The sequence below is a fragment of the Carassius gibelio genome, chromosome B25 (genome assembly GCF_023724105.1).
Source record: "Carassius gibelio isolate Cgi1373 ecotype wild population from Czech Republic chromosome B25, carGib1.2-hapl.c, whole genome shotgun sequence".
Lineage (NCBI taxonomy): Eukaryota > Metazoa > Chordata > Actinopteri > Cypriniformes > Cyprinidae > Carassius > Carassius gibelio.
In genome coordinates this window covers 11,995,245-12,067,333 of record NC_068420.1, presented here as the reverse complement: position 1 = coordinate 12,067,333, position 72,089 = coordinate 11,995,245, and the positions used below count along the sequence as shown (strand labels likewise).

Here is a 72,089-nt window from a genome sequence, read left to right as displayed (position 1 = left end):
ACTTCTTCCTGTTAGCCAGGCGTGGTTGGCATTGAATCAGAGTACTTTGAGAAAATTCCCTCTGACCTTTTGTTCAAGAAAAAAAAAAGAAAAAAAGAATAAAGATGGAGTAATGGAAAAGAGCTTTCTCATATTGTTTCTGCAATGACACCTGCAAAGGAAAAAAAAAACACCTTGCTCCATTTTTTTTAATTTAGGGGAACGTCTGTTGAGAGGTTTTCCCTTTCAACAAATATAGATAGGGGCGGAAAGTTTAAAGATAGGTATACACCTGTTGTGGGTCGGAGACCTTACTGAAGTGAAAGTTTCCAAACTGGTGAGAGAAACCCTGGTTGGAGCAACCCAGCATTAAAGAAGACGCTTGGAAAGCTGCTTGGCCAATCAAATTTGGTGGCCAGAATTATTTGCTGTTTCAAATCATTTTGGTCAATATGGCTGAATTTGATTCACTTATTTTTACATTAGTTATAATTCCCTCATGCACTTATCGTGAAATCTGTTGCTCGAGTCAGGACCTTTAAAACACTCGTTCTTATTCACATCTGTGTTTTAAAGCACCCTCACACCTGTTTCTTTTTTCTTTCTTTTTTTTTTTTTTGCTTCCAAAGACAGATGGCTTCGCCCCTTTCTTGTTTATTTTTGGCTGGAACCTAAAGTAGTTCCAACCTCACGTGGCATATTAAGATTTGAAATAATTATTGTCCTCTAAAATAACTTCAAACAAAACATCAAAACAACAGACAGAATCAAAAATCAAAACTTTAATGACTAGCTATCCATCCATCCATCTCAAAAATCAAAACTTAAATGACTACCTATTCATCCATCTATCCATCTATCTGAAAAAAAAAACTTAAATGACTAGCCATCCATCCATCCAACTCAAAATGAAAACTTAAATGACTATCCATCATCCATCCAACTCAAATATTAAAACTTAAATGACTATCCATCCATCCATCTTTCTATCTGTAAGTAATAATTAAGATCCAAATTAATATTAGTGTTGTACCTTAATCTGATCTTTATAATTATATTTCTAATCATTATTATTTTTGAATAATTAAAAGCCTGTGGAGAAATTCTATGCATGATAAAAACTGTGACACATTCCTAGTGCTCGCTGTTATGAATAACTGAGTATTTGCACTATTTTTATCACAGCTGATGGAATCTTGTAGGTGTTTGCAAAAGAGTTGAGTCTGAAAATTTGCATTGGAAATTAGGATGGAATGATGAATGAAAAACAATGGCTTGGGTTAACATACTGTTAAAGTGTCAAAATCTCCTTAAATAGAGAGGTATTTTAAAAGGTGTGATGGGCTAATAACCTCCCACCCAGTTACTTTCCTCCTTTGCTTTAGAAAAAAAGTATTTCCTGCTAACCGAAAACCCCCTGTGCTCTTATCTCAAACTGTTTTTTTTTTTAAGCCCAACGCCTTTTGAAGTCACACATTTGCACAGCCTGTAGCAAATCCTTTGACCCCAAGTGTGTTTGAGTTTTCTTTGATTAAATAACACAGGGAAGGAACCTGATGTTTTTTCTGAAGAGAGATGTCAAGTTCAAAGGACACAGAGGTGTGTTGATTACAACAGCTGCACTTAATAAAATATCAGAGGAACATGAAAAGAGAACAAAAGAGTGTGTTTTGGTTTCACACCAAAAAGGTTTTGTTGTTGTTGTGTTTTAAATTGAAGTGGTTAGTAAAGATGTTTTACACATTATGTCTGTCTTTTTTGCTTTTTTGAAATGTTTTGTCTAACTAGGTCTTTTTATTCACCCACAAGTGCCATTTGTGTGGGAAGTTGTTGTAGTTGGTGAGTTTTCATACCATTTGTTGTGATTTTCCAAATATTGTTTCTGATAAAAAAAAAAAAGAGGAGTCAAACATTGATTCTGTCTTTACAATTTTCCCTGACATCTCAAAACTACTGTATAATCTTTGTTATGCTTACATTTCACAAAGTCTAGAAAAGGGCCCTTTTCCTGTAAACTCTCACGAGCTTCCGGTTTTCATAGATATCTGTTTTTTCTTTCTCATGTCCATTCAGCTGGAGGAGGAAATGTGGGAACAGGCTGTCCCTGCTGCTGATAAGGACGTACGGAACTTCCTACCTTCCACATATGGGACCGGTCCTTTAACTGGAAAGAGGTGCTGCCAGGGGTCATTGCAAATGTAAGAACATCCGTCCTGTCTCCCCACAACCTGTTTGAGAAATCTGACCTCGTCATAGCGCATTTTCTTTGTACTGTAGAAATGAAAAAAGAGGAACAGAACTTCCTGTGGGAAAAATATATTGTTTTTTTTTTATTGTAGACCTATACATGTGATCTCATTAGTAATCCTAAGCATAGACACTAAAATTTAAAAAATTTTTTTTTACAAAATTTACAACATTTAAAACCAAACCATTTTACTACTTTTAGGTTCACAGAATATTATATTTATGGAAATAATGTATTTTTTAATAGGTGTTTATTAATATGATACGTCTGGTACTATACTACACTATACCACTTTATTTGTGGTGAATGAATTTTTTCACCTAAATTTTTAATATACCATTATAATTGATTGCCTAGATTTTATATATATATGTAAATATATAGTATATAATTAATAATTTTTTACATTATTGTGATGCCATTTGAGAGATATGGCTTACATAAAATTGACAGACAATTTTTTTATTTTTGTAAATTGATTAAAATATCATTGAATAAAAAGCTTATTGTAACTAAAATATACCTATTATCTGCCTATATATTTATAATATAAATATATATTAGATTTTCTAAAACTACATCTACATTTTCGATACTTTCAATACATATCATATTTTTCAATAACTATAAAGATAACGATATTAGCGACCACACCAGTGAACAATATCATCTATATATTAAGTGTATACTTGTCAGCCGCTTTAAATTCTCAAGCTCGTGACAGTAGGATTGATGTCAATATTTGTATCTTTCATCAGGTGGAAAAAATCTTTTTGAAAGTGATTCCAATGATATCGTTTCTATTTGTCTTTAGCGTTATAGCTGTGGTGTGGACTCTGCTATTCTTTAATATTGAGAATGATCTTTAGAACTATATCTTTATTGTTATCTTTATAGTTATAGTGCTTGATGTGAACGGCCTTGGCTACAGAGACACACCACACGATTGTACCTTTATTTGTGTTTGTTTGTGTGTGTGTGTGTTGTGCAGGACTGCATCACAGCCGTCTTTTCTGTTCTAGTGTCCATGTGCCTGTTCAGTCATGTGCCACTCCAGCATCCAGACTCCATCTCCATATCTCAATCCTGATGGCTTTTCCTTAAGCAAGACTTTCAGCCGATTCCCTTGATGCCTCCTGACAGAGAGCTGGCAGGTAGAGATATCTGTGTAATCTTCCTCCTCTACACCCGCTCTTGTTTTTTGGGTTTGAGTCTAGCCGGGTGGAGTGGGTCTGAATGAACCAGCTTTGTTTGTCAATTCATCCTGAAGGAGTGTATGTGACAGTGAGACTCATTGTCCTCCGTGGCTCAGCCTTCCATCTGGCCTGATTGGATTGGCTGCGTGACAGAGTTTTACTTGAGCTTGGGAAAGTTAGGTCAAGTTAGGCTTCTGCTCTGAGCTCCCTGAGCCTTTCATGCTTTGAAGAGCAGTCTACTGCAAATATCAACACCCATTTGGGGTTTTTATTAACATTTGAATGTTTCTTTGGGTGAATCTCTTGAATAAGAGGCCATGTTTCACTCCAAAAAAGAAATAAAATAGGAATTATATTTTGAATAATAAATCTAAATATTGTTGTACTGCAGTAACAAACAAATATATGTATGTATTTGCATGTTTGTTTAGGAACGGATAGATAGATAGATAGACAGACAGACAGACAGACAGACAGACAGACAGATAGATAGATAGATAGATAGATAGATAGATTGATTGATTTACATAATATTTAAAATATTATTAAATTACAATGTACTGTAGAATTATATTTAATATATTTTTTATCTCATTTTCATGTATACTCATTTTTCAAATATACTCAAAAGAATGTCATAATACAGAAAATCCTCAAAAACAAGCTTAATTTTCTTTGTGAAATTAAATTTTAATTAATTTTAATGCAAATTCAATATGAATAATAATAAATTTGTATGCTGTTATAATATTTGTAATGTATATTATACATATAATTTAAATTGTAAAGATATATGTTCTAAATTAATATAATAATTCATCAATATAATTTAAATAAATAACTATATAAATACATTTAAATATAATTTAAAATAAACAAAATTAAATATGACATTTATATTTCTTAACAGTCTTTGTGAAACTCACTCTAGTATATAAAAATTATATAATTTTTATTCACATAATACATTTTAATATAAAAATAATGTTATACTGTTATAATATTTTGTAAATATATTATAATAGTGAAGTAAATGATAAAGATATTATATTTAATACATTTAATTCATAATAGATTAAATAATATATATAGATGTATAATAAATATATAAGTAAATGCATTTAAATATAATTTTAAATAAATTATTATTTTATTATTATTATTATTTACATATAATTTATTTTGTTTTTGGGGTGAAATCTAACATTAATACTCCTTGACAAACTTTGTTAAACTCCCTCTAGTATATTACTAATATAAGTATAGTAAAGTTATATAATTTTTTAGTCACAACACTAATCCTTGTTAGGTGTAGCTTAAATCTTTATAACTTGTTTTCGTTCTCTCCCAATTGGTCACATTCCTTCAAATGAATCAGACTCTTCTATCATAAATTGCTCTGGAATTGTCTTAACCTACTGCATGTTATTAGATGCGGCATGATACTCCAAGCAGCATTATGCAACGACCGTGTCTCGGTTACCTCATTTTTTATGACACATATAGGATAATACACGCTTAGTCCACTTATGTCATGTCTTCTTCCTGTCTGTAAGCCTTTATGTAAGCGAATGGTCACTGACCATCCAACACTAATGTGCAGGTGTGTTATTGGAAGGCCCTGCTAATCCTAAAAAGTGCCAACAAAGCAGTGCCCTAGAGAACAGAGCACTTTGTGTGTGAGTCTCCTTGTCTGTAATCCTCTCCAGGTGCTCTCGGCCATTCGCAACTCTTCTAATCACTCAGCTTGTCTTCGCCTGAGGGGGGGTGGTACCTGCCAACTGCTGTTTTGTTTTAGATTAGCCGCTTCCCTAAATCCCGACCCTCGGCCGGATGTCCCAAACCCATCTGTCACCGAACGGAGGCTGAGAGGATAGAGCGGAGGAGGACAAGAAAAGAGGATGAGCTAGTGAAAGAAGCTAGGACGTAATTGCATCTGGTGTAAACCCTTTCAGCGCTAGTCATAGTGTTTTGTTGCTGTAGCAAAGGGCTACATGCTAATGTTCTACTGTTTGTTGAAAATGTAAAAAAATAAAATAAATGGTTGAGTAAATAAAGCAGTAAATGTTAGCAGTGATTTGTTGGGGAAAAGGACATTGCTAAGTCCATAACTGTTCTTGTTACGGACTTAGCAAACAGCATCAACTTGCTTTCTATGGGTTATTCTTGTATACTTTGCAAACACTTTTTAGTGTTTTAATAAATAAACTCCAGGTAGTCCACCAGGCAGCAGCTAGAGTTCTTATTAGAACCAGGAAGTATGACCATATTAGCCCAGTTCTGTCCAAACTGCACTGGCCCCCCATTAAACATCGTATAGATATTTTAAAATCTTATTACTTATAAAGCTCTGAATGGTTTAGCACCTCAGTATTTGAATGAGCTCTTGTTACATTATAGTCCTCCACGTCCGCTGCATTCTCAAAACTCTAGCAATTTGATAGTACCTAGAAAATCTAAATCAACTGTGGATGGTAGATCCTTTTCCTATTTATTCTGGAATAATCTACCTAACATTGTTTAGGAGGCAGACACACTCTTTCAGTTTAAATCTAAATTAAAGACCCATCTCTTTAACCTGGCTTACACATAACGGAGACCAGCACAACTAGAGCCCCAGATGCAGATCCCCTGTAAAGAACATTTCTCAGACGACCACTGGAACAAGACCACAGGAACAAGTTAAGTCCTCTGCACAATGTGACTTTGCTGCAGCCTGGAATTGACCGTCTGGTTTTGTCTGGTCAGAGGAGAACTGGCCCCCATATTGAGCCTGGTTTCTAAAAAAGTTTTTTTTCTTCATTCTGTCTCCGATGGAGTTTTGGTTCCTTGCCGCTGTCGCCTCTGGCTTGCTTAGTTGGGGACACTTCATTTACAGCGATATCTTTGACGTGATTGCAAATTATTGAGTTTAATTTGTCCAAGGTGTGATTTGTACATGGTGGTTTGTGAGTAAAAAAGTATTTGAATCAACAGTTACCATGCAACTATTGTATTTTTGGATAAAATAAACTTCTAATATTACCCTAATTTTTATATTATGCATTACAACTGATGTGTAATAAATGGCCAATTATATTAAATTAATAATAAATGTATATTTGTATATATAAAAAAACGAAAAAATATATACATATCAAGCTAAGCAAAATTAGTGACTAGCAGCGTAGCTACATTTTGTAATAGTTCAGTAGCTGTTTTAACATGAATTAGCTTCGATTAGAGACAAGCAGACTGGCTGCAATTGTTTTTATTTTTATAGTTCAGTAGCTAGTTTATTGTGAATTAGTATTGTTTAGCTACATAAGCGACTAGCAGCCTGGCTAATTTCTTTTAATATATCAGTAGCTAGTTTAAGGTGAATTATCTTTGTTTAGCTACATTAGTGACTAGCAGCTTGGGTAAAATTTTCTATATATCGGTAGCTAGTTTAAGGTGAATTAGCTTTGTTTAGCTACGTTAGGGACTAGCAGCTTGGTTACTTTTTTTATATATAGTTCAGTAGCTAGTTTATTGCAAATTAGCTTTGTTTAGCTACATTAGCGAGTAGCAGCCTGGCTACATTGTTATTAGTTTAGTAGCTAGTTCAGTGTGAATGTATTTGTTAACTTTATTGTTTTTGTGTCATATTAAATTATATTGTATGATAGATACATAGATATTTCCCCTTAGGTAGTTAACTAGCTTTTGTAGCATTGTTGTTGACAGCACATATTAAGTAAACTCTGATATCTAAAATCTGAAAAGTGTGAGACTCCTTTTAATCTGGATTTTATGTAAGAGAATCAATATAGGTATCAAAGATATCTCGTTAGTGATTTTTGTGTTTTCCATAAGCTTTCTAGTTTTTCCACTAGTGTTTGTCTGCAGTGTTTTGTTGTGGAAGTGGCTGTCACATTTGGTCAGGTGAGCTTGTGTTTTTGCCAAAGGTAGTTTTGTGTTAAGCAGGTTAAGAAGCATTTCCTAATCTCTTAAGATGCTGTTGCGCACGAGACCATCCTGGCAGCCCGCCTGGATGATGGGATGACCGTGTTTGGACGCAAACCTTCATCCGACAAGCTGGCAGGAGTACGTCACGCCGAGGTGGGCAGCATGTCTCAGGCCTGTCTCGCCACCGTCATCTCACTGTGAGATCAACTGGAAGGATGTTTTTATGTCTGTTCATATGGTTGAGCTCTTTAAAATTGCTTTTGTGGTTGATTTGTCATTTGTGGTGCTGCTGCGTCATGCTAAATTGAGCTACTGTTAAATATGCTAAGTTAAATCACCACTGTTTATGCATCTACAATTGTTTCCTGCTCAAGTAATTGATTATTGAAATAATGTAATTGTTCAACAACAGCTACATGAATAAATTGGGACTTCATATATAACTTTAGTTAGCATTAACGTAGCATTGCTAAAGCCAGGCAGAAGTTTTGGAAGCTAACATTATGGTAGTTCGATTATACTACATATTGCTGTCCAAATCCTATAATGTTAAGAAGCCTTAGGGTTGGTAAACAAAGAATTATATATATATATATATATATATATATATATATATATATATATATATATATATATATATATATATATATATATGCTAAATGTCATATTGCTAGCTAAGCTATTAAACTCAAGATATTCAGTTGAGTTAGATTAAGATTAATAAACTGCTGGGTTGATGTTGAGGATCTTATGCTTAATGATGTGTAATGTTTCTGATTTGGGAGTTAGCATTATGCTAGTTACGTTATAGGCCTACTGTATATTATTAAGCAAATGTTATCATGGTAATCCGCAATTTTTGGGGGGGGTTTTTGGATCATGTATAAGAAGCAAAGAATGTGTGAGTTGCGTTTCCTGCTAGATTTGCTGAAGTGAAAATACAAAGACAACCTGCAATATCTCACCCCTTTTCCTTTCGCACACTTTTGCAGATTGTGAAAATGAGAAGGTGGAAATGATTCAGTTGCATCTGCTCTTTTCCTCTTGTTAAACCTACATCCGCCAGACCATGACAGCTTTAACACACTCGCATGCTGACAGTGATTTTGACGAGCGGCACGGACATCCGCAGCTGGTGGGGGCTCACCTGACCTCAGCCTCTGTAATTATCGCAGTTTCTGTTTTCCCTCAAGAGCGCTGACTGTCTGCTAGCATCCAGAAGCTCTCGAGTGAGTGCTGTACACCTACACATTTCATTCACATCTATGGTTCCATGAGGAACCTTTAACATCCGTGGAAACTTTCCATTACACAAAAGGCTCTTCATAGTTTCAAAAGGTTCTTAGTTAATTTTCCACTAAAAGAACATGAAGATTCCATACATACGAAGGTTCTTCGTGGAACCATTAACTGCAATAAGGAACTGTTATTTTTTTAAGGATAAATTATGCTCCCCTTACCTACTGCAAATGTCCAAATAATAACCAATTTAATCTAAAAAGTGAGAGTAATAGTTTGGGATGGGATAACCAAGTTTAAACTCAACTGAAAGATTCAACACTCTTGTATTTAGGTTCAGGACTTGTTAAGTCTGGGCATTAAATATGGGCAGACCAGTGTGCCAGTCCGTGAACACAATGAGTGCCACCCTCTCTGTTTGAATTAATCCTTAATGTGCTTTTCTTCTTTCTAAATCAAACAGGACTGCGGCCTCTTAAGGTTTTCTGATCATTTGTCTCAATTGCCCATGTGAAAGTTAAAATGCCACTTGAGTAATTGTTTCAGGCTGTCTTGATCGGGCTAAACGAAATATCAGATTTTCTCCAAATAGGGGAAACAATGTTCCCATTGAGGCGCCGAAACTGCCCATAACCTTGTGGGTGGTCCCGGAGTAAAGTACCTCAGATATTATTATGTAGCAGGACTGCTTTTTGGATCCTCTTCGTATAGCGTGACCTTTGTGCGAGACTCCCCTCAAAGAGGAATAAAAGAGATGCTGTGAATATGCTAGTGGGGTGGCGTAGCACTCCAGCTCCCAGCCTATCGACTGTCTCCAGCGGCTCTATCCAGAATAACTCCGGCGTTTTGCTTGGGGAACTGTTGAAACTCTTCGAGGGCTGACGCAATGCTTTGGGTCTGACTTACCTGGCTAAAAATGGGCATGTGCTGGACGAACACTCAGCCTTGGTGGGTGGTCCGGCCTTGTGAGACGCTTTCCAAGCAGCTTTTATGTCTTTGTCAAGCGAGGCTGAATATGAATCCTGCCACTTTTGTGTAATTCTCGTCACAGATGTGAGAGAACCCTCGCTGAGAGCTGAGACTCATTTTGACACTGTTTCAGCAAATTAAACAGCAAGAATTCAGATTTATAACATCCATTTTACATGAACTAAGTACAAATACCACCCAAAAACTTTATTATTTATATTATAAATGCCATTATATATAATTTTATTGTAATTATTTATTACATTATTATTTTAATTCCTCATTTTGTTTATAAAGAACCTTATTTATAAAGAACTTTTTTTGTTTCCTACCTTCCTACCAGCATTTTTACTAGCCACATTTTTGTTGTTGTGAAATTACCTGATAAAAGTTGACTCTGGCGTGCTAATATTTACTTGAACTAGATTTACAACCCTTTTAAATGTAAAACCACTGTACACACCCAAATCAAGACTACATAAATGTATAACAATACATGTCATTATCATTAGCTCTGATAAGGTTGTGTATAAAGTTCCTTTTTTAAATAAAACCATGTATTAAGATATAGACATTAAAAAGTAGCGTTGTCTTGCATAATAAATGTGGTGCATGGATGTAGAAGATTAATAAAAAATAAAAACAAACTGAAAAAAAAAACCTTTAGCATTAAAAATACTGTCTGTTTAAATATCAGAATCAGACTCAGAATTACTTTATTGAACCACACTGGGAAATTCTTCGTTACAAGTTACAATGGAAAGTAGGTCAGTCTCGAAACCTCACAAAAAATGCATGCCATGGTTTGGAAAAAGTTGCTTTTATCTTCATTAAAATTTGAGGGGAACGTTCCTCTCATAAAGAACACATTTCAGTTTGTGTCATTTTTGTGCTATGTGGTAATAATGACTACTGGTTAGGTTGCAACCCTCTACAGACACTTTGGCAATTGAATCGCCATTGGCTAGTAAATACTTTAGTTTACTCGCCAGACTGACTGATATATATATATATATATATATATATATATATATATATATATATATATATATATATATATATATATATATATATATATATATATATATATATATATATATATATATATATATATACGCGCACACACAAACAATGGGGTCTACAATATGCATAAAAAGCCCATCTGTAGCCTTTCCATATATCGCAAAGGCAGTTGCTTGGCTGGAGCAAGTCATATTTTTAATAGTACTGGATTTTTTATACAAAACATTTGCAGTCATTATAGCGTACAGAATTCATGCAAGAGAACAAAGCGCCGAGGTGCAAATATACTGGAAGTTAAAAGACAGAATAAACACATTCCACTATTACTCTGCAATTTGCCTTTCCATTACGTCTCAGCACAGACCAGTGGGTCGCTGCTGGGACTTGCAAGAGGATATAAGTGTTCCCTTCTCAGCCAGCACTGTAATTACACACCATCAGCTCTTCAGTTGCCATACAAACACATAATAACCTTCATCCTGCTCTACTTCAATTACCCTCCCCTCTCTCTGCTATTACCCAGGATACCCCGGGGCCTCCTGTCTGCCTCTGTTTACAAATTCCTGTCATATTTCAGGATCTGCAGGACCTCTGTTAAAGGGGTTGAGGAAAACAGCTGGGTCTGGAATGACGCCTTGCAGAAGGGTCTTTCTCAACAGCTCTCGGCTGCTCCGATTCATTTATCAAGAATGTGTTGAAATAAGAACATTCTCTCTTACTTCGGAGGGAGGGATGACTGGAGAGAATGTGTTTATGGGTGTTTCTTCAACTTTAGGCACTTTGACTACCCAGGGTTTGTTTTTTTATTAAAACTAACAGATTTCCACTTTTTTCTTTTTGTTACATTAAGGTTGCATTAAAACTTGGAAAAAGTTTGCATTAAAACTTACACTCTAAAACTTGCTGGGTTAAAAACAACCCAGTGCCAGGTGAAACGAATCCTCAAAAGTGACAAATATATATATACAAATATATATATATCTATATATATATATTATTCAATTTGTATTTGTTCAACTCATTAATAAATGTTAATGTACTGAACAAATGTTAATGTCCAGCCAATTTGGTTAGAAATGTATAGTTGATATAGTCAATAAAACTCAAGTCAAAACACCCAATCGCTGGGTTTGTCCATTTTTAACCCAGCAATTTTAGTGTACTTTTCCCAATACATTTATTTATTAATTTTATTGTTTTAATAACCCAGCCAAAGACTTTTAATCTTAATGTATGTACATTTTATTTGAGTCATAAAAACATGAATTGTTATATATTTTGATGTTTGAAAATAGAGGCAAAGTGTGAAAATATTTATTTTTATGCATTTATGTTACATTAAATGCTGGCTGTGAAATTACACTTTTCTTTACATCACTATGATATTAAACACAATAAAATAAAGATGTGATAGTAATGAGACTGGGATTTCCATTACTTTCAGGAAGTTAAAAATAAAAAAGTGTTACAGAAAAGTGTATAGACGTTTAGGGTCTGTAATACTTTTTAATAATTTAACACTTTTATTGAGCAAAGATGCTTTAAATTTCATTAAAGACATTTACATTTGCACATACACACACACACAAAAATCAGTAATTTATATATAAATGTTGTTGGACATTGTTGTCAGACAAAAACTTACTGAAACTAAATAAAATTGTGTTGCTTGTGTGTAAAAGTTGACATGGTCAGTGCCTTTAGTTGAAGAAACATCTTTTTAAAAGTGAAATTTCAGAGTTCAGGAGCTTGAAGGGTGTTAATCAGAAGTGACAATTGTGGAAAACACTGGTGAAAATTATCCATCACACTGGGCTTTTGTGTTCCAGGGCTGTCCGACAACACGCCTGTGGGGTGATAATGGTTTTATAGATGAATATATCCTGATCGATAATGTGTCCTGGAGATCTTTACATTCCCATGACTGTCCATACGTATGCATGAAATCATATGAATAATGGACTGGAAGGCACATCAGTCAGTTAAAGGCTGCCCAGTGACTTAATAGCTTGTTGTTGACTTCAAGACACTGGATCTCAGTTTCATATGAACACTTTCTCACCAGCACTTCCTGTTTGTATGGCTGATGTTGGAGGGTCCATCGGAGCTGTATGTTTCCTGCGGTTCTCTAGAGGGACCCTCATGGCTCTGCTTCCTGTTTTGATTCACTAAACCAGTCCAGCCTTGAAACCTCTATTAGATTCCCAGGAGTGTCCTTTAATATGTCCCTCCTCTTAGCCTAAGGCAAACCCATTTATTGTCCTACTAAGAGCACAAACAAGTCTTATTCAAATAGACAGACTGCTAAAATGATTAGACGTTGATGAATTAAGAGGTGCCTCACATAGGTGTAAGATGATTCATTCACAAGAATAAAGAAAATTAAAGTAAATTTAATTCAATTAGGCAATATTGTGATGGTTTTCATGGGATCTTTATTGTTTTGGTGCACTCACTGCACTGGCTTCGGGTCAGTAGGTTTTTTAATTTGCAATTATCTGATCAAAAATTATGTAAAACTGGTATAGTAATCTGAAATATTGTTACAGTTTTAAATAATTATTTGAATATATTTATATATATAAAATGTTACTTATTTCTGTGATGCAAATCTGAATTTTCAGCATCATTATCCCAGTCTTCAGTCACATCAGAAATCATTTTAATATGCTCATTCGCTGATTAAAAACATTTATCACCCCTCTTAAAAACAGTATGAAACATTATAAATATCCTTTTTAGTAATTTTTGATCAATTCAATGTGTCCTTGATTAAAAAATTTATTCCTTAGAAGAAATAAATACATTTTAAAGAATGTGCATGAAAATTATGACTTTTTTTAAAACCACATATTTACTGTATTCAATATTTTGAATCTAAATGTCTTCAAATGGTGGCTCCCTATTTACATAAATATCTTGATCCAATTGAGAGCTAATTCATTAATATCAAAATATCTTTATTTGTATCTTGCATATTGTTAGTAGTTCCTATATGTTGTATACAGAGCAATTATATAATAGCTGGTCTAATCTAGTTTTGTATTAGACTATATATAATACATATAAATGTATTTCTGCCGAGAACTACCACTTCTACTCAGCCGTTGTTTCATATTTGAATAATCACTTTAATGACTTTTGTCACCTTCTTAACCTCTCAAACAGCTTTATTTACAGACGTTATGAGCAGTTCTGCTGTTTGTGAAGTGCACCAACCCCCCAGCAGAAAGCAGCACACAAAGATCTCCAATAGTAAGTCAACAGTGAGAGAGGAAGTAAACATCACAGGAGCAGGAAGCTGCGCTGTATCACAGGTGAAGGGGGCGGTGAGGGCAGTTAGCTTAAGAAAAGAGAAACCCTGGTGATTCACAACACAATCAGATTAACCTTTCATCTCATGGGCTGCTGTCAGGGATGATGGGGGGTCAGCAGAGACCCTGATGCAGGACAGAGACCTGGCCCGATGGAGCCGCAGATAAAAGCGGAGCCGGCATTGTCTAAACTCCACTGACTAGTGAGCCTGGTGCGCGGCAGGAACTTACAAAACATTCAGTCCCACCCAGGAACTGAGGAAAGGGGTCAAAGAACTGTCCTTTCTCTTCCCCAAACTTATATACACGCAATCCTAAAAATATGACAATGTATTTGAATGTATATGGATACTAACAATGAAATTCATGCACGACTGCAAATGGTCTGTGACGTGCATTTGGCTAAATGAAAATATCTGCAAAGATCAGGACTTTTGGATTTTCCTACACCACCACAGAGCTATTTTCTGCTGTTTGCTTCAGACACGAGATATCATCGCACTGTGATAATAGCAGGAAGAACTGAACTGTTATCAGTTTGCAGGCCTGGTGCCAGATCCGGATGACCTGCATGTGTCTGTTTAAAGGAAAGTTAAGACTTTAACTCTTTTTTTTTTTTTTTTTTTTTGGCGTCTCAGCAACTATTATTTGTTGGTTTTACATAAATTACTCTAATAAAAACTGCTATGAAAGATACAATTTATTGGTGACAAACTCAAGAGATTGATGTATTACAATGAGGTGGCAAAGCTAATAATTTATCAAAAATTTTCTAAATAAGTGTTCATATGAGTTTTATTCTATCAGTACTTCAGACATTACATACGAACATATGAGGGAAAAAATATATATATTTTGGATTAATTTCTGAAACATTCTGAGGTATACCTTTACGTTTTGATAAAACCGGCCTCTTCCATTTTAAAATATTCAGTTGCAATATATATATATATATATATATATATATATATATATATATATATATATATATATATATATATATATATATATATATGGCTGATCAGTGCTAGTAAATATTTTGATTATGGTTATTATTGTATTTATTTTATTTCATATATTTAATTTGTTATTTTTTTACATCGAATTAATAAATTATATGTGCTAAAATATTCCTTATTTCTCTGTCTTTATAATGTTATTTAAAATAATGTTTTATTACATTATTTCCATTATTATATTTATTTTGTTACATTTATGTGATCTTTTTTTAATTGTGTTAAAATATAATCAATATTTAATTATATATGATGCAGTCTACCACTTAATTTTTTTTTTTTTTTACAAAATAGATTTCATTATATTTATCTATGCAGCCATTTTATTATTTGTATGCTATGCTAAGTTTGGAAAATGAAGGGAACATGTCTCTAAAGACAAAAGCTCATCCAGATGCAGTATCTTCAGGCAGTAATGCAGCCAGAATGGATTACAATGAGAATACAATTCAGCCTTCCCAGAAGGATCTCCACAAGCTACAGGATAATGGCCATTATCTTGGTACTGTGTGGTGTTTGATATGTTAAGTGGGGTGAAACTGAACACACCTTTGGCCCATGTGACCGCTGTGCATGTGAATGATGACAGAGAGCCTTGATGGACAATTAAAGAGCAATTCACTGCCAGATGACACAGGAGACAGGATGTCTGACAACATGTTAATCAGCTCGCCCTAATCTGCCCTGCTAGTCATTCACAACCCATATTTCATTAGAGTTAGTGTTTTAATTACAGAGGTTCATTAATAGCAACACCATAGGCCGTGCCTGTAAACACGATTGAGCAAAATTATGTTTTTCTTCGTCTGTCTAAACTCTTTATGCAAATTGAAAACACTGAATAACATTTTCGAGCTTCTGCTTTTCTGAGCACCAGAGACCTGCCCTGACCTTTTAAACGAACACTGGGCTTCAGTTTATCAGTATGCAATTCAAATTAACCTCGTTCTGCTGTAACCGATTGCAATTATACAATTGTGGGTAATGGCATGTAAAAGTATTACCAAAGACATATGATTTAATGTAGGCGCAGGAATTCGGTGCAGCTGTTGAATGATTTGTGAATGATATTTTAAAGCTTGCACACGTTATCTCGACACACAAGATGACACGAGCTTCAGTGCCGGAAATGACTGGAGAAGGCGAGGAGAGACTCACAATTCGCGTCTGCTGTTAAACTATTTTGATGGCTCTCTTTATGTGTTTATTGGCCGATCGTTTAGCGCGCATTCATGGATTTGGATTGAGCGATCGATCAACGGAGAATAACTGATCTAATCATAATTGTTTCATATTGTTAATAACTTAAAAGAAAATAAACACTACAATAAAAACCGTTAGACTATATAGCCCACTTTTTTATTAAGTTATTAGGGGTTCAATTTATGAATGAATTATTTTATATTAAGCCTGGGGTTTTGTCTGGCACAGCTGTCATTTTTCATAAACTTTTTGAATGTTTTGTTGCATGTTTATTTTATTTAATAGTTAAGCTGTTTACCTAAATTCATCCTATTTGTTTTATTTGTTTCGTTTGTGAAACTAGCCTATTTGTGTATGTTTTTTTTTTTTTTTTTGGCGATCATTCCAATAATGGAATATGAAATGTAAATGATTTACAGTGTATATAAGCACGACTTAATTTAAAACGCATATAGAAGATTTAGCCAACGAAATATGGCTACTTTGGTTAACGTTCTGGCAAAGTTCTCTTAAAGTTAGGAATAGACATTTTTCCACTATGCAATGTGGTCTTTATATTGTATTTAGTTGGACAGTGTGTAAGCTCTGTTTGTTTTTAGAATGTTTGAAAATTGAAAATTAATGTTCTCATGATACTTGCAAAATTGTTAAATAGAATTTTGTCCCTTAACATTAAAAAAACAACGAAACGTTTTCGTACCTAAACAGGAACGTTAGCAACTTATTTTTGTTAGCTGGGTTCAACAGTCGCCAGGCAGCGACGTACGTAACGTTACTAGACTCGACACCCCGAGCTACAACCAGCAGCGGGAACAACACTGAAATTCGTCTAAACGGAGTTCAAGTGTGTAACCTGAGCATGAGGTATATTGACCCCTCACCAAATACACTAGCACTCTTCCTTCCTTCCCGCGCAGCGCCTCTCTACTGTTTGTTTGCACTCCTCTGATCCGGAGCGGAAATTCCTTTCCGTTTTTGTGAATGACAAACTTATTAACAATTCATCAACACAGTCTTTTTCATCCGGCCCCGTTTCCACGGCGACGCTTGCTCTGCGCCTCCTGATTGGCTGGCCGAAATAATGTATCCATTGAAACGCCTCGCGCTTGTATCCATTCACGAGCTCGCGGTGACAGAGAGCGCATCTACGACTAGAGCGCAGCGTTGCTTTCTCCGTAATAAATCTTGAAAGTAAATAAAGCTACGACGCGTTTTGCTTTCGCTACACGTCTGCGATCGATATTCGACTGGGTATCTAGATCGATGCGTGTGAAAATCGACGGCGAGAAAAGTGAGGTTATATAACAAGACGACAACGTCAGTGGCTCGCGCACTCACTGGCTAGTGTGAGTCATTGATAAATGCACGCAGTTGCATGAATGGGCTGGAAGTAGAGCGAGTCTGCGCTTGACTCTCAAAGCAAAACCCGAGGATTTTAATCATCTCGACGGTGCAGAAGAGACTTGGACTTGAGAATCTCAATGCCCCAGGCCTGAGACGTCCAAGGCATATTGCAGCACTTCTTTTCCGCAGTTTAAGGTCTCACGGTACCGTACCGTAGTTCACTAATGCTTGATAAGTTCAAACCCGTGCAGTTCGACTCGGTCATGGCCATAAGCAAGACTGTAGAGTGGCTGAAGGAGCAGCTGGAGACGCGCAGGGACTGCTTGCTCGTTATGGACTGCCGAGCGCAAGAGCTCTACGAATCGTCGCACGTCGAAACGGCCATTAACGTGGCCATCCCGAGCCTCATGCTCCGGCGACTCAAGAAGGGCAACCTGCCCATCAAATCTCTGCTTTCCAACGGGGAAGACAGGGAGAGGTTCGCGCGGAGGTGCAAGACGGACACTATCGTGCTGTACGACGAGTACAGCTGCGAGTGGAACGAGAACATCGACGGCGGCTCCGTGTTGGGTTTACTGCTGAGGAGAATGAAGGACGAGGGCTACAAAGCGTTCTATCTTGAGGGTACGTTCACTTCCATTTTGTGTGATTTTACATGCTGTATTTTTGTGGTTCACTGCAACTAAAATGTTACTAGAAATTATTTTTAATTGATTTACAAGTAGCCTAATTGTTAATATTAACACATTTTACATTTGCAGATTGTTTTCAGAGTTCCAAATAAATTGTACGTCACTAGTGATAGTTTATTACAAACTGGTTATGTTATACAAGCAAATATCCAATATTCTATTCACGTTTTGTGTTTTACTGGTTACGGTTGCATTTTGACTTCATTTGAATACCATCTTTATAGTAGAATTAAAAATAGGCCTAGTACTAGTCATAGTAAAAACATGACTAGTAACAATAGGAATTCACACTGGTGTACACTAAATACATAATCTAGTGTATTTCGAACTGGAAATGGAATGTAAATAATCAAGTAGTTACTAGTAAACAAAGAACACAAGTATCTAATTAATGGATATTTGTGTAGCAAAAAATATGCTAGTCATTATTTGTAATTAAAGCATAAAAAAATATGTGGTTAGCTTTAAGGCATGAATTTTAAATGTATTTGTAATTTGAACTTCACAGGTGGCTTCAGCAAATTTCAAGCTGAATTTCCCACAATGTGTGAGACGAACCTCGACGGTTCCTCCAGCAGCAGTTCACCGACCTCCCAGGTCTTGGGTCTCGGAGGGCTCCGGATCAGCTCTGACTCCTCAGACATCGAGTCAGACATCGACCGAGATCCAAGCAGCGCCACCGACTCAGACGGCAGCCCACTTTCCAACCCCCAGCCCTCGTTCCCCGTGGAGATCCTGCCGCATCTGTATCTGGGCTGCGCGAAGGACTCCGCGAACCTGGATATCCTGGAGGAGTTTGGCATCAAGTACATCTTGAACGTGACCCCTAATCTTCCTAACATGTTCGAGAACGCCGGGGAGTTCAAGTACAAGCAGATTCCCATTTCCGATCACTGGAGCCAGAATCTCTCACAGTTTTTCCCAGAAGCCATCAGCTTTATTGGTAAGCAAACACAATTATTGTTGCTTTAATTTGCTTTTCATTCAGTCCCAGTTTTGATTAAACCTACTGGGTCCTTACAGTGTTTTGAATCCAAACGGATGGCACCGTTTTTTATTGTTTGCATAGTAACATATCCCGCGGTTGTGCAATTGTGACACAAAAGCTTATGATGAAACGGGAGACAGATGGGGGAGGCAGTAATTTGAGCTCGACAGGAAGGAAGCAAGCGGCATTGAAAGTAATCTAGGACAGAGCAATGTTTCGCCACACAATGAGGACCATTTACAGGGCACTGTTGACATCCTGTTAGCCTTGACAGGGTGCTGCCATGACTTCTACATTTACACGCCCAAATGGTACCATTGTCGAGTAACCTGGCAAGCGGAAGGATCATTTGATTAACCTTAATAGCCCATTTCCACGTCACATTCCCTTAGAAAATGGGCGAGTTGTTTTCTCTCAGCCTGCAGTCATGCACTAGAAACCCTACTGAATGAGGCCCCTTTTGTCAATACTGGGACCGTAATGAATTCTGACAACCGAGCTTATGTACAATTGCATATTCACAAGTCAGTTAACTAACCGTCTCGTCTTTTTTCCCCCCTCAGATGAGGCCCGCGGACAGAAGTGTGGCGTGCTCGTTCACTGCCTGGCCGGTATCAGCCGTTCGGTCACAGTTACGGTGGCGTACCTCATGCAGAAGCTCAACCTGTCCATGAACGATGCGTATGACATAGTCAAGATGAAGAAGTCCAACATCTCGCCCAATTTTAACTTCATGGGCCAACTTTTGGACTTTGAGCGCACGCTGGGACTCAAGAGCCCGTGCGACAACCGAGTAGTGGCTCCGACCCAGCCGTTGTACTTCACCACGCCGACCAATCACAACGTTTTCCAGTTAGACCCTCTCGAGTCCACGTGAGGTCCTGCCCTGATGTGAATCGAACGTGAGTTTCTTTATTTCGACACCTGTCGAGGGGTTCCTGACGTTATTGATGTTGGCTTGAGACGACGGCTGACCAGAGTAGCCACTGATGGGGCATGCGGTTGCCCAGAGCTTCTACGCTGCTGTTTAACAGAGAGAGATCATGTGACTCTATATCTCTAAGACTCTTTAAAGTACTTTGTTTTATACATACACATATATATATATCTCCGTATATATACATATTCAAGCATGGAAAGACTGTGGAAATGGAAAGAACGTCCGATATATTGGGGCTGGTGTGCCAAAGAGACTTGACTGGAAACTGAACAACGACAAATACTCCATTTGTTTTGTTTAGCACTTGCACCTTGCCATTTTCAAGGTGCGCTCTTCTTGTCTTCAATGAAGACTTGCCTGTTTTTGGGACGAGACTTCCCTTCGGTAATGATGGTAGAGTGTACTGTACTCCAACTTATTTGCGTGGAGAAATTTTTGAAACATTTATACATGTGTATATTAAGATGTCGGTAAGCCTTGCCGTAGTTAGATTATACCTGTTTTAAAGGAACGGCTGTAGATTTTTCTTCTCCATTTGGTCCACTTTATGTAAACAAACTGAATATCGATCAATATTATCTTTATCGACGAGTTCAATGCCAAAAATTTGAACAGGTTTTTACAATGTGTATATGTATAATATATTTCCACTTTTGCTTTACGGATCAACTCCGCCTTTTCAGCCTTTTAACCACCATCACCAATCAAAGTTGTCATTCTCCTGCCTTAGTTGTGTACATAAGAGTGTTATTGTGCGGTAACCTTTCATAGCAGTTCCCATAAACTTCTACTTTTCATCAGTACTTTTTTTAGCGGACTTGACCGCAAGAGCTTGCACGGTCAGAAGGGTGGTCCGAATTTGTACGTGTACGAGGCATTCCTCGAATGCTGTTCAGCAGTCTTTCAGATGCATGCCCATTTAGGACCCATATGCCTTTATACTACTCATTTTTTTTACATTTTCTGGGGACGATGGAGAGTTGAAGCAAGTAACGCTGATGTTTTTGTGTGCAAGGATTTGAGGTCTGTGTTGACAAAGCTAGGAGAACGTATTGTGTCTCCTGTTCAGGGAAGTTCTGTGACATGCAGTTTTTTGTGAGAAAAGTGATGGTTTTCAGGAGGGTTTTGTTGCCCCTCATAGCAAAGGCCTGGTTGGGGGAGAGGCTGTTGTACAAAACCACTCCCCCCAATGTTACGAATGTAAAGAATTGATAAGTTATTAATAAATTGCTATTTTGTCTATTCAAATCTATCAATGTCTCTCTGTTTTCTTTGCTTCACTTGAAAATAAGAATAATAAGTGGAATTTATTTGTTTTATTCAAAGAAGAATTATGTTTCATTAATCATTTGCAATAATATTTCAACTATATTCAGTTGAAAGAGTTAGAATGAGATTACAAGTTCTTGCAAATAAAGTGTTACTCAGTGTTGTTGAGTGAGCAAAACAACTTTCCATGCGGACAGGCTGGTATTTCCAGGTACGGGCTGGTTAGAGCAAAAAGTCCCCCCCTGCGGCACTTCCTGACAGGAGATCAGGCTTCGGCTCTAAAAGCAAGTCCTGGCAAAACAGGCCGCAACCTGACACCCTCGGCTTTTGCATTCATCAGATAAAGAGATAATCCCTGTGTGGGAGTTAAAAAAAAAGGGTTAAAATGAGTAATTATTATTTCTGATGGCAAAATAGCTTTGTGTTGTTATTACAATAATAACGATCTATTCTGCATATCTGCCAACATGAACATTAAATAGGAGTAGTATTACAATGGATTTGTTCATATTAGACACTCCTCTAATCACATTAATTTATTTTGTATTATAAATATTAAATATAAAAAGTGATTATATATATTTTCATATACACCTACATGCAAATATTGTAAAATTTTACATAAAATGTATTATGAAAATGTAATGATATAATAATAAATAAAATAGCTTAATAATTTTAACTAGTCGAAATTTATTTAGTAAAAACAAAATAGAATAAATATAATTATTATTATATTAATTATATTTTATATAATATTTTCACTATTAAAATCTATCTATCTTGCACATATCTATATTGCACATACATACATACATACATACATACATAGAATTAAATGTCATTATATTACACTTTATATATTTTATATATTCAATTATATCTAATAGCATTTTAGTGACCAAGACACAATGGTTTTTAAGGCAACATGTGTAGCAGTGTTGTCCTAGTATAACCGTTACAGGTCTGTAAGTCTTTTAAGCAGCGAAAATAAACCCAACAGACTGTAACTATACTTGGCCAGTGTGCTAATCCTGTGTGAAAGTTTTCAGTCCCTGTCGTCCTCTTGTGACAGAGTGCGCTGTGAAGGATTTGCCAACATGCCCAGCAATTTCCGGTGCTCGGGTTCCAGTCACCCCAACACCACCCTCCTCACAAGCCCACCTCCTGTACTCCCGTCAGGCATCATCCGCCCACCACCTCCCCGCTCACCAGCTGCACTCCTCTATTTGTCTGCTTGTGTGAGCTGCAGTAGTGAAGGCCACCCCTGGCTAGATGACCTCGTCTGCTGTCAGTCACTTTTTACTGGCAAGTGCATTAGATGTCTTTCACACCAAGAAAACATCTGTTTACAGAAAGATTCATTGGGGAACCTAAACTGGTTCCATGGCATCACTTTGGAATATTCATTTTAGGAGTAGAACAAACATTCTAAATCAGTTCTAAAATGGTGCTCTGAAAAATCTATCCAGGGTATTTTTAGTCCAAAAAAAGCATCTCAAGAAAAAAAATGGCTAAAATGGTTCTTGACATGAAAAGGTGCTGGAAATAAGCTTTTTGTAAGAGGGTAACTCAGATATAACCGCAGTATACACATACCAATTAAAAGCTGACACATCTCTACTTTTTCTGTCAATATGGTGGAGGTCTACTGACTTAAAAGAAATATGGTAGTATATCTATTATCTTATCTTTCAATTCTTTAATTACAAACAGTCTATCAAGACTAAACATCCTGCAGGTTATGCACAGGGCAGAAGAGAGTTTGAGTGTTGTGAGTAAACAGCACAGTGGACACAGTGGAAACGCTGTTATCACACTTAACTGCTACGGCTCGTCTCCAAACCTCCCACATGGAGAGTAAGAACTTCCGCCAGCGTGGGGAGAGGACTCCCCCCTGGAAAACTGATCTCTTTACCTCCTGCTCTCCATCTCAGACTCACGGTGAATACGAAGAGGCTTCAGAACTGCTTAGAGGATGGCAGTAATGATGCTAATTTGCATCACTTTACATAGTTTATCTAGTTTTAATATTATATATATATAACAGTTATTATTTAATATATATTGTATTATGATGTAATATTAAAATATATAATAAATAATAACTGTTACGTAGATTTTAAATGTATTATACATTATAATACCTCATATTAATGACATGTGTAGGCTAATTATTTTTTGTATTATATATAATGTATATATGTGTGTGACGAGAGAGGTAGCCAGGCAGACCGAGATAAAGAGGTTTTAGGACATTCGGTGTGTGTAGGTGGGACATTTCATTAAAAATGACACACTTGATGATCCTCAGAGCCAGTGGCCGAGACCTCCGGGACCTCCACCTCCACTCGCTCTGGAATGCTGGAGAGGAATGTCTTCCAAGAAGCGCCACATAGAAGTGCTTTGTTTGGAATTAAAGCTTTGGCTTTTTGTGTCTTCACTCGTTTCTGGACTTCAGCTGCGGCAGAACGAGAGCTGTGTCGCTCAGCCCACGCGTGTCTCTCCGCGACAAAACTCCACGAGATTCCTTCCGTTCCAGTTTGCAGAGAAGAGATGTGCTGTTGATTCAGAGCATGACGGAACGGTTACCACATTATCCAATCCACCAGAACCAGAAGTGTGTGTATTATTAGCAAACACATTAAAACCGCTAACGGTTCAGCACAGTACTTCTCATCACAAGCCACAGGCGCAAATGAAATAAAGCCATTTAAACCCTCAGTTTCTCGATGGGCTATGAATAGATTGGCTTCGTGAATGTCAGCCCAGAGCTCACAGCTCCCTGTTTGTGTTGCTTCCATCCATTTCAAGGCCCTTCGTGGCTTCAGGTTTATGAAGGCCGTGTTACAGCAGAGATGTGGCGGAGCACTCCAGCCGATATGAATCATCCACCGCTGTCTCTCTGTGAGCCCACGCGGCTTGATGGAAAAGGAGTAAAAATAGTCATTATCATTTAAAAGCTCCTTTAAAAATAACATATGTGAGGGGGAGAGAGAGCGACAGAGACAGAAACGGCGAGAAAGAGCAAAAAACATTGTGCCCACATATACCTCGAGCAAACAAGGTCAAATCAGGTCCTAATATTAGACACCAAATGATTCAGACAGACCCCAGGATCAGGACTGAAGCAGACTGAACTCCACTGGATGTGTCTGAAACACACAAGATAGACAGCTGACATGTGCTGTACACAGGACAGCCTGTCGCTTCTGAAGTCTGTGATTCAGCATTCACAGTCGCATATTTTAGTTTAGTAATAGGGATTTAAGTAAGGTTTTTGGCCTTGTGGTGTGGTGTTTATTTTATCTTTAAAAAACCTTAAATTAATCATTCATTTTTGTTAGTCTTTTATGCATGCATATCTCAGACTGTTTTGCATGCATCATACATCATCATCTACTGTTGCACTTTACATTATATTATATTAATAATTTGTTAAATTATATATATAGATATTTTTAAGAAATATATAGTTAAATAAATATAATTCTAAAATATAATACATATAATTAAATATAATAAATTCTAAGCAAAACATATTAAATGTATATGTATGTATATAAATAAATATATATATATATATATATATATATATATATATATATATATATATATATATATATATATATATATATATATATATATATATATATATATATATATATATATATAGGGTTTATAAAGTCTGTATAGCAATAAAACAACTGTTGCACTAAATGTTTAATATTATAAATTATAAACAAAACTTATTAAATGTGAAAATATTATGTATATAAAAATATGAAGTATATAAGGTTTATAAAGTCTGTAATGAAACAACTTCTGTTGCAGTCAGTGTTATTATATTATATATGTTAACTTATTTAAAGATATTTAAAATTTCAAGTATTTTGAAATATATTAAAATATATTTTTTTTTTGTGACAGGATTTTTTTGTTTTTGTTTTGTTTTCCTTTAATGTTTGTCTTGTAATATTTTATGTGTGAAATTTTGTATGCTGCCATTTTGGCCAGGACTCCCTGGTAGAAGAGATTTTTTATCTCAAGGGATTATTCCTGGTAAAAATATGGGTTAAATAAATAAATAAAAACAAAAATAAAGCAATATATTAAAATATTATATATAAATATACACACATATGTACAATTACAAATTATATGCCGACTTTTATATATTATTATATTTATTATAGAAGATAAAATTTTTACAGTTGTTAAAATAATACAGAAAGTACAAAATGTGCCTATTATGTTAAAAGGCAAAATAATGTTTAAAGGGGAAAATACAGGCCCTATTTCATCAACTTTGTTTTCTGATGATTTTGTGATGGAGTCTTTATTATATTATATTATATTATATTATATTATATTATATTATATTATATTATATTATATTATATTATATTATATTATATTATATTATATTATATTATATTATATTATATTATATTATATTATTTTATAAAAATTATTACTCTTTTATTAGACTATAACATTTCTGAAGAAGATTTAGAAAAACTTTTGATAACATAAAAACTATAAACATATTTTAAAATAATTTTTTGTGAGCAATTGATGTTTTTAAAAAGTAACAACTATAGTTATCAAGAGATTTTAAGTTAACTCTTTTTTTTATTTGACCAAGATAAATATGGTTAGATAACAAAGATGCTGTCAAAAACATAAAACAATCCCCTAGAAAATCAACACCAGGGCAAATATTGTATTTAAAAAAAAGACTATCATGCAGATTTATATTCACTCTGCATCTTTGTCTTTCTCATTCTGTTTCCAGTGCTGAGACATGGCTCTCACCCACTCAGCACCAGACACAGGAAGTGAGTTAAGACTCACTCAGATCACAGGAGCTCAGACCTGCCTTGTGAGTGGATGCACTCCAGGAAATGATTAATATGTCTCATGCTTCAGAAACAAGAACAGAGGAGCGAGGTAGAGAACTGGGGTAAAGAAGAAGTGGGAGAGTGTGAAATTGCGAAACAATTCAGTATGGCAGCATCTGAGATGAGTCATTCTCAAGGATAACAGGGTCCAAAAAGATTGCTTATCCAAAATCAGCCAAATTACATTGTGCATCTGACCTCTGTGACCTCACCTTAACAGAAACAAATGGCCTTCACACCTGAATAGCTCCAGTCTCTCAGCTTGTTCAGACTCAATGCACATGTGTGCAGACTGACAGCATCATCTGTCCTTCCATCTCTCCTCAGGTTGACTCACTGCTGCAGTGCTTCACTTTGCGGCATGGTTGCTAAGCAACCTCAGAAATAAATAAAGAAAGAAAGTGAATGTGTGTGTGAGAAAGAGAGGGAGAGGGAGAGAGAGAGAGCGAAGGCAGGGCTTGTGTTGAGCATGAATGAGTGCACTCTGGGCTTCTGAATGGACTGGTCTCTGTTTGTATGAACGTTGCCAGATAGGCAGAGCAGACCATGTCATTTCCAGAAAGGACTGCTTTGGGAGTGTAGAGGCAGGACTGAGTGTTTTTCCAAATATGTTATTATACACTCAAAGGTATAATCCAGATGTTTATGATTACATCTCACTACACACATACCTGGCCTGAATCACATGAAACCTTGGTCAAACTTCACACTAAAATGGAGAGAAATAAGTGAAGCCTATTTACTTGACTTTTGCTTTTTATTGCACTATTTTTGTAACTAATTAAGCACATTCTCCCAACAAATTCATAATGCAAATTTTTGTTTAAGCTTTAATGTATAATTTGATGTTTATTTACTTTTTAAATATAATGCTTTAATATTTAGATTAAAAATACATTTAAAAAAATCATAAATCAAAGAGACACTTTGATATATACTTATATTTACCTAAAAGGAAAAACATGAAATATATATATATATATATATATATATATATATATATATATATATATATATATATATATATATATATATATATATATATATAAACTTTTGTTTAATATTTAATATCTAATTGTATATGTATTTACTTTTGTTTTAATATTTATATTTCATTATTTATCTATGTTTACATACTTGAAAGATTATAAAAAACACTTTATATTTACATATTATATTTTAATCTATTTTTTTACTTACATTTTACATGAATATACTATTAAACAAATCATAAATATCATAAATCAAAAGACTATATATATATATATATAAAATGTACATTTAAAGAAAAAAATGTAATATTGAAAAAATCAAAGATACACTTAATGTTTTGTTTAATATTAAATATCTGATTTATCATGTATTTACTTTTGTTTAAATTGTTTTAATATTTATATTTTATTATTAATCTTTTTTTAAACATAATTTAAAGATTACGAAATAACTTAAAAATAAAGTGTTACAAAATATATTAAATATTGAAAAATAATATATTACAATATTATATAAATATACACACATGCACATAATTAAAAATTATATACAGACTTTTATATATTATTATATTTATTATATATTATAAAATAACTTACAGAAATTACAGTAATGTGCTACTTGCATTAAAAGGCAAAATAATGTTTAAAGGGAAACAAGATATTGTTCTAAAACAGGCTTCCTTTCCTAAACCTTTTTTTTTGTCTTGATGGTTTTGTGATGCATTTTTGTCTCGGCTCAGTGATGTGTTCTTGTCTGACTGTCGTATACACACACACACAGTCTGCCAGAACACTGTGTTCTCTCTGAGGACTGACACCAGAGTGAAAGCGAAGAACAGGAAACACATTACCATCAATATGTTCCTTTTAGCCCTGTCTTTTCTACCTTTAATGGAGACACAACAAACACTTAAACGGATACACATCTCTATAATTTAAGGCATTTTACCAAAGCTTGATCCACAGTACAACTTTATTTGATCTTATGTACAAAACCATATCTAAAAAAAGACATCCCTGCAGGCTTAAAAAACATGCAGTCTGAGGTAAAGTTACAACAGGCTTAAACTTAAGCATGACACATCGCTGAATGGCTAAATAAGCTAGTTTTGCAACACAGACAAACTAAGAATGAAACTTCACACTGGCCCTAAATGACTGACTCACATCCTAGTGTCATAGAGACATCCTCATAAACAAGCTCAAAACAAACACATACAGAAACCCGGAGCCGCAAGAGGAAGCTAGCTAGCGCTGAGGACAACCACCGTTTTTTTTTTTCTCTTTTCAGTACGCCAGCCATTGTGAAACCCAACACTGCTCAGACCTCCTCCCCTCTACATGCCAAAACACTGATGCTATAGCAGTCATATTTCTGTTTCAACCAAAGCACCCCCATCCCATGTCTCTCCTATCGCTAGAGGCCTGTACTGCTAGTTACTAGCATAACGCTTCTGTTTCCTGTCCTGCACAAACACACACAGAATGCAGATGCTCTTTTGCTAAACTGACCTCCACCTGCCCAAGAGTGACCTTGCCCTTTGAGCAAAGTGGTTTTTAATTGCTCTGACCTACCATTCAACCTGTCCAAAATTCACCTGAGGCTAATTTCGAGGCTAATTTCCTTTTTGCCATTGTTTTCCTCTCAGGTTTATTGCTAGCGTCAGGATATTGCCATCGTAATACATTTGTCCCATGGCTTATCTTTTGGTGGTAAACATAAAAGCATTGTTGTTCTAGCAATGCTTTTAGGTGTATTATATAAAAAAGTAAAAAAAAACTTGATAACTTACTTGATTTTTACATTTAGTTCTCATAAAAGGTGTTTTTAATGGTATTTTGAAATTGTAGGGTGGCAATTTAAGATAATCCTAATTTAATAAGCAGTTCAACTTCAGTAGAGTTACGTTTTTGAAAAGTAGTTCGCTACATTACACTAATAATAAACATAAGCTAACAACACTGAAACTATTTAGGTGACGAAATGTTCTTAAATATACACTACTAGTCAAAAGTTTGAAAATAATTTTTCCAAATGTCTCCTGTGGATTCAGTGTCACATGGCACTTCAGAAATCATTCTAATATGCTGATTTATGGTCAGTTATTATTGGTGCTCAGTTATTAACAATAGTACATATTCAGTGTTAAAAACTGTTTTTGCTGCTAATTAATTTTTTGTAGAAAATATGAAGCATTACTTTTTAGGATTATTAAGAGTATTATTAGTTGGAAAGTTCAAAAGAACAGCATTTAAAAAATATATATATATATATATATATATATATATATATATATATATATATATATATATATATATATATATATATATTGTTTTGTAACATTACAATTAATTTAGAAAAAAAATCAATTTTAATGTGTCTTTGCTGGGGAAAAAAGTATTAATTAAAAAAATGTTTTTAGCTCTAAAAGCTACAAGCATTCAACCTGAAAAGATAAATTACAAAAAAAAGAAAAAGAAAAGAAAAGAATACACCCCTAATTATGTAAATAATACAGCTATGGAGAACGTCATTTATGTTTAACTTAACTTTAAATATTATTTTTATATACTAAGAATTTATCTACACTCTTAAAAATAAAAGTGATTCAAAATTTTCTTCACAGTGATGTCATGGGAGAACCATTTTTGGTTCCACAAAGAACCATTCAGTCTAAGGTTCTTTAAAGAACCATCTCTTTGCTTTTTATAATCTGAAGAATCTTCTTTCACCACAAAGAAACAACAAGGTTCTTCAAATGTTAAATGTTCTTTATGGAACCATTTAGAAAAAAAGATTCTTTCATGGCATCGTGAAGCAACTTTATTTTTAAGAGTGTATTTAGCTAAAAATGCTTCTGCGCAAAGTTTTAAATCAGTGAATCTGTGTTTGTGAAAGATTCAGAAACAGATTCACGGATTCAAAATTCACAGATTTTTTAATTCACAGATTTATTCTAGTGAATCAGTTTGTTTGGATAGTTTAGGCCCAAGTAGTTTAGTTTATGTGAATCGATTTTTGAATTCACTCCAAAAATCAGACCATTAAACCTCAAACGGTAGCACTAGCAACAGCGAGGTCATGAGGGAATGTAGGCATTTCTGCAATGTATCCCTTGAATTCATGTTGCTTTCGATAATAAAAAAACTACCTGTCAAACATAAAATATACCAGCATGTTGGAATTAGCAAACCAATCATTGCCTGTTGTTGCTGTGACACAGTGTAAATGTCGACCAATTCATGGGTTTGCCTCACAGAGAGAGAGAACGGCCGCTCTTCTGTTTGATCCAGAGCTCTAATCCCTTCAGCAGAGCCCTGACTTCCTCTCCCCAGGGACACAGGAAGAGAGAGAGTGAAAGGGGAGCAGCACCTGTTCAGTATCCCTCACATTCCCTCCCTCCAGCTCTGGCCCACCCCCGGCCCAGGAGCGGCCCTCAGAGTGCTCGCAGGTGGGGCAGAAAAACTACAAATGACAGCTGAACTTTTACTCAGAAAGAGGATGGCATGGAGAGGAAGGAAGGATGGATGGATAGATGGGGGAGCATTATGACCATATCACACTTTTTCCAAAAAAAAAAAAAAAAAATTAAGGATAGTCAGTAGTACAGAAAAACTTGAGATGAAGAAAAAAAAGTCAAAATAAAAATCATTATGAATATTATATGTAACCCTGAACAAAAAAAAAATCAGTTGTAAGTAGCACAGGTATATTTTTAGCAATAGCCAACTCTACATTGTATGGGTTAAAATTATAAATTTTTCTTTTAAACCAAAAATCATTACGATATTAAGTTCATCATGTTAGATGAACCCATATGATTGTCCATTGTGGTCCATTGTCGCATATAATACATAAATATATATTATATTTATACAATTATTTTATTTATATAATATATAAATACGAACAGAATATTTTATTGAGCATAATTTCCAATCATCCTTGTAATTTTGTCAAGTCATGCAGTAAGTATAAAATTATCATTTGATTGTCTGTATTTCCTATGCATAAAATCCTAAGGAAGCCTAAGCAAGACAAATTAGTGTGTCATTTCTTTTGAAAAATGTTTAAAATGTCATAACCACAATAAATGGCAGAAATGAAACTCTAGTAGAAATATTAATTCATTTCAGAAAGTTAAATGAATCAATAAATTCCTGATGAAGGTCATGCGGCCGATACGTCAATTAATATTTTGATATTCTTTGCATAGATAATGTGCAGGATCTAGTTAGAGTGTAAATTATATATAGTGTATGACGTCAGTTACATAGTGAAAAGTAATGAAACGCATCTGCTCTGAAGAAAGATAAAAACATCATTTGGGATAATTAACGAATGGCGTCACAAGTCAGCTTCGCTTCCAGTAATGTCCATGTATGCATTGGTTTCTCTTACAACAGCAGGCCATCAATCTCAACCAAGGGGGTTATGGGGCCCCTGAGTCGAGCTGTGGAGAATAGATGAAGCTGGGGTCAGAAAACGGCCGGACGTCCCCCGAAACATCCCACACCCCCATACTTGGCACCCCACCCAACACCCAGGCCCCCCACCCGCTTGACCTGGGCTGAATAACAGATTTCACGCTGTCTGAGGAGGGAGGTTGAGAGCTGATTGTGTGTGCGGAGGAGGATGGGAAGTGGGGGGCCGCCATTGAAAGGTGTTAAATGATAGTAAAATGTGGGATTAAGGCAGGACAATGCCGGGCAGTAATCCCCTTTTCCACAATAACCTCCTTCTATCCATTTGCCTTGTTCCAGTCCTCTGCTCTCTTTCTTTCTCTCCCCCTTTGCTCCTCTCAGGGGTCTCTTATAATGCGGATGGGAGAGAGTCATGAAAAAGAGAAAGAGCGACGCGGAACAAAGACCAAAGACATTCAATCAGGACAGCTTTCCCAAATGAACCAAGTGTGACACGTTTGCAAGTCTGAGAAGTTGAATATCCATAAACGTTTAAACACGAAAAGCCACGGTGACTTGAAAGTGACTCTTGACACTCGCCTCTTACTATTGTGATGAATGCAGCAAGGTCAAGGGTTGGGAATTCCTAAGTGATGAGCGCAGTTGTTGTTCTTGTCAAGTTCCATTCAGAGAAGCCGGGGAAGGGTTTGGGGGCCAGAGAGGTTGACAGCCGGGTCAAAAGGTCACCTTTGAGTTTCAAGTTAAAAAATCCGACGGAGAGATTCAAAGAGATAAGAGTGTGCCGCTCTAGCAGAACGTCCAGCATTACAGATCTGATGACACTGTGACCAAAAAAAAAAAAAAAAAACCTAGCTTCCAGTCATTTACATCTTTGACAAATATTACACTCATCCTTCCTACAAATATTAATCTGAGACCTAAACAAATGAATATTGCATCTTGTTTCCTTTTGGAGCATCAGTGGATGTTTGAATCTTTTTAAATAGTTGTGTTTTAGTCCCTCAAATGTCCTCAGTGTGATAAGATGTAACTCAAAATCATAAAGTCACTGCTGAAAAGGGTTCAAATATGCAAAGATGCTGGAAAACTGAAGAATCTGCAGGACTTTAAAGATTTTTCTGAAGAACGCTGCTCAGTTTAACTGCACAACCATCACAAAACAGAAAGACAGTCGAGGATCATCAGGTGACCACACACAGTACTAAGAACCAAGGGTTCCCAAACTTTTGAAACAATTATTTTAATAATTTCAGCATTTTTTTGTCTTGTGGACTAAATGTAAAAATATTTTATGTACAATATCTTACTCAAGACAGTACTAAATAAAATATAACATACATTTAGTATGATCTCTCTTATTTTTTGAAAATTACTCGCATTTTCACAGATTCTGCAAAGGGTGCCCAAACTTTTGAGCCCCACTGTATTACACTCATCCGTCCTTCAAACATTAATCTGAGACCTAAACAAATGAAAAACAGGATAAACTCGCGATTAAGAACGCGATATTGCGTAGCTTGTCAGCGAACTATGGCTTTGTGTAGCAAATGCTGCATTTTGCATGCTGCAAAAGGCATTTAGTCATTCGAGTCGTTCAAATGGCGTTGAATAGAAGTCTAATATCCATACATCTTTAAAGCCACAATGACTTGAAAGTGTGACTTGGCAGTTTCTAATTTATTTCCAAAATAATATGACTGGATATTCTAAAGCTTTGGGGTGGCACAGCAGCTAACTAATTTATTTATTTATTTAAAAAGACAGCTATTTCCTATATCATTATGTATTCAAAGCACTGGGGTGCCCAGAAAAATGCCCTAAATGTATTTATTTCCTTATTAAATAAAACTGAATTAAATTAAAACCTTACAGGTTTGGTTGACCATGGGTTAGGCTTATGTATAAAAAGCCCTCATGAACACGTGGACTCTTTCAAAATGCCACTGAATCATTGAATTACCTTTTCAAGGTTTTTTTGCATTTCATGCATTCAGAAACCTTTGGTGCAAGTGGTCCTTCTGGGTTATTTGTAGTCTTGCATTTGTATATGTATTTGTATGTTTTGTGTTTATGCTCTGTGCAAAAGCTGGAATGCACAAAGCGGTGGCAGGCATGTTATAAACGCGTCGCTGAAAGGTATGCCAGCTGCTCACCATATCACACTCCAATCTGGGGTTCATGAAGGGGGCATGAGGGAAAGAAGTGTTACAGAGGACGGATATGAACACACACCTTAATCTACCCTCTGAGCTGTGCTGACAACCCTGCTGTCACTTGGTCCATTTGACTGGAACATTTTGTAAAGTTTTGTGCAAACAGATTCCCGGTGACATCAGATACGTCACGTGTCAATGTGTCAGCGCTGATCCTTTAATAAATGACAGATCACAAGCTTCCTGTTTGAATATACTGTGACCAGAAAAACTCTGAACACTTAAGCCACACTTAAAATGAATGGTGTTGTGGTAAATAGCAAACCAAGAGGTATCACTTTCATAAAAGATGGGTTTGAAATGATCAAACAATATGTATGCTAATATTCAACAGTTTGTTTTAAAGAAATGAATGCTTTGAGTCACCAACGATTCATTAAACTGATCAGAAGTGACAGTTAAGACATTTATATAGTGTTAAAAAAGATTTCTATTTCAAATAAATATGGGTCTTAACTTCTTTTTCATGTAGTTTCCACAGAAATATTATTTGGACAATTTTTAACACTGATGATAATAATACAGTTTTGAGCAGCAAATCACCTTAGTAGAAGGATTTCTCAAGGATCATGCAGGCATTGAAGACTGGATTAATGATTCTGTAAATTCAGCTTTGATCAAAGGAATAAATTACATTTTAGAATATATTCAAATAGAAAACAGTGATTTTAAATTGTAAAATTATTTCACAATATTACCATGTTTAATGTATTTGTCATCACATAAATGTAGCCTTAAAAGTATTCTTTCAAAAACATTTGCTCTAAAGTTCTAAGTTCCCAAAAATGCTTAATTCTCCACTAAATAACCGAAGCCCAATTCCAGTACTGCCCCCACATTAACAGATTAACAGGCATTCAACTACATTTATTGGGGCCTGTATGAGCCCTCATGACCTTTTGTCTGGAGACAGAACAAATGCGATAGAAAATGAGGCTTTTTACGACACTCCAGATAGGAAACAGCCACACCACCTCCTCTGGTTATCATAAAACTATGGGAACAGGCAACTAAAAGTTGACTGGCGTGTGTGTTTATGCATTTTAGGGCTTATTTAGCCCGACCTTGAGGAAAATGTTTATATTACGTGGGTGCTAATGAGAAGTAGAGGTGCCGTTGTCTGGCCTTCTAGCTGTGAGGTCAATAAAAGTGAGTGTCCAGCACTAATCAGCGAAGGCAGGAAGGAAGGACGGGGGGAACACATTAGTCTGCTCGAGGCCCTTTTGAACGGAGCGATGGTTGGGTGAAGCGGTTACGAGGAAAATCCACAGGAGCCTCTACAAAGACCCCTACATAAACGATTTATACCAGTTAATGGATGCCGAAGAATGTTTTCGCCGGAGATGAGGGGAGTGGGATGGCTTTCCTCTGTAATAAACAACTGTTAGCCAGCAATTTCCAGTCTGGTGGCAATAAAAGACCGGCTAAACAGTAACAATGACAGAGTGAATAATTAGAAAGAGTGTATGATTGAAAGAAGAAGTGTGATTGTCTTCGTTAATAGTCTTAATAGTAATAGTTTTCATTCTGGGCTACTGATCAGGTGACCAGAATCTGAATGAGTAACTTAAAGTTGTAAAATTTAACAAATGGCAGATCACAAACTTCCTGTTTGAACATACCGCGAACAGAAATAATATTTGAACAATTGAACCAAAATTACAAAAATTACAATCAAACCAAGAAGCATTTATTTTAAATAAATAAAATCTTTTATTCATCAAGGACACATTAAACTGATGAAAAGTGACAGTAAAGACATTTATAAAGTTACAGTAATGCCTAATTATTTTAGCAATCGCTCTTTGAACCAGTTCTTTTCAATGAACTGGTAAAAAAGGTTAGCAAAGTAATCTGAACCTATGAGCGATTCATTTTGTGTGATTCATGTAAGTTACTATATCTTATATTTTTTTAAGGGTGTAGCCTAGCTAGTTCTGAGTTTAAAATAAGCATGTTTACTAGTAGATTTGGGATGTTTCTGGGAAGCCAAACTTTAAAATGCATTTTCAGTGGGCCAGCTTTCGTTTTTTGGGCCTAAATGTACATTTACAAGAACACAAAATGCACTTCCAGTCAACATCAGAGGGCAATGTCACACTCTAGTAACATAAAAACAGTATCTCCCAAGCATATCAAATATGCCCTAACACAAGTCTCAAATGGACTACTTACTTAGTGTGGGTGGAGGTCACAGGCAGTCCAGCCAGGCTTCTGTAGAGTGATTGATGACAGAAAACCAGCCATCGATTGCATAACCTAGACACACAGCCCTTAGCCCCATTAACAAAGAAAACAGGGATCCAGTTTCCACATTAATGCATTGGAAATGGAAAATCTCTTAATCTGAAGAGTTGTTAAAAGCCAGATCCACTTAAATTAGATTAGATCAATGAGTTAAAACGCTGGTTTCTGAATTAGGAAATGGCCATGACTAATTTTTTTTCTCTAAATATTAAGTCATGAGTTGTAAATGGAAAAAGAGTAGATCACTCATATCCTTCCATTCATGAACAAACCAAATAAAATATAAAATGATTACATGTGTTTGAGCAAGGTATTTGCTCGACAGGGAGTGGTGGCAGGTTTTGTCTTGTGGGTGTTGATTTTAAACCCACAATCACAATAATCAGGTTTCCAGAGAAGTGATGACACACCTTCACAAACAGGTGCCATCCCGTCTTTTTCTGCTCTGCCGGACGTGAACCATGTGACCTTGCTCTTGTTGAGCACTCAGGAGGCCGAACACCTGGTGCAGAACAATGACTGCTTGGTCACATGAGAAAGGTCTTTTCAGGTTTGAGCAATGTGAAGTTAAAGGGATGAGCCAGATTCCTTCACGGTGGAAATAATCCTGCAGTGTGTTATGGGAACACCTTGACTTGAGTTGCTGAGGGTAAAGATGTGGAATGCTGTGGAACCGTGAATCTTTTTAATAATAAAAACCGCACATCTGGAGCTTCTACAACAATTTTTTTTTTTTTTGCAATATGTTTTTTAACGATTAATGATTCTTTTGAGTAACTACTTGTAAGGATCACATATTCAGGAAAAAGAAATGCAAATTGAATTCCAAAATGATGTTCATTTAAAAAATAAATACATTTAAAATTATCATTAGAGCCATTTAACATGTTTTATATTACATGCAAGCTGATAAATGGTCTTAATAAGAATACTGATAAACTAATAAATAATGTGTTAGCATATTTTATTCAGTAGCCTAATATTTATAAATACCGACAGAAAGCATGCTGAAGGCTATATTGTTAACTCTGAGATGAACAGCCAGTCATTAGGCCTAACGGTTTATGTCTCAAGTAAGTTATATGTTTATGATTTACTGTTTATGAATTTTAGTTAGTAGGCCTAAGATTTTATAAAATACTTTTGACGAAACGCGTGGTGTTTATGCATCGTGATTTGAACAGTCAGTCAGTAACTGATTTTGATTCACTAAAAAAGAATCGGCTGGTAAGATGTCATTTGTTCAGGAGTCAGACTACAGCGCTATATGTTTTTGATTGACTAGAAATAACCGATTTTAAAGCAATCATTTTAATCACACAGTATTATTTATTTATTAATGAATGATTCACTTTAAAAAGAATCGGCTCATAAGAATCATTCGTTTGAGAATCGGTCTACGCTGATCATGCAGTAACTTCTGCTCTGTATTCAACCGCAGACAACTCTTCACATTGCGCCTGGTTCGGACATAGTGTAGAAGGAAAAAAATAAATAATAATAATAATAATAATAATATATATAGTATATAATATGTAGCCTATATTTTGATTATCAAAGGCTGTTTTAGTCACAGCACTGCTGCATTTTCCAACGTATCCCCATTTGTCCTTGCGAGAAAGATCGTTTTAGGCAAAAAACCGAGAGAATAAACAGTTTGACATGAACTAAAAATAAAGCATCCTAAAGAATGTTTCTCTCTCACGCTTTTTGTGATTCCTCATCTTCTGTACAAATGGTATCATGAGATATAAAGAGGAGACCAGATATATCTGCTACTGTTTTCTGTCGAGGTCCACATGACCACCAGATAAATGCGGCTATTCATTAGCTTTCACAGCAGAGAACTACTTTACAACTGCAGACTGGGTTTTACTGCCTCGGAGGGTTTAGTCTTGTATGACCTCTTTTTAGGTTTCACTGTGTCACATCAGTGCTTAACAGTTAAGTAATCTTCTGTGAGAGGTGATTCATTAGTTTAGACATTTATTAATGAACAACCGTGAACATCCCACACATTAAGTCATTAGTCAACAAGTTACAAATGAATAGAGTCAGGGAGAATGAATGGATTCGTCAACGCTGACTGAGGTGATTTTCCTCAAAATAGGCTTTTTTTTTTTTTTTTGCAAACAAATGGAACATCTTATCTTCCTGTTAGGGTGTCATTTGACCCTTTAGATGAGGGTCAAACCTTTGGCTCCTCACATGAACATGCACACTTCACCAGAATTATATCCTGTTATTAAAAATTCCACTGTGTTCTGATTGCAGCTTGATGACTGAGATGCATCAAGACAGGCGGTTTGAATAGGCAGTTCAAAAGGTTACTACCGAGGAGTGGGAAGCGTCGTACCTGATAAGGAAGAGATGCAGAAGGCCACAGGCCGCTTTGAACCTTTTGATATGAGTGGGATGTAAAGAGGTTTGCACCAGACCACCACACAAGCTCCAAACAGAAGTGAGACTAGCATGTATTTCAGTCAGTGACAGTGTAATTAGCTGTATAAAACTGAATGTTATCACATAGTCAGTGATATAGTATTTGATGTTGACGTAATTTTCTGTTCTTTCTGTTTTTTGAGCTAAGAATGCATTATAGTCATATTATGCAAGAATTACCTTCACTCAAGGATGAGAGAGAGAGAAGCAGAAAGCTGGCCTGCTTAAATATTGATGAGTTTAAAACAGTCATGCCGTGCTCAGTAAACTGTTCAGGTCTTTTCCTTTCAGAGTTACACAAAGTCAAATCATCCATCTTGCCCCTTGCACAAGATAAAACAGTTGACTCATTGCATTATTAAGATTACATTTTTATTACTCTAATGCACTTTTTTTTACAGTAATGAAAACGAAGGGGGAAATGTGCTCAAATTGTCATAAACAATAATATTAATAGTTCTAAAACCCAAGTTCTTTTTTTCCCCTTTTGTTTCATGGGATAAAATCGAGTCATAAATTTCTTTGTGATATTTGCCTGGTTAATATATTACTCATGGCGTGTATTCTCATCCTCTAGCTTGACTGTAATTAAGCAAAGGTCACAGCGCTGTGTATGTGACTGTCTACTGTGAAATAGCACTCATATCAGTAGGAAGAGCACTAAACCAGAGATCAGGATGTGGTCTGCGGCTGTTGGTGACAAAAGGAGGGCTGGGGTTCGACTGTTTAACAACAAGGAAGGAACTTATGCTCAGATGACACCATAGCAAAACTTATGACACCATGTGGCTACTGTCAGTCACTGCTCCACTGGGAGCTGTTTACTCCCTTCCATCCTAAATCACCCTCGGCTCTCAACCAGCAATGGTTTCCCATTACCACCAACTTCTACACCTGTATTGGGAAAAAAAAGTAAAGTTTATTCTAAAAGGTCACCAGAGAGGTTTAATGGATCATCTTGCATGCAGAAATAGAACATCTCACATCACAAATAAAAACATCCTGTACACAAGAGTCACTGATTATCATTTTATTTGGAAAAAAAAGTGGCAGATTTGATATAATTAGGGATTCGTAAAGATGTTCACCTCAAAGTGTTGTGTGATAGTAAACAACAACAATGGAAAATCAAGAGGACTTAATGTGACTTGTGCCCACATGCTACGAGTGCATGCATTGAGTTACATGTATTATTTACTCCTTCTGAAGGTTTGGCTTGGTACACAGTGAAAACACTTCAATCTTTAACAAGGGTACCGTGGTAGTGACTGTATTTGGGGAAGCTGACGTGTTCCGTGCCCTCACTGACTCAAGGATACATGGTTGATTATCTTTAGGACGCAATGGGCCGTGAAACAGCATTGGTGCACCTGAGCTGGCAGGAGGTGACGTGACAGTCTCATGTCGCACTTCTGAGATGAGATAAGTCACGGTAAGACTCGCAGACGAGCTCCGCGTTTGTCGCAGTGATCGCTAGAGAGGTGCGTGCCGAAGCTTCAGGTTTCATCTTGACAGGGAACAACACTAAACAAGCTGTTTAATCCTTCCTTATGGTATCTGACAAACAAAACCGAACAAAATCTGGGGGTTTCTCAACTATTCCTCAACTGTGACTTTGTTTTTTCATAACTGAAGCTTGGATTCTCAACTTTATTTCTCATAATTGTGACTGCATATCTCACAATGCAATGTTATTTCTCACAATTGCAACATTGTTACTCAAAATCACTGCTTTGTTACTCATAGTATCAACTTTGTTTTTCGTAATTTGGCTTTATTTCTCACATTGTCATTTTATATTCCTCAGCTGAGACTTGCAACTTGCAATTATGAGAACTATGTTGCATTTGCAACTTTATTTCTGATAATTACGACTTTATGTCTATCAATATGACTTTATATTTCCTTTATCCTACGTTTGCAACATTTTTCCCCAAAATTGCAGTTGTTTATCGTAATTACAGCTTTATATCTCTCATTATCTCTCACTATGACATTATATTCCACAACTGAGACTTTTTCATTATTGCAACTTCATATCTTCATATATATATATATATATATATACACACACACACACTCACACACACACAAACAATTTGACTATATATCTTACAATCACAATACTATTTCTGTTTAGGTCTCACACTGTGATTTTATATTCCCTAATTGCAACCCTCTCATAATAGCAGCTTCATATCTAATATTGTGAGATTACATTTCCTAGTTGCTAATTTATTTCTCATTATTGTTACTGTTTATCTCACAAAGACTTGTATTTCACGATGTTACTCTATATTTTCAAAATGAATCTAACAATTGTTTAAAATTTTTTTTTTTGCTTTGATACAGAAATGGGCTTATAATTCATTTAATTCAAATTGTGTTCAAATTTTACATTTGGCCCATTTACAGCTGTGTGCTTCATTTTATAAATGTACAAAAGTACAAATATTTAAAATTGTGTGTGTCATATATGTGCTATGTGTGTTCTGTATGTCAGGTAAGATTACTTTTCCAGCACTTTCAGGACAGAGTCATCGATAAATTCTTGCTCAGCCGTCTGAACCACTCGGCTAAAATCAAATAGAAAACATCCTTCTAAAATCAGTTAATTCTTTCCACTGATTTTGAGTTAGACTGAAGTTAGCATGGACAAATAATCACTTATTTAATCAGGCTTCTCCCGGATACTGAGCCAGCAGGAAGAAGATAAACTACAGAATACAAGAGACTTAGTCATTCAGCCAAAGCATGAACAAAACACCCAAATATACTTGACTGCCTCATCTGAGTTTACATCAGCCTGAAAAAAGAGACTGAGAATGAATAAAATATAGCTGTAGCCACATTGCACATTAAAATGTAATATTCTAATGAATACTTCAGGTTATGTCCTCCGTTCATTCGATCTCTCTAACATCTTTACAAATTCTGACATCATAGGCAAAGGGAGCTGCATATGAACTCATTCTCCCAATATTCCCTCATCTGCTTGATTTTTGATTAGATGATTTCACAGCGAAAGATTTTACAAGCCCCTCATGAGATCTTCACTACACGTGTAATGACATCATACTGTATAATGCACAATAAGCTCCCAGCACTTACCAAAAGCACATTAATAATATAGATCACTTTTGCATTTTAAGACATCAGTCATTGCATGCTTTCAAACCAGCACTTTCTACTCAGACTAACCAAAGTGGATTATGAAAATAACAAATTTAAAGGTGAAGTGTGTAATTTCTGCACCATTTGAAGACTCTATCCTATAATCTATGCAGTTGCTAGGGTGTTTTAGTGATTCCTATGGTGTTCTGGACAGTTGTTAGGGTGTTTTAGCTATTGCTAGGACATTGATATAGTCATAGGGTCTTCTGGGTGATTGATTACTTGTTCAAGACATTCAAGTCTCAATTATATGACTTTATTCCCGTTTCTCCATCGGAGTCTATAGGGTTTTATAGAAGATCACAGCATTCTTCTGCATCAGCCTCTCACACACACACACACACACACCAAACTTGGGTGTAAGTTTTGTGTTGCTGTGTTCTTGACACTTTGAGATGACACACATTCTGAAACATGTGAGATTAGAAAGAGCGTGTGAGGTTTTATTCTTAGTCTGCGCTCTGTGTTCCTGTCACTGGCAGGCCTGGAGGATTTTAAGGCCTCAGCCACCTCATGCCCGCCTACAACTTGACTTTCATGTGTGACTTCTGCTAGAGAAACAGAAACCATGCCAACCACCATCACCACAAAATCGAGAACAATCTTGAACTTCACCTGACCAGATGACTGCCTTCTTATTTCTGGGAATGATGGATGGAGATAAAATGAAGTGTGTGGCGTCAGTGCATCTTCTCTGTTTCTTTTTTTTTTTGAATTTGTGAGGGAAATATTACACCTCTGCTGTGAAACTGGCATCAAGCGCATTCTTTCAGTCCACTATTGATCTGCTGGCTCCACAAACACCTGTGTTCCCACACTTTTCCAGTATTTCTTATTTAGTAGACTGGCCCTCTGGTTTCTTGTAAACATTGAGAAATGAAGGGATTTATCCTAACAGACGACAATATAGGCAAAGATCAGAAAGGGAAAAAAGCTAAAGTATGGATTCCCATGCAATTTCATTTGGCTTCCAAAACATTTTATGGATATTCTGTTCGGGTCCTAAATAAAAATGACAGAAATTTGCTTCACAGTGTATTTAGTTTTAATTACAAAAATTGTAATTATTATTATTATTCAATGACATGAAATATTAATAGCAATTGCTTAACCTATTAGGTGAGCAAGATTAAAATTTGTATGAAATGGGCATTTTAAATGTTTTCTTTGTTTTCATTTTGCCTTAGCTTATAGTCTACTAGTATAGTTCAACTAGTATAGTTGAGCTAAAACAAGATATCCCAATAACACTGTAAGTTATCGGGCATTAAAGGATTGGTTCAAGAAAGTTTACTCACCCCCATGGCGTCCAAGATGTTCATGTCTTTCTTCAGCCGAAAAGAAACTAAGGTTTTTGAGGAGAACATTTCAGAATTTTTCTCTATATAGTGGACTTCAATGGGAGCCAACGTGTTGAAGGTCCAAATTGCAGTTTCAGTGGAGCTCATAGACTGTATAAAAGCATGGACGTAGTTTCTGTGACATCACCCATAGGTTTCCAAAGAGCGTTTTTGAAGCTAAAAGTAGGCGAAGCCAACCAACGCCATTTTGGCACCGTCACTGCACATCACTCCCGGATATTTGAAAATGGGCTGGTTCCTATAACAATACCCACCTAACTCGACGGTGGTGACAGCATCAGCAATCCACCTGTCACTCAAGTGGCCCCGCCCTTAATTATGCAGAACTTTAAGGCTTAATATAATTTAAACGGATGAGTTACAGTATATAAAAAAATTCACCTTTCCCACAGTTGTCATGAAGAGCAAAGTTAGCTATGTAGACCAAAATATATTTTTTTAATCAGGCTGTAAACATGTTTTTCTTCTCTTTTTACTGCTGTAGAGTTGGGCTTTTTTAACATGTGGAGTCTGTGGGATTGACTCCCTTTTGAGGGAGTTTGCCGCTTGGTGCAGCCTCAAAGAGCTCTACGGTATTCCAGCCAAAGATAGTATCATGAATGACACTCTCAATTAAAATAAGAAAGCAAAGTTTTCTGTCAACCTTCGGGTTGGCATGTTTTTGATAAGGCATTAAGAAAGGAAGATAATAGTATGTATGACACTGGCATTTTTAATTGAAAAAACAAAACTGCTAAAACCATCCTATGCTGCTTGGTCTAGCTGGTTTAAGCTGGTCTCCCAGCCTGGCCAGTTAAATAAGTGTTCAAAACCCCTCTAAAATCAGCCAACCAGACCAAACCAACCAACTTAGGCTATAAATATGTTCAGTAAGCCTTTGTTTAGCACACTAAAAGTTTAGCCTTAGGGCAGGCATTGAGGAAGGGAGATGTGTAACATTTCATGTGTAACCAGCACTATCAATTAAAAAAGAAATATATTTAAACATTTTCATTTAGCTTTTGGTTAGCATGTTAATAACTTTGCTTATTAGCTTAGCATAGCATTAACAAGAACTGAGGAAGGTACTGGACTCTAGGAGATTCTTCCGTTTCCAAATGTGCTTCAGTCCAATTTTAATTGAATGTGGTAAACACATTATGTGTATGTAAATAATGCAACTGAGTGACATTTTTATAATGCTGCTAATTCCTGATGTTGTTGTACGCCACTTTTATTCTCAAAATTCAGTCCCTGTGCAACCAGCCTCTTCAAGATTATTCCAGATGATTCAACTCTTCTGCTGTCAGCACATCATCCTCAAACTCCCGCTAACTTCACTAACACCACGACTCATGACTCAAAATAAGGCATGACAACCGGAAAGCAGCGAGATGCTAAAAAGAGCAAAGAGAGTGGGTGCTGGAAGAAATGCCCCACTTGGAAAAAAAAGAAGAAAGGAAAAGAAAAAGATGCATCGAGACTCCCTACAAATAGGTAATACTGAGTGAAAAAGGATGGAATGGGAATAGGGAGGAGGGAAGAGGGGCTCGACTGATTCATCCGGTTTCATAGGCAATTTATTTTGGTTCAGTGAAATAACAAACTCTCAAAGGGGGAAGCTAAGGAGAGAGAGTGAACATAATACAGGCCAGATATGCCTGATGACGTCAAAGCGGAAGCGAGCTGGATTCTCCATCTCAAATAAAGTAGGACAAAATAAAGGGACACGTAGTTGTCAGACATGACATCCTTGAGGAATCCCTTCCAAGCCAAGCAATGCCGTTCTTGAAATTTGAATGTGAAATTTTGACGCCAGGGTAAGGGTTTAAGTACCCACTGAGTGTTATATTATCTGAAGACAATAATGCATCAACCTGGAGTTCTCTTTTATAAACAGAATCTGTCTGCTTTCGACTGCGCAATGCGGTTTACATATGGCGGCTTGCGATGATTGGCGGCTGTGAATATTCACCGATTTTGATGTTTTTGAAGGGAATGTGGGAGGGTTATGAAATCCAGCCAGCCCACCGCCCATTGATAAACACTAGGAGGGATTCTCAGGCAGTTATGCAAGACATTAGTCATCCTGGCATGATTCATTTTGTCTCTCTCTCTTCTCACACTCCCCCGTTCGAAATCTTCTTCCGTTATTATTATTTTTTTATGAGACGGAGGGTGTGCTGACCTCTTTTTCAAAAGGATGCTATTCTGGGTCAGCAGAGGATAGGCCGGTCAAATGCCCGTTCAGCGAGAGGGGGAAAAGGTTTATCTGTGCTCATGTACTACTACAAACATGATTCTGATTATAATGAAGCATGTACAGGCCAAACACAGGTTTAAACATCACAAGATGTCTTCCTTTATGATGGTTCTCAAGTGGATGATTGTATAAAATATATCCATAAAGTAATTTTCATCCATAAATTAATTGATCCATTAAAATACAAAAACACCAAAAGTCAAATATTACTGACCCCAATATTTTGAATGGTAGTGTATTTTAGTTATTAATTTAAACTATAATAATTTAATACAAAAATATATTTCTGGATTTCAATTTTAAATATATACATTTATTCCATGCTATTAAAAGCCCTCTAAAAAGGGATATCAGGCACTGGTTAAACCCACACTGTAAAGAAATATGAAGTTGGTTACTCAAGAATAAACAGCTACTTTTGAATATCGATGGAGAAAGATTTTGTGATATGATGTAGTTATTGGCATCTAACAACAGGTCAAATATTGACCCATTGGTTGAGATCCAGTGCTTTATGATCATCAATCTCTGCTTCATTAGAATTCATAATTCATCCTTTTCTCTGACGGATGGTTGATTTTCTGGCTCATCAGTGGATCTATTCTTAAAAAGAGGTCTTTTGTCACAACATAAAATAGTTATTTTTTTATGCAATGCCATTCACATATGTACACTGTTTTGTCTGTAGGAGTTTATACACATGTTCCAGAATTTTCTTTGTTAGCGCTGTCTGTCCTGACAACTACAGCACAAAAAAAAAAAAAAAAACCCAATCAAGACTGCACCTTATTCTCTGCACCCTGAATCAATGACATCATCGTGCTGACGTCAAGCCCGAGCCACTGCACTGGCATGTGCTCTGCCCCCCTTTTACGAAACGACCGGTCCTAAAAAAACTTGCGCATGGAAAGACTTTCCACAGTATGCGTTTAACCATTCTCAGCCAATTTAAACACACAACTTCAGAAATGTGCATCAGATCCATTTCTGCACACCAACCTCAATTTGTGGGATCTTTGTCAGAACGAGTGCACGTCTATATTTCATTGCAGCCCGCAGAACTTTGCCTTTGTACTGCGGTGCCTTTGCAATGATGTCATTATCTCCCTCCTCTTCCTCACCGCTGATGAAGATGGGGGTGTGGATGGATGAAGCTTAGCTTAGTTTTCGCTGACCCCCGGTGCAGGCCGGGAATGAGAATAGAGAGGAAATTATGAATGAATCAGCAGCCATTCTTAATCTCATCTCTTCTTTCTATCTGTCCCCCACCTCCCTCTTTCCTTCCATCATTTCAGTGAGAGAGAGCGAGAGCAGGGCTGTTGCCGTGCAGATTATGTGCTGTAATCCTCAGGCAGGGTGAGTGTGAATGACAGAGTTCCCTTGCACCCCCCTCTTCCTCTACATCAAATGGGAGGCTGGATGTTTCAAGCTTGCAGCACATGTAATGGCGACAGAAGCCACTAATTCCTCCAGCCTCCCTCCCTTTCCACAGCGTGGAGGCTGCTGGTCCCTGAGCTTCAGCATCCATTCAGGAAAAAGCCAACCAGAGGGGGAAGGGGTGGCTCATATACCGCAGCATGTGTGTGAGAGAGTCGCATTGTGAATGGAAAGGTGTGTGTGAGAGGCAGGATTGTGCGCCATTCACAAGTGAATTGAGAACTCATTTGAATCCAATTTAAATTGTGGATGCAGAACTGTAGCTGGAATTTGAATCTGGAAGCTTACTGAAGGAAATGTCAAGGTCTCATATATATATAACCTGTGGTTGCATGCAAATTCAATTTCCAACTCATGACTGAAAGGAAGTCAGCCAACGGAAAAGAGAGAGTCTGTGTAAAGAGAATGTGTCTAGATTTAGACCTCTTTTTCTTCCTTTATAAAGCAGAGCTAAAAATAATCCCTAATGGATTCAGCAGATATTAGCATTGAGTGTGGCAGATGAATCAAAAGAATGAGCGATGAGTGCAAGCATAATGAATGAAAGCAGGCAGACAAAAGAAATGGATGGATGAAACACACAATGACAGATTTTGCTTTTTATAGATAGTAAACATCCTGACATCCATTTTACATAATAGTACACAACGATTCCCTATTTTGATTGGCTATGCAATATAAATTAGTTATAGGGATTTTACAGTGAATCTTTTCTGTGATGATAAGTAAATTTTCTTAAGAGTGAGTGATTTATTAATTCAGTCGGAGATTAGTAACTGAACCAAAGCATTCAAAATGCTGATTCACTGCATGAGTCGTTTAATCAGTCACTCAATTGATTTGTTCAAAAAACTGGAATGAAACAAAAAAACTTTCTTTTTAAGTGAGTCATTGAATCATTCACTCAACTGATTTAATCAAAAACAATTAATTTAAGAACAAAATACCACTAGGGCCTTTCAAACTGATTTAGTTTCATAACTAAATGTACAGTACTAAAGTACTGGGATGATTTTGCGTGAACTATTTCCCAATACCATTTACAGGGTTGCATTCGCACCTAACATGTGTACTAGGACATGACGTAATACGGTTGACAGCGATGTAATTTGTCCGTGCCGTTCAACAACGTAAAAAAAAGAATAACGTTAACAACAGGAGGATGGAGGACGCTGTGATCGGAGCTGTGTTTTTGTTGTGTCTCGCGCGTTTCACAATAAGGGACATGGAATGTCGACATATACGTACAGTGATCGGAAGAACGGGAAGGAGGATAAAAGATCAACGACAACTAGTGCTACATTTGCTACAAGTGCCTGCACTTCAGCATCCGTATATTTATCGCTGTTCATCATACTTGCGAAATAAGTTGACACAATGTTACAGTATGTTACACATCATTTTAAATCATGGCAGGTGAGGGTGTTTTCAAACACTTCTGGCCAATCACTGTCTATTTACGTCACGGGTAGTAACAGTTGTGCTGGTTAGACCCTGCTCCGGAGCAGAAGCTAATTTGGTTCTCGAAAAAGGCGATCCGGTACTAAAATCCCACCCAGTTCCTGTGATGCGAAAATGCCCAAAAGAGGGTAGTTCCACAATTAGTTCTGGTACTACGAAAATGTTCCTGTGGTGCCAAAAGCCCTTATGTTGCATGGAGGCATGCATTGGCATTGCTCAGAACTATTTTTGTTGACAGAGAAAAAAACAGACCATAAAAGGCAAATTAAAAAAAGGATGATAACTATACCGATAATTATAACGATAACTAATTGGCCCCCACACCAACAGACAGTAGAATTTCTGTTGTCTGTTAAGTTTTGTTGTCTGGACGCTTTAAATGCTCAAGACAAGTTTGGTTCTGATTGGCTGTTTAGGCCAAAAGAAGGACTGATAATTATTAAAACTATGAAGTTTTAATAATCATTCTAATTCTATTTAAAATAGGGAGGTCTACACTACAAATTCAATGAAAATGACAAAAAGTAAAAAAAACTGCTTTTCTGAAATTGCTTTTCACCAAAAAAATAAAAAAATCCATCACTAAACTAAACAGTTGATGGTAGCCATGAACTATGGAAGTCAATGGCTACCATCAACAGTTTGGTTAACAACATTCTTCAAAATATCTTATTTTGGGTTCAATAGAAGAAAGAATCAAACGGGTGTTGGGTTTCATTTTAGGGTGAACTATACCTTTAATATTAATGTTAACACATTCTCGTAACTCTTGGTTGGAAACAAGTCTGTTCAGTCAGATGCACATTGGTAAAAACAACAAAGAGAATCGTTTCAACAGCAACCAAGCTTTCATTCATCCTGGGGTGAGAAAATAAGTGAATTTTGTGCATGATATATGTTTCTGTTTCACTAAATATGCAGATTTCCAAAAAAGGCTAGTCGTTCAGTGATCTAATGCAGATGTAATGTAACACAGATGCATTGGAATCTATTGCGTCTTTGAGAAGTCGTACTGAGACTTGAACAATTTGTGCATTCTTGCTGCATGAAGCAATATAAATTCAGCGATCCACTGTATGATTCATAAGCAAATAAATCAGAGGAAAAGCACATTTATCCCCTCAGTTTTTCGTCACCTACAAACATTCATCTCCATGTCCTTGTGACATTATACCACCAGTGTGTTTCTTTATAAACCAACACAGAGTAATAGAAACGTAATTCAGAGCACAGATGCTGGTGGCAGCGATGACATCATCCCTCGCTAATCCCACTTCCTCTCAGTATGTCATTAAGAGCCAGTGGCCAATGACCCCTCCGTGTCACTATTGACTGTCCACTCTGTGTTCACAGGAAGCTAATTGGCCGGATTCGGTTGAACAGACATGTTATCGGCCTCTTCCTGTTGGACATATAACCGTACTGGAGATTAAGCCCAGATGTTGTGTTCTTTCAGAGGTCTTTGTGGTGACCTGGAGAAAGACAGAATGGTGTAGTTACTTCATCTACCAGCAGAGGCTAATTGGACTATAAGATAAATCTTGAGCTTTATACATAATGTTAAATATTCACCAAGAGCTAATCCTAATGGTTAAGCGTTCATGTGAAACGTCTGCGTTTTTTCTGCAGCTTTTGGTCCATTTCATTCATTACAGTCAGCTGTGTAAATCCATTCATGGGTTACCATGGATATGTCTGTCCCAAGGTTGATGATGTCAGGAGTTTGCATTGGTGCATAAGAAGAGACATGCTACCATCTGCTGGACAAACTGCACTTGATGATTAAATAAGGTCAATTTACTGTACACTTGAAAGAAATTGAATTCAGTTATGGAACTTTTTTGGATTTTTTTAAATCATCTAAATTATAATTTACATTTTAATGATCAAATAATCTATCGTAGATACAATAACATATTGTAATCTTCAAAACAATCACCAACATTTTCTATGTAGGTCCCCATCTGTCGGTCACTACGAGTTATGTTGACATTAAGGGTTTACTTGGGAGCCCCAATCATCTTTGACTTTAAGAGGAAACAGTAATGAAATTTGGCTTGGGAATTTTGCATGCTGAGCCTCTCCAAGAGGGTCTCTGTTCCCTCCATGAGGCGCCAGTCAGAGATGATTGGGGCTCCCAAGTAAACCCTAAAGTCATCACAACATAACGTCTCCATTCCTTTCATCACAGAACAAGGGCTAAATATGTAACAGAGACGTTTTAAATTTACCTTTTTGATACTGTTCCTTTAAGGAATTACTAACTTCAAGCTGAAACATTCAGTATTAATTTTCTCCTGCAAAATCTTCCCATGATAAAGTTACTGTTATGTAGTTTTATGCATAGAACTATTTTTCCCGATTTTAATAATTAGTTGTTTTAAAGGTGTGAATTTTGGGGGTAAAATTGTTCTAACAAAACAATATCACAGTATCACAAAAACAGCATGTGAAACTGCGAAAACAGAGCATATGTAGTCTCCAAAAAATATAAGAATAAATAAAAATGTATTTTAAAAATCCAACAGGAAAATAACTGACAAAATAATAGTTTAAATGGGAATTTATGAGGCAAAAATGAATATGTTTTTCTCTTATTCATGTCTAAAGTAAAATAGCTGAACAGATTTTTATAAAGCATTATACTTTATTATTCTCTATTGTATTGTTGGATTATATTAATTCTGAATATAACCACTATATTACCCTAGAATTATGTAATCATGTAAAACCTGATCTGGAGCAATATGGACGTGCAATGAATGTTTAAAACAGATGTTCTATGAAACTGTCATTACTTATATTTATGAAGCATAGTTTAAGATACTGTGGCCCGCATGTCACTACATGCAAACAATTCCACCGCAAATATGTCATAAATCATCTGCAACTTATTTGAGCATGTTTGTGGGGATTTTAGCATTAGAAGTACTACAATCTGTCGTTTCCTTTCTACTTAAGTTCACCGACTTCTGAGATTCCCCACACAACCCCATTTAGCTTGAGGGCCTCTGAACTCCATCACAGCTTGTCTAAATGAAAACTCTGACCATTCCTGGCAGGTTGCATGAGAAAACATCAGTATTTCATTTCAGCTAAGATCACATTTGTTTAAGGGGAAATGGAATGGCGTGAAACAGGAGGAATACGTTTGGTCTTGCTTGATATGTTAGATTTCTTCTTAAATCACACTGATCTCCAGAGAGTGGAAATCAACTTCCTTAGAGTATTTATAGAGTGTTACATATCTATTTATGTTATTTAATATGTGTCACATAATATTCTATTCTATAGTATTGTCAGTCAGGGGATGTGAGTTTCGTGTGAGTTAATCTATGTCGAATTGCATCAATAAGGTATGACTGTCATGCTTGTATGACAGAGATCTGAACCTTTGATTTTGTTTGGTAAATGGTGTTTATGCAACGTCAGAGTCTAAATTGATTGAACTCTGTCTTTCAGGGTCGGGACTTATGGATGTAGTCTACTCATTGTCTCATAACCCCACTCTGTTTTAGTCAAATGATTCCCTCACGAGACCATATTGCTAGACTCCTTTTTTTCCTACTAGCCATTTTAAATTACTTTTTAAAATATATTAGAAAACAGTTATGTAAATACTAATTTTGGCAAAATATATGCAGCCATTGTGATCATAAGTGACTTATATAACATTATATATTCTTTCTGGTCCTCGAATTTGATAGGCTGAGAGGGGTGTGATATTCTAGTGATAACAGAACTCCGCTTGCTTTATTTCTCACAGGGAGTGGATTTGGCAAATGCCCAAATCCACTATAATTTTACAAATAATACTGTTTTTGTGTCACGGAATGTAGTTTTAAGAGTTTTTAGGTGACAGTTTAAACTAGAGATATAATAAATTTTGGGTAAATCTCGCAGGTATTCTTTGGTCTCATTAATTAATTATTTGCTCCAGAGCAAATCTTTCTCATGTGCCACGGTCCTCAGCCAGACACATGACTCCACAACACTCAGTCAAGCTGCTGATTACATACATGCTGAGTTCAAGGCACATGTGAGGCACAGCTCTGGTTTCCTTGACAGGTCAAGTATGCATCTCACTCAACAGGACCAAAAGCTTGACATAGTGTTGAGAGAGTGCCACAGACTCACCTTTTGAAGTAAATGCCAAAAATGGTTGTAAATAAAAAAAGCTTGATCCTGAGGAAAACAAAAACAGTCGTATTAAATGCTGTTTATTTATCTTCATTATATGTGTTTAAATGAAAAGCCCTACAATTGTTCCATGCTGGGCTTTGTTTTGTCAGTTATAGTCACTAGTTAGTTATCTGACTGTGAAACAATACTAGTGTGCATTGTTTTCATGGTGGATTATGGGTTAACAGAGGTTATCATATATCTTTGCTCATGCTTATTGAACAACAACGTCAATGTCACACGTCAACAAACTAACTGGATTCCAAACTTCCGAGGATCATTTTCAAATCATCATAACTATCTTGTCTTTATGGAATTATGCAGCACTGTATGAGTAATCCGAGAAGTTAGTAAGACATAACTTGTGGTCTTGAGAGGCCACATATGGTAAGTTTTAGTGAAATTCTTCTTGCCACCACATTATTAATATGCTTTAAAGTGCCAGTTTCCAAAAACACATAACTACAAAATCAGAAAAATGTCAAATGCAATGAAACTGCATCAGATGTTATACAGTCTGATTTCAATATGATAAGAATATAGAAGTAGTCTATAAAGAAGAAATATAAACGTCAATAATTTTACGAAAACTTGCCAACAGAGTGAAAAAAAAGACTGATAGCAAACCAGAAATAACAGTTTTCTGTTTACTAGACATCCTTAAAATAAACATTTTATTATTATTATTATTATTACTGAATATCACACATTTATTGAACTAAATAAATTATACATTTTATATATAAAATCCACCACTGTGGTGAGAAAATTATATTTACACATTAAGGATACATTTTCTGAGAATGAATCATTTTCTGAGAATATATAATAATTTAAAAGTTTTGTTTTTCTTTCTTTCTTTCTTTTTCATACATTTATGTAACATTACATCTTATAAAATATATAACAGATGAATGCACCTACCCCTCATTGTGTTTCACATGCTGTGAAGGAAAAGGCTGAAGGAAAAGACCACAAGAGTAATTTAATTACGAACTGAAAACAGATGTATAAAGGTCAAATGGCTTCTGGGGAAACAGTGGGACACCGTCTTCTTGTTGTTTCAGATAAACACACAATTTCTCACTTCATCCTTTCCTCTGTTTACTTCAAGTGCAAAAATCGCCACCATAGTCCAACAACCAACCCCACCCCCTCAGTTTTATGAAATATCTGTCATTAGCATGTGGAATTTCACGTCAATGAGTAAATAAACCCTTGATTTAACATTTGCATAAAATCTGCATCATTAGTAACCATTAGTGCATAAAAGCATGTAGCCTAGTTGCGAGTCTCTGGCTGCTTTGAAATAACACAAATGACTTAATTTAGTAGATTAATTAGTAAAACTATTCACGCACATTTCTTCTGGAGATAGAACCGACTCCGAATAATTTGAATGCATACAACAACCACCACGAGGAGGTGGTAAGCACAGTATGAGTTGCATAAACTGTTTTTGTCCTGACTTTAACCGCTAAATAAACCCCAGATATTTGCAGAATTTGTTTATTGTTTGCAAAGCCTTCGACAACATCAACAAATATGTTTTTATATTCTTAGTGACGGATTTGATGTCTTTGAAGTGACTACTTGTCTGGCGCACGCATAACATCACAGCTTGATCCTGAAGCATGGCACAGACAACAACATCTGAATGGATTTATATGCCTCGCGTACACCAAGATGGTGATTATTTTCGTGAGAAAACAGACTGTGGGGTTATAAATGCTGGCAAACCCCACTGTGATGATAAGTGGCAGTAGGTGGCAGTCTGTACCGTTCAGAAAAGGCTCACGTGTCTGTCGAGAGCCTGAGACGGCGTTGTTAAGGTAACGTAACGTAAACACTGTTGGAGTTCAACAGCGTTCAGAAGTCCTGAACAAAAAACAGAATGAAATGTATATTTACTAGGATTATTTTTTTATATTATATTTTATTTATATTTAATTTGAATATAAATTCTTGAATCCCATAATCTTTTCATTGGAACAACTTCGAAAACATTTGCATAAATATTTGCAGTTCCTTATCAAAGTAATTTGCTTGTCAGGAACTACAGTGACTAGATATATAATATGTTTGGCAAAATATATGCTGATACATTACTGTAAAATCATTTGGGCACGTGTATGACATTAATTAGGTCTTAACCAAAAAGTAACCATACGTCAGTAGCTACGTCTTTGTTGGACTGGAGAAGATGAGGTAGGCAATTTATTTACTGATTTTTCTTTTTCTGTATATGGCAAGCTAACTCTATCCATCTGTCTGTCTCTTTCTGTCAATTCTGTAAAAGCTGGAAATATATCTGTCATCATTTACTCACACTGATGTTGTTTCAAATCCTTGTGTCTTCCGTGGAAAACACAAAAAGATCTTATTCAAACCGCCTCAGTCACCATTTACTGTCATTGCATTTTTTTCTTTCCATTCAGTAACAGAAATGGTGACTGACACTGTCATTCTGCCAAAATAATCTTTTGTGTACCGAAAAGAAGGAAGGTCATACAGGTTCGGAATGACGTGAGGGTGAGTAAATGTCGACAGAAGTTTCATTTTTTTCAGGTTAACTATCCCTTTAATATACCATCAATCTCACATCATCATAATGGCTTTTTTGTTCATGCATGAATGAATCCTGATTCACTCATTTTAAAGAAACACTATGTATTGAATATGAACTCAGGGCATGTTGCTTATGAAAAGAAAAGGGCAGTTTCTTACAAATTGTTCATGCTTACATATGCGCTGGACCATAACACGCAAAAATAAATCACTCATTTGTTGTATCTATATCCCCTCGTGAGGTGCTCTGTCATGGTTTTTCTAAACAGTGGATCAACCACACACCGAACACTTTTTAAAAAGGCTTTTTATTGACTGATAAGTGCTTATTTGAATGAACTTCACATGGAGAATGAAGCACAAGAAAAAAGGAGAAAACTCATCGACTTGACTGAGCATGTAAGAAAGTAAGTATATTGAAAAGAGATATAAAGATAGAAGAGAAGAGATATAAGTGAAATAAAGATAGAAACGCGTGCCACCTAAAGAAAAGAAAAGAAAACATAATTCTCTGAAATAACACAATTTTTTCTTTTTTTTAAAGGGAGGTTGTGTCTCTTTTGACTCCGTTGAGGGGGAAACCGCAAAAAAACTGGTGAAAGGTGCTGCCATTTCACTTTTATTGGCTGTCAGCAGGACAGCGTTGGCTTATCATGTTAACATCCACCACAAATCAGCCTTAATGGGCTGAACTTTTGGAACTGAACAGATCTAATTACAGACCAAACTGTCATGTCTGAATTGCAGTTATTTTGAAATTACTGTAAGCAAGCCCTCCAATTGCTTAATTAAATGTTTCCTGTAATATTCCTGTCACAACGGTTAGAATTAACAGATAAAATATGATTTTCTGTATTATTGTAGCTATTTTATCCAGTGTAGCCAGTGTTCAGTTTAATGAGACTTCACTGTGACTTGAATTTTAATTAATATTTGAATAAAAAAAAATAAAATAATAATGTTTCATTTGGTAGTGCATGGTTGCCTGTATAGAACATAGTCCTGAGAACATTATGAGAAATGTTAATTAGAAGTATTTTTTCTTTCAGTACTGAAAATGATATAATTTTATATATATATATATATATATATATATATATATATATATATATATATATATATATATATATATTAGAGTAAATAAAGAAATGGACAGTTTTATCCAAAAATTATCACAATTTATATATGCTTATTAGATTATTGTGTTTTGTAAAGTGCTAACTTGCATTGGTTACCTTAAATAGTTATTTCTACCTGATTTAACCCATACATATTTTTATTATTATTATACTTTTTTATATTAATACATTTCTTTTTTTTTTTTGGTCATTGGTCCATATTAAGTAATATTTTTTGAGTGGAATAAAACCAGTTAATTTAGATGTTCACAAGTGATTTCAATACAAATGAGGACAAGGAAAAACACTGAAATAAAAAAAATAAAAAAAAATGTAACAAAACTGCTGCCAAAATAGTGTTCCAAAATGGCCACTTATGAGTTTCCATTATGTTTCGGACAGTTCCTTAGCAGGCAGCTGCCTATGTAGGGAACAAAGAAGCCCCCTAGGTTTAGAAACAGAGCTTTAGACATTGTAGATCTCCGTTATCTTGTTTCTTGGAAGGATTTAGTGGTCACTTTCCTTTGCTCTCTCACTTAACCTCAATTCTAAGTCTCTTAGAATATGTTTGAATAACCTCAGATTTCAGATTGCAGCCATGATCCTGAAAAGGTAATCATTGCTGACCCCTATCCCAACAGTCTGGAAGAGGTTCTGAACTCGAGGCCTGAAGGCAACCTTATCTACTCCATCAACAATCACCCACCCTGGTACCTCTGCATTCTTCTGGCTTTCCAGGTGAGAGACGACATGCAACAAATGTGGCTTAACCCCTGCAACATGTGAAGAGTCTTAAAGCACACATCTCCTAAGTGGACAGGACTCTCCTGATTTGAACTACTTACACAGGGGACCTTTAATGGGCTTTTAGGGTTAAACTGACAGCTTGAGGCTAGAGTTCTACTTAGCATGCCAACAAAAAGTGGATGTGTAATCATCCGGGTGAGTTGCCTTGAAGCAAAAAAACAGCTCACTGTGCATGCGTTTGATTATAGTTTGTTATAATTAGATTTTTTGTACTACACCTATGCCCAGTTTGGGTTTGTGGGATGTGTGCAAGTTTTTAATATTTTTGTTTTAGTATTGCCTTGAAGGGCACGATCAGGGTTACTAAAGATGAAGTTGAACTCCTCAATACCCAGGAATGCTGCCCTGATGCTTGGACAAACCTGATATCTCACAGATCTGCTTGTTTTATACATATCCAGTCTTTTTTTGAGTGTACAGAGGAATCATTGGCCTAATCACCTCTATATTGTTTACATGCAATGAGGCTAATTCTTTTGACCCTTTGACTTCAGGTGTTTTTTATTCCATGCTTCAATGTAAAATTGATTATGATCCTAAGTCATATTTACACTGCAAGTCCACAAATGCCCTGAAGCTGAGTAAATAATGGGGTCATTTTCATTTTTGGGTGAGCTGTCCCTTTGAGGGGCATTTATATTGGTGAAATATGAAATAAATTTTGCAGCCAAAAATGATTCATTGTCTGTTGTCAGTAGTAGTGTAGTTATGAAGTACAGCTCACACAGAAATCACTTTTAAACCAAGTAGTTTCCTCTTGGTCACATAGCAAATTCATATGACGTAAAAACTAGTGAACTCTGCATGAGGAACTTTTCCAGAAACTCCCATTTTGTGCAGATTGTTATAGAAAGGACTAGCAAATGCCAAACAACAGCAGATGTCATTGATGAGTGTCCCTTTAGAGTCGAAGTGATTTTGTAAACTTTTTGTTCATAGTAATTACTCTTGGCTCTTACAGTTTCCGTTTTGCAACTTTGTTGCATCCAATTGCAGGGCTCTGAACCAGTTCAAGGAACGAAAACGAAAATCGGAAATAAACTAAATTTTGACAGGAACAGAACCAGAACCAGAAACAAAATCAAATTTTATAGTTCCGAACAGAATCGAAAATTAAAAAATGTCCATTAAACGGCTAATAACGTTATTTTACCGTTCCATTTAATATTTGAAATTTGCTGTCAACCAATCACGAATTCTAGTAGTAGCCTACTATGCAAATGTGAAGCTGAAGCCAACGAGTGAAATCTCTGCTAAGCTGTGAACTCCTCATAGGGAAGTTGCAATGGCAATGCATCGCCCTTAGAGTTTATCTGAGGATAGTGAGATGAATTCAACAGGACTGAGTTTCCCAAAAGCTCGTAAAAACGATCGTACGACTGATCTTAATATTACGATTGTTTCCCAAAAGCATCTTAACTTAAGTAGCATTTGAAAATCATCGTAGATCTACAAGTGCTCTGGAGTAATCGTAAACCCCTAAGTGCATCTTAAGACAGATTTATGTGGTCAACTTTAGGACGACCGGCAGATTATACCTTTAATTTTATTCAAGTGCAATGTGATTATAATATAAGTCATTTATTGTACTTTATTGCACACTTTTTTACTCCTTTTTTCATTATTTTTTATTAATATGTAAATGAACTAATTAAAAAGGGCAGAAAAATAGAAATACACATATAAATTAAACGACTGAAAAATAAAAATAAAACCAATAAAAGAAATAATGTAGGGAAATATCCTTCATATTTTTGGGAAACAGACGTGAAACAATAACGAACGATCTTAAAATGACTTGTAGCACAAAATATTTTTATTTTTTATTTTTTTTTAACAATGCAGAAAACATTTTTAAATATCTTAAAAATACTTAAATGCCTTTAAAGTGTTGATAGATTTTTTTGGCCGAAATCTAGAAAAGATGATGCTGTATTGGCTGACTTAACACAGCAGGTTAATTATTGGCTAACGTTACCAGATCTCTCTTTCTTCCTTTTCTTTTTGAATAAAGAAAATGCTGTACTTTATTATTAATAATTATATTATTATTATTATTAGGAAAATTATAGGCAAATAAAATTGTTTTAAAAAAAAAATAACGTTATTAACTGGAATTTCTTCCACCCGAACCTGTTTCAGAACGTTAATAATATCAGAGGAACACAGGAACAGAAACATTAAAATAATGATTCTGCTCAGAGTGAATCATTGAATTTTTTATTTTTTATTTCAAACCCTTTCCTATTGTCTCTTTCACTCAAAATCACAAATTCGCATTAAAATGAATGACATGGTTGCTTTGAAAATCATCATGATCACCGTGAGCACCTCAAGGCTTTGCTTCCTCTCTAGACAGTGTTATTCCTTATTATATGAATCTGATGTTTAAGATGAGGGGAACATGAGTCTTCCACTTATTCGTCCGGATGACACATGGAGATCAAAGGCAACTGGGTGGGGGGAGAGAAAGGGCAGGAAGGTACACAGGGGACTTGCATCGACATGTGAAGTAAGATGATGTGCCGAGCGCAAAGAGAAGTACAAAGAAGAACCCTCCTCCCTCCAGCACGCTCACTTTCATCTCTCCGGCATCACAGAGGGGAGGAAAAAGCAGGGAGAGACCTGGTATTTCATGTCAGCGCAGACTCCCCAAGAGCCCCTAACTGGTTTCTGCTTTCATTACCACTGTTTTTACTCTAATACAATCCCCCTAGGCTTATGAAATTACATTAAATTCAAAACTGTTTTGCTGGCTCTACTTGACTTCTGGGAAAAGGCCGCTGTGAAGGCATAAGCCAGAACAATAAAACAACAGGAATTTAAGTGTGGACAAACAAGTTTATTTCCATGTTTTTCCTGCTGTGTAAATTCTCTCCTGTGCACAGTCTCCAGATCCGCCCCATAATCTCCTGTCAAAGATGCTGAGCGTCCAGCCAAGTTTTACTTTTCGGAGCCCGGCAAATTTATGAAGCTTACTGCTGAGAGTAAAAAGGGGCTATCAATTCACAACGGATAGGCCAACATCTGTCTTACATTTTTCGCACATCTCCCTGTCTCAGTCGGGCCACATTTAAGATTTGCTAAATATTTTGTGATCATCTGTCTTCCCTCATGTCTCGCCCCACTTAACGGGTGGTTTGTGATGAACCTAAGCCCGGTGTCATTACGTTAGCTATTCATTCCTGTTCCTTGCTTCACACAGCATTACATACTGGCGTTCAGTGGCATCCTGGCAATTCCTCTCATCTTAGCAGAGCTGCTGTGCATCAATGTCAGCTCATCTTATTCATCTCGGGCATGAGCACTTTGCTACAGATCACCCTCGGGACCAGGTACTGGGATAAGCATTCCACAGAGTGTGAATTATATACATTGCCAGAAGAAAAAGTGTGGAAATTTACAGTTAGTTGATAATTATTCTGCCGCTTTCCTGTTTTTCTGTATGCAGCAGCTTTAACACAATTGAATTCTATAAATTTCTATAGAATTAAAGGTGACTTCACCTGATTTAGTTAATACACAACCTAAAAAAAGACTGGTTTCAAGTATATTGAGCCCCACTGACTTTCATTGCATGGACATATTAAGGCACATTTATTTTATAGAAATACTGAATTATACAATACAGATTGTTTCATAGCAACTTCACAGAAATAAACAGGAAAGCAGTGGTGTAACATTTCAGCTTCAATTCTAGCACGTCTTTATCTCAAACAGCCCAGCATGGTAGTAGCAATGCCAAGGTCATGGGTTTGATTCCCAGGAAAAGCAGTGTGAAAAGTAAATGAGATTCAAGTGTCTGCCAAATGCATTCATGTAAGATTTCTGCTCTACAGAAGACATTTGTTATGATTCAGGTCAAGTCGGTTCAATTGTAGTGTGAATATTACGAAATGATTTTATCTAGCTATAATGCGGCTCTAAAAAAGACAGGTCATACAGGTTTGAAATGACATGAGAGTGAGTAAATAATGACAGAATATTAACACGAGTACCTTAAAATCATTTTGGCTCTGGTGTTTTTCAGCCAGAACATTTGCTTTTAATGATTTTTATAAGTCAATGAAAGGAATATTACATTGTTTCCTACAGTATGACTACTGCCAATGCTTTTATGATAAAACATAAAATAGGTTCGACGCAAAATAAACATCTTTACATCTTCTCAGGTTGCCGATCCTCCAAGGGGGGACGTTCCCCTTCATTACCCCGGCCTTGGCTATCCTTGCCCTTCCCAAGTGGAGATGCCCAAACACAAGGGCCACTTCTCGCCTCAATGCCACAGATTCTGCAGCGCTCCTCGTGGATGGCCATGAGATGTGGAAAGTCTGCATCCATGAGTTAATGTAGGAAATGTAATTTCAAAGCTAATCAAAATAATTGCAGCGTTCACTTTGTGCTGGAGTTTGAAACAAGTGTGGCTGTGAGTCATGTGTCAGAAGGAACTGTGAGTCACCAGCGACCGACAGACGATAATGATCCACTTTTTGCTCAAATTATACAGGGTGATCTCATTTGTATGCATATGGAAAGGGCAAACTTACATTTTTGTGAGTTTTAGAGACTTGCATATCTTAACAAAGCCTGGTTCAAAATAAAATTGCTAGAAGCTATTGAGAATACTCTCATTGAACTTCTACATTTATGCATTGGCGGATGCTTTTGTCGTGAATTTATGCATACACTGTTGATTTATTTACACAGTACAGTGACATTTTTTTTACGTTATTAATCATTGATTTACAGTTAATACAATAAAATTCATAAAAAGGATTCATAAATATTTGCATGTCTCTAAATTATTATATATATTATTGTTTTAGAACAGAAAAGATGCTGGTGATAAACTTTTTATTTTTTTATTTCCCTTGTTTAATGAATAAAACAGATGTTTTTTTCTCTGAACATTCTGACCTCTTCTTGTCTTCTCATAGATCTAGGGGGCCATTCTACTGGCCTCAATGCTTCAGCTTGTTCTGGGCCTGTCGAGTCTCGTGGGACTAGTGCTGAGGTTCATCGGGCCGCTGGCCATTGCTCCCACCATCAACCTCATCGGACTGTCTCTCTTAATCCAGACGGGGCAGAAGTCAGGAGCCCACTGGGGAATTGCAGCTTTGTGGGTTACTGTAGAGTTATGGGTAAATTTGAGAGCCGAGTCCATACGGTAATTTGTATTTCTGATTGTGTAGGTCTTCTGCAGACTATGCAATGCATGGATCCTTTAAAAACAAAACGTGTTTATCTGTAGAGATGAATCCTCTTTACTGTTTTCATTTACATGATAATACATCACTCAGATCCTTTGCTGAGAAATGTTGTTCATTACTCATCCTCATGCATTCCTAAGAGGATACATTAATGTTGATTAGGTTTAAGTGTCTCGTCCCTCAGACCCTCCCTGTCCATGTGCCTCTGCCAAAGGTTTAAGGCACATATGTGACCCTGGACCACAAAACCAGTCTTAAGTCACTGGGGTATATTTTTTGCAATAGCCAAAAAATCATTGTGTGAGTTAAAATTATCGCTGTGGAATTGTGACTGCACATCGGTGTAATAATTTAGGAGATGGATATACTGTGAAACTACATACATACAATATGTTATAACATTTGAAAGCACAACTGAATGTCTATGAAACGTCGTTCAATAATGCAAATTTGAAATAACGGCACCTAAACATTTGAACTAAGTTTTTATTGCAACCATATGTATTATGGAGGATGAGAAATTACTTACGCATAAATAAATGAATGAATAAATACGTAAATGCAAAAATAAATAAATGTAGAAATACATAAATAAATATATAAAGAAATTAATATAGAAATACATTAATAAATGTATGCATGAAAATGAACATTATTTTAGTGAAAGAGAACATATAGCAGTGTGGGCTGCTTTTAGTGTCTGAATTTGTTTTTAAATAATGAGGTCCAAGTTTAATAGCTTATATACAAAAAATGTATTTATAAGTAAATTTTAAAACAATGTATAGGTTTTTTTTCACTAGTGAACAACATTCACTAACGATAGTGAAAGACGTTAGATTGTATGTTCTCCAGTTGGATGTTGGACATCTCTGCATTCGCCCAAATCCCAATCCCTGTGAATCGGTAGCGTCTGAGGTGGCGGAGGATTCTGCGTGGTTTTAAAGCCTCCCTAGAAGCTACGTTTGCAATTTAAACAGTGATTTGTAAAAAGAAAAAATAATTTGTTATTTGTAAGGTCTAGGGGGTCATTCGGCGTATGCCTGAAAATATGGGACAACCTGTGTTCCATACAGCTTTGATACAGAACGCTTCTCTGATGCATTACATACAGATGATTCCATATTATGTGTAACGGTTGACACCCCAATTTAAAATGCAAAAGAAAATTGTCTGGGGGGCCCCATAGTGTTTGGTGCCCTGGGCTGCTGAGGTCAAAAATGCCTTTAGAGCTCAGAAACGATTGCAGAGTTCAGAAAAAAATCTGCTGAATTGAATGTTCACAGAAGCACATAGTCTTCATTACCCTTAATGGAAGAAGTTTGAAACATCCAGGAACTCTTCCTCAAGCTGGCCTCCTGGCCAAACTGATCAATTGATGGAGAAGTGCTTTGGTTAAGAGTGGTGACCAGTAAGCTGATGGTCACTCTAGTTGAGCTCCATGACCATATGTAGAGATGTGAAATACTTACAGAAGGACAAACATCGCTGCACGCTCCACCGATCTAGGCATTATGGTGGTGTGGCAAGACTTAGTCCTCTCCTCGGTGAGCAAAAATCCAAAAAGCATGAAAAAGATGATCTGGTCTGATGGACCTCAATTCCAAGCAACATGATTGAAGGAAACCAGGCACTGCTCATCACCTGCAGAGAATAGACGACTCTGTCAATGTCATCAAATGGCACAGCCAGATCCTGGGCTTGAACCCAGTCAAATATTTCTGGAGAAACCTGCCCCATCCAACCTGACAGAGCTTAAGAGGTGAAGAGGTGAGGAGAAAAATGGCAGATAATTGCCAAATGCACATGTGCAAAGCTTGTTGCATCATACCAAAAAAGACTTGAGGCTATAAAGGGGCTTCAGCTAAGTACTGAGTTAATGGAATGAATACTTATTTTTAATACATTTTCAAAGTTGCGACAGGTCAGTTTTTGCTTTGCCATTGTGGTGGATGGAGTGTAGACTGACGTGGAGAAAAAAGTCATTTAAAGCAGTTCAACATAAGGCAGCAACATAACAAAAAAATTAAGGTGTATGAATACTTTCACAAGGCACTGTATATAAATATATATATATATGTAAGTCCAGCAAGCCTACCTACACCAAGAACCGCAAGGCAGATAAGATCCAGCAATTTCCGAAAGAGCTGGGGATGCTGAAGAAATGGTTCAAGGCAGCAGATGAAGAGGAGAGGTCACCTCTCGCTGAGCTTCATATACCATCAGGAAGAAGCTCATAACCCTGCAATGCACGGGAGATGCAGGATTGAGAAAGCTAGGAGGCAAACCTCCTTTTTAGCCACCTTTGGCTTTACGAAGTGGCAGGAGCAATAAGCTCCAGCTTCCTATTAGTAGTCTGGAGAAGAAGTTCAAGGTCTCTTGCATAATAGAGGCAGTGGTTTACCGAGGCTCCAGAGACTCCAGAGTGGCGTTGATGAGCACTGAGGTGTGGACTAGTAGGAAGTGGAGAGCGAAAGAGGGGCTACAGATGGCAGAGTGCTGAATGAGACACAAAGTTTATGTGGGAACAGTGGCAGGGGGCGAGCAGGGCTGGGATTCATCCCCCAGTCTTGGTACGCTGAGGCATGTGGAAAGGACAGATGCCATTTGGCCCTGCAGGAGGTCCTTGTAGGCGTAGAGGAGGTGAGGACCAGCAGGATGGTAAACCTGCATCAGCAGGGGGCATGGATGTGAAGGAGTGCTTGAGAAGAAACTGACCTGGAATGACTTCTGAAAGGCAGACCCACAGTGTATTAAGTTCATGATTCAAGCTGTCTATGATGTGCTCTCCAACCCGGTTATCCTTTATGTCTGGAGCAAGAGTTACTTTCCAACTTGTTCACACTGCCCCAGGAGAGGGACCCTGGAGCAGCTGCCCGTCAGCCCTTGTAGAGGGTCAGTATCGCTGGTGACACGACCAGGTCCTGAAGTCTGTGGCAGATGCCATTTGCAGTGAAGTGGCCTATTATTAACATGTCTGCATCCAGAGGAGAATTGCTTTTGTAAAGGCTGGAAAGCAGCCAAGATTGCAGATAACACCAGTAGCCAGCTTGCTCTCATCAGCACCAGACTGGTTACTGCAGGTTGACTTGGGTAAGCAGCTCAAGGTCACAGATTTTGTAACATCGACCTGTTTAAAACCAGACGTGGTGGTGACATCTGCTTTGCCTAAGCAGGTTCTCTTGTGGAACTGACAGTCCCTTGGGGAGACCGTATGGAAGAGGCCAATGAGCGCAAATGGCTTAAGCTCAAAGCTCAAAGAGGAGAGCTGGAGGAGGGGTTATGCAGAGGTGGGATGGGATGCAGAGGCTTCGCTCTTTGTGTAAGAGCTTCACCCTGCTCAGCATCATAGGAGCTGCAAAGAGAAGAGCTATTTAGTCTATCACAGAAGCCGCAGAAACAGCCTTGAGGTAGATTTGGATTAAAAGGTCAGAAGAGTGGGTTAGTGCTGCTGGGACACAAGTTGGGGCCTGATCAACCCCAGCTGGATCGCCTGAGGGAGTGTGTCTGATGTTGAAAGACCTAAAACACCCAATGATCTCAGGAAACATCACTGATGATTGTGTCCCAGAGCATCTACGGATGCATCTATGCACTGCACTGTATCTTTTACTTTCATATCACACACAGTGTTTTTGTAATTTGAGCACTTACTCACCTCAGCATCGTTCATCTCACCTTGGGCACAACCGTCGTAAATAAATCCACCCTCCAGTGTATTTATTTTGAGCTCTCCTTGTCATGTGTTCCTTCCACCTGTGACAATACACATGGATTATAACAGTGCTGTCTGTTTGTTTGATGCTCTGAAGGCCATATAGCAGCTGTGGATAGCAGATTAGCACGCAGCTCTCGTCCAGGCAGGCAATGATGTAGGAAGGGAGAGGCTGCTGGATGCAGGGATGCTGAGGTGAGATGCTCTGAATCAGTATACCAATACAGAATGCACATAAATGAAATGATTTAAAGCTGGAGAATGTGGATTCTATTTTAGATTGTGATAGACCAGATATATTTTATAATCCATAGTCTTGTTTATCCTGAAATAATAAAACTGTTTGTAGAAAACACAAAATGTGAAATTTTCAAAGAGCTATCCCTAATAGAACCTGAGATTTAAATTGTTTTTTTTTTTTTCAAAAAGTCAAAAAGCTCCTATGTTTGTTTTGTGTTTATTGTAATAATTAAAACATATATAATGTTATTAATAAAGAAGTACACTCATATTTTGTAGTTCAAAGGGTTTTCTTTAAAATGAAACATTGAATTTTTTTTCATTTCCTCAATTGTATGTGTGCAGGGGTAAACATTTGAATTTGAGTATGTCAAATTTAGGTGAAAATACCAAAGAACACCCCTGAGCTTATGTGTCTAAAATCCACAGGGCCAAAAATTCCAATGGTTGAAAAAAAACATACACATCTATTATCTCTTAACTGTAAAAATTACAGAAGAAATAATCAAATTAATCTTATCATAAATTAAAATACCAACAAAGAGACAAAACAGTTTGATTCAAAGATATATGGTTTCCCTGGAACATTTTGTCAACTCTCTGGCATTTATGAATAATACATGTGATTTTCATAGTCAACAAACATGAACATTAACTGTTTCAACAGTACTGTCACAGCTGTTTCCCAAGTGCTATTTGCATTCAAAAGACATGACTGTTTAAAAAAGAATGAGCCATCTTGAATGGCAGTGTTTCTTTTAGAATCCACAGATGAGAGATACATCTGCTCTCAGGGCATTGGTGATAAAGTGACGTGAATGGGGAAGATTTAGCAACTGTCATTCACAGTGAACCATAGTTTGCTTTTGCCACCCATAAAGGTGTGGTGTATAAATGTATCCAACACATGAAGCAGTCAGGCATATGATTCATCACCTTGTTTCAGCTTTCCGCCCAGTTTCAGCTCTGTTAAGAAATTAAGATTGAGAATGATATGAGAACGGGTTTTGGATTTATCGCGATAAAAAAAAAAAAAAGAACACAGGGTGGATTTTTATCATTATAGGGTGGTTGTGGACACATACTGCCAACACACATTTTAGTTCACACAACACGTAAATTGAAGTTTGCAGCCAATGACCCCTTTAAGGTTTCCAGCATTACTTTGCACAGCGTCCCATTTGACTTCTTTAGATATAGCCCATAATATGTACCGCCCGGAGGCTTCCTTGTTGGGGAATGTGGTATTTTAATCTTCAAATAGCTAATTCAGGTTTGACTGCATCAGTGTCTGAATGTTACTGAGGAGAATTCATTGTTTCACCTGACCCACTTAAAATTAAATCCCTTGAGACATCTATGTGCTTCGGGCTGATATATGATAATAAAGCATGGGCCTCATTTTACTGTGTGCATTTTACAATATATGCCCCTCTTATCCATTCACTCTGAATGATAGCAGATGTCTTTTGAAGCCATCCTTTGTCAATACACTGTTATATTGAATGTACTGAATAGTGTAGTTTTTAATTTTTTTTTATTTATTTTGTAGTATGTTTTTAAAAGAACTGTTTTCTATTTTAATATATTTCGAAATGTAATTTATTCCTGTGATGGCAAAGCATTATTACTCTGCTCTTCAGTGTCACATGATCCTAAATCATTCTAATATGCTGACTTGGCGCTCAAGAAATGTTTCTTATAATCAATGTTGAAAACAATTGTGCTGCTTAATCTTTTTGTAGAAACCACATTTTTTCAGGATTATTTAATGAATAGAAAGTTCAAAAGAACAGAACATATTTGAAATAAATAATATACAAAGCACACTTTTTTTTGCATTTGTCAAATGGACTCTCTGACCTTTCATTCAATTTGGCTGTGACTGATTACTAATTTAACTGCCATACACAGCCTTGAAAAACACACCACTTCATACCAGAAAGGCTGATTCAAATCTGGTATTTTAGGTATTTATCTGATTAAAATCTTGTTCAATTTTGGACAGGAGTCAAAGTAAACATACCTCTGAGATACTGTAACAAAAGAAAAACGAATCAATCCAAAGGTTGAGTTTAAGTGGACTGAAAAATTATTTTCCTTGTAACCTTATAAACCTGTAGTTATGTATATAGTCTCAGCATGCCAGCATAAAAACTACATACTCTTCATTTTTATTTTCATCATAAAGTATAGTAAGAAACACCTTACAGTTGCAAAAGGAACTTCGCTAATCTCTTAACTCTTGGTTTTTTAGGACAGTGGGGTTTGCCGACTGTGAGTGTGTCGTCTGTGCTGGGCATGATGGCTGGAGTCCTGGCTTCAACAATGGAGTCCATTGGAAACTATTATGCATGCACTCGTCTCTCGAGCGCCTCCACCGCCCACGCATGCTATTAACCGTGGCATTGCAATTGAAGGCGTGGGCTGCATCTTGGCTGCCCTGTGGGGTAATGGTAAAGGCACCACCTCCTACAGACAGAATATCACCACTCTGGGAATTACAAGGGTAGGATTTGTCTGTTTATTGATAATAATACATATAACTATATTCGTTGTTGTTGCCACCAACGCCTTGTTCAAATTCAGTTCTGTTGTACATGTTATTTGTTATTTCAACACTTTTATGCTACTATTCAACTAAACTTTCACTCTCCTGAAGTCACACTTAAGTACACCACCAGTCAAAGTTGGCATATTTTTCTTTTTGAAATTGTATTTTTGAAAGAAGCCTCTTATGCTCACCAAGACTGCATTTATTTGATCACAAAAACAGTGAAACTCTTAATATTGTGAGTCTATATAAATAAATATATTGAATTAAAATGTAAAGTAATATATGTTAAATAAAAATATAATTCATTGCTGTGACAGCAAAGCTAAATTGCTAATACGCTGAATCTGATTTGATGCTCAAGAAATATTTATTGGTATTATCAATGTTGAAGGGGTGGTTAACTGTTTTTTTTTTCTAGGCTTGATTGTTTTTATGGGGAACAGTATTAAATGTGCTCATGCTTCATTAAAAAAAAAATAAAAAAAACATAATTAACCTTTATTCCGCACTGTTCTGTCCCTTCTCAAATGCCTCGATTTAATTCCTGTTATTATGAAGCCCTTCCCTCAGAAATACGCGATGGGATTTGCTAAACCACCTTGAGCACGTCTGAACATCCCACCCCTCAAGCTCAGAATATTCTTTAGTTTTATTGTAAATGACGTTCTCTATATTGCTAATCAATTTGAGCACTATTGAGATGCAGAGAATATTAATGAAGATGATCGCGCAGAACCTCTGCAAGCTCGGCTCTTAAAAGGGTCATATGATGCAATTTTAAAGATCATTATTTTGTATATTTGTTGTAACAGACTATGTTGACATGCTTTAATGTTCAAAAAACACATAATTTTTCAAATAATGTACATTATTGTAGGTCCTTTATGCCCCGCCTCTCTCAAACACGTTTTCTACAAAGTCCCTCCTTCCGACAAACGCAGTCTGCTCTGATTTGTCGACTGACCCAGTGCATTAAGATTGGACGAACACCACAAGCACTCGTCAGAAATGTAACACCCCTTTCCATAATCACAAGCTTCGTCTCTCACAATAAATGTAAAGACAGTTAATAATGTCCTTAGTTTTACCATCAGTTCAAGCCCGAAAGGGGAACCGAGTCGCGTGACAGACAAAGTGATGAAGCTCATATGTGTTTGCAATTCACAAGCCACGGACGGTTAAGACAGCTGACTCCACTGAGATGTGATCATCTCTCTCTCTCTCTCTCGTACACACGTGTGCCCACACATGCAAAACGTGCAAAACTCAACACATTTGAGCAGTCAATAGTAAATACTTAAACTAATAATCTGCATTTGAACAGTCAATACACTATTAAATACTTTAACTAATAACAAAACATACTTCCATTAGCTGATTGTAGCAGAGTTAGAATAACCTCCTCTCCTAGGTTCACGAAACGGTCTTCCATAAAATGCGTTGCTGTTTTGTTGTAAGTTTTCATTGTAAGATTCGTAGATGTATCTACTGTACTTTCGGAAGGCCAAATAAAGTACTTTTGCCTAGATACCACTAACTGCAGTTACTTAAAGCCCCACTTCTGTCTTTGCGTGTACATTTGGGCTGCATTACGCAAATATTTCCACAAAGTGACATAGAGATGTGGGGGTGTATGACAAAATGTATATTAGTTATTAAGATCGATGTGGTTTTGAATTGGGAAAAGAAATATGACCGTTTTGAACGTTTTGTTATATTATGAGCTTTATGTGAGTATGTATACTACATGCATGCAGATAAAGTTGAATATAGGCTACTTATATCCAATTTAATTGATTAATATTGATTAATATATTTTACATTTTGCAAGTAATCAAGTCCAGGCAGTAATCATGTAATCATGTAATTGTACAAGTAATCATGTACAAGTAATCATGCAGCAAGATTTAACTGTATATAGAATGCTATATAACAGTTTTTCCCAAAAGCACTGTTATCAAAGCAGTATTGAAAACATTTGTAAATTAATGAATACTGATAATTTGGAAGTACAAATATTCCAGGTACTGAACTAAAATCATAATGTTTCACTATAGAAAAAAAGAGAGAGAAGTAAAGATAAATGAATTATCATTAATAGTTAAAAATGTTACTACCCTAAAGAATCTGCAAGTCATCCTGCAGATAACATGTTCTGAAGTTCAGGCTGATCTTAACACTGAGTGTTGCCCTCTCAAACATCATTGACTATTTGTACCTTTTGTGATCGTTCCTGTGCATGAGTCCTGGGCAATGAAGGTGTCCACTGTTCTCAAAAATCCTCCAGGTCCTGTAAATTCTTCTGGTTTCTCAGCATCCTCTGCACTTTTGAACTCTTACACATTTAGGATAATTGAGGGACTCATTCACATTGATTACAAGCAGCTTCAAGCCATCATTAATTCTTGAGGAAGCAACACATGACATTATTGTGATTTTTTGAAGAATGTTTAAACATCCATTTTGTAATGTCTTCAGGGAAGTGCTATTTCCAAAATCTCTAAAAGGTCTTATTTAAAATATTTTCTCTCTGTTTTCAAATTTTCTTTTAAATCTTTTGATTCTCGGTTTCTCAACCTTCAGTGGTTTTGTGCTTCCAACATGGTTTCACTCGAACCCAGGCATGATCAACACAGGTGAATATATATATATATATATATATATATATATATATATATATATATATATATATATATATATATATATATATATATATATATATATATATATATATATATATATATATACGTATACATACACATTTACAGCAGCATTTAACCCATCAGCAATAGGTATATAAAGAAGTGGCATTAGTCAGCAACAGCAATAGTAAAAGGGTAAGTTCTCCCAAAAATGAAAATTAGGTCATAAATTAAAGTCATACTAGTTGTATATGACTTTCTTCTTTCAGACGAATCCAGTCAGAGTTATTTAAAAAATTGTCTTTTATCTTTCAAGCTGTTTCATGCCACTCAAGGTGCATGCATCAGTCCAAAAGAATTGTTATAAAAAAACGCATCCATAAAAAAAAAAAAACAGAGCTCCAGAGAGTGAATAAAGGCCGTCTGTAGCTAATCGATGTGTTTTTATAAGAAAAATATCCATATTCTAAATGTAATAATCACTTTAATGTAGCTTGCACCAACAGTTGTTCACAGAAGCAGTTACGGGGCAGATGATGCATGAGGTCAGTGCTGCGCATGCCGGTGAGTCTCATGAAAACCAAAGTTTGTTAACAATTCTCGTTTGGTACTTCTAATTAGTGATCGTTGTTTTTTTTTTTGTTTTTTTTATGGATGCACTTTTTATTTAAATTCTCTTGGACTGATGTAGTGCAACACCTGCTGAGTGGCATCAAACAGCTTGAAAGATCAAAGACATTTTTTAAATAACTCAGATTCGTCAGAAAGAAGAAAGTCATATACACCTATGATGACTTCC

The 72,089-nt window shown here is 36.3% G+C and overlaps 1 protein-coding gene, 1 long non-coding RNA gene and 1 pseudogene across 2 annotated transcripts; 2 read left to right on the top strand and 1 right to left on the bottom strand.

Moving 5' to 3' along the window:
* The first annotated feature begins 17,217 nt into the window (after positions 1 to 17,217).
* Positions 17,218 to 21,333, top strand: LOC128014281 (dual specificity protein phosphatase 6). The gene is made up of 3 exons (XM_052597724.1): positions 17,218 to 18,085; positions 18,662 to 19,096; positions 19,705 to 21,333. Exons 1-3 carry the CDS (start codon positions 17,686 to 17,688, stop codon positions 20,016 to 20,018), a joined length of 1,149 nt encoding a protein of 382 aa, XP_052453684.1. The 5' UTR covers positions 17,218 to 17,685; the 3' UTR covers positions 20,019 to 21,333.
* Positions 21,334 to 48,965: 27,632 nt separating this feature from the next.
* LOC128013718 (uncharacterized) lies at positions 48,966 to 52,431 on the bottom strand. The gene is made up of 3 exons (XR_008183391.1): positions 52,389 to 52,431; positions 49,824 to 50,020; positions 48,966 to 49,723 (listed from the first exon to the last, which is right to left on the bottom strand). It is a non-coding gene; the product is annotated as an uncharacterized LOC128013718 (long non-coding RNA).
* Positions 52,432 to 56,695: 4,264 nt separating this feature from the next.
* LOC128014536 (solute carrier family 23 member 1-like) lies at positions 56,696 to 62,591 on the top strand (annotated as a pseudogene).
* Positions 62,592 to 72,089: the final 9,498 nt, after the last annotated feature.

What these genes read in the sequence shown, in the direction of transcription:
- LOC128014281 (XM_052597724.1), top strand. Translation starts at nt 17,686, where the DNA reads ATGCTTGATAAGTTCAAACCCGTGCAGTTCGACTCGGTCATGGCCATA. An exon ending in CAAAGCGTTCTATCTTGAGG is followed by an intron (nt 18,086 to 18,661) that starts GTACGTTCACTT and finishes TGAACTTCACAG; the next exon opens with GTGGCTTCAGCAAATTTCAA. An exon ending in AGAAGCCATCAGCTTTATTG is followed by an intron (nt 19,097 to 19,704) that starts GTAAGCAAACAC and finishes TTCCCCCCTCAG; the next exon opens with ATGAGGCCCGCGGACAGAAG.